The sequence below is a fragment of the Rana temporaria genome, chromosome 1 (genome assembly GCF_905171775.1).
Source record: "Rana temporaria chromosome 1, aRanTem1.1, whole genome shotgun sequence".
NCBI classification, from domain to species: domain Eukaryota; kingdom Metazoa; phylum Chordata; class Amphibia; order Anura; family Ranidae; genus Rana; species Rana temporaria.
The window spans coordinates 689075789-689147877 of record NC_053489.1 but is presented as its reverse complement, the minus strand read 5'-3'; the positions used below and the strand labels follow the sequence as shown (position 1 = coordinate 689147877).

Sequence of the window (72089 nt, the reverse complement as noted above, 5' to 3'; positions counted from 1 at the left end):
GCTCCCAGGCCCGAGTCGCCTGGTGGGCTTTCATCGGGTGAGGAGGGTCACCCTGGAGATCGATCGGAAGGGGAGCTGTCGGAGGAGGAAGTCGTGCCCAGGACGGAGGTCGCAGCGCGGGAGCCAAGCCGGACGGCTGATGGGATTGCTTCCAGACAGCCCGGTGAGTCGTTTTTGGCTTTGTCTTCTAATGTACAAAATGTGGGGGTGTCAGTGGGGGGACGGGGGGGTCCCCGTAGGCGTTTAGGGGTGCCCGCAGGGGCGAGTAGTGGGGGTTCGGGTGCCTTGGGGGAACAGTCGGGAGAGGATGGGGGTTTGCACCGGTTTTTGGTGGGTCTAGAAGCATTGGTGAGCCAGCTGAAGGGGGGGAGCAGCCCCGCCGTTAGCCCCGCGGCAGCATGGGGTCCGGCGGGGGGGTCCGGGGTCACGTCACCTGCAGTGGCGGTCGCCGTGTCGGGGCCAGTGGTGCCTGTGGACAAGGGGCAAGAGGTAGGGGCGGTGGCAGCGGGTAATGGGGTGCCGCCTGCGGATAAAGGAGATGCGGGGGTCGATTCCGCAAAGAAGAGGGATTTGGTCCGGTTGGCGGACGCAGCTAAAGGGGAGGTGTATACCTGTTATGAGGCACCGCTGGGTTCACATTTGAAGCCGGAGGTGCGGGAAAAGATTTGGAAGAGCGAATATGTAGAGATATTTGCGTTGTTACCGCTGGAAAAGTTTAACCTTGATAGGGTTAAGCCGGAGGAGTCCAAAAAAGAGGACGAGGAGAAGAGGAGGTATAGGCTTATACCTAGAACTTTTGCGAACTGGTCGCAGGCATACTCGATCATGGCGAGCGTGATCGGCGAGAAAAACCCCGAACACTGTTCGGCGCTTTTTAGTTACCAGGAGGCGATTAGCGAGGCCTACCGGTGCTACGGGGGCACTGGGTGGCTCCGGTATGATGAGCAGTTCCGGCAACGCCGGGCTATCAGGCCGGATATTAGGTGGGACACTAAAGACATCGGCCTTTGGATGCGGCTTATGTCGGCCCCACGGACGTCCACGCCATTTTTTCAGGGGGGGGCCGGTGGAACCTCTTCCCCAGGACAGTCGGCCGGAAAGAAAAAGGGGGTCTGCTGGCAGTTCAACGAAGGAAACTGCAAGTTCGGAGGGTCTTGCCGGTTCAAGCACGAGTGCTCCGGCTGTGGTGGCAATCACCCCTCTTCCCGGTGTTTTAAACAAGGCAAGGGCCGTTCCGGAGATGCTTCAAGTAAGAGGGAGGACTCCGGTGATGGTGGAAAGGATGCGACCGTTTCTCGGTAGATATCCTGACAGGGCGGCCGCCCTGTTGTTGGAAAGGGGATTCTCCGTGGGTTTCAGCATTCCGTGCAAGTTGGCGGTGGTCCCCCCGGTGGCAAAGAATTTGCGTTCCGCGTTACAACACCCGGATGTGGTTTCGGAGAAACTGCTGAAGGAAGTGGCGTTGGGCAGGATGGGGGGCCCATTTGTTTCGCCTCCCTTGGACGATTTGGTGGTTTCACCTTTGGGGGTGGTGCCTAAGAAGGAGCCGAACAAATTCCGGCTCATTCATCATTTGTCGTTTCCAAGGGGGGGGTCGGTTAACGACGCTATCAGCATGGAGGAGTGTACGGTGAGCTACACCTCCTTTGACGCTGCGGTGGGCTGGGTTAGGCGGTATGGCCGGGGGGCCTTGATGGCCAAGTCGGACATTGAGGCGGCGTTTCGGCTCCTGCCGGTCCACCCGGATAGTTTTCGGCTTTTGGGTTGCCATTGGGGTGGGGAGTTCTACGTAGACAAGTGCCTACCGATGGGCTGCTCCATTTCCTGCGCGCTGTTTGAACGGTTTAGTTCTTTCCTGGAGTGGGTGGTTCGGGATGTGTCTGGAGTGAGCTCCGTGATCCACTATCTGGACGACTTTCTCTGTGTGACGGGCTGGGGTATCACTTGAAAGACAAAACAGGCACCCCATAGCCTACATTCATTTATTTTTATTGTTATTTTTTTGATATCCTGCTATTCTATAAAACAACCAGTAGATGGCAGAGAGGGTACCCGAACAGAGTCTATATAAGGCCACAGGCACCATGTGACTTAGTGAAACTCATTTTAGTCATAAAGAAGCATGGTCATATGTCTTCCTGTTCGTGTATTTTTGTAGGTATGTACTTTAAACCATTCTCATTCTTACTAAACTGTACTAGAAATATTCCTAAACATCTAGAGCAGATGCAGGAGAAAGTTTAAGTAGATTTTGTGCAATAGTTTGGCTGTAATTAGACTTTCAAAGCAGCATGTGTTGAGAGCAGTGAAAATAGCAAAAAACCCTAGGACTATTGTACTGTTCGGAGTAACTGTTTATTGCAAGCACTAGACTGTTATATATGGGTATATTTCAACCTGATTTATGCAAAGTTATATATATTAGAAGCACATGTTAAAATTATATTGTTAGCCACATGGAAAGGTTATACACTGCTTGTTCATTTATGCAAGGTGCGCCATCTAGTGGTCAAAAGAGAGAATTGCTTCAGGATTTATATTTATAGAGCAATGCAGTATAATTCTCATTATGACACAGCTAAAGTGTGCCATAGAGATAAGATAAGTGTCTATAACACGGAATAAAAGGAAAATGTATGTTTATTAAAATATAAATGGTATTCATTGTTGCAGCTATGTTTTAAAGTATTTCAGTCCAATCTGTACTGTTGTTATGTTAGCGATTATAAACATGTAACTATAAAAAACTGTATGTATTGTTATGTAAAAGTGAAACTCATTTTAGTCATAAAGAAGCATGGTCATATGTCTTCCTGTTCGTGTATTTTTGTAGTACCCGCCGAGATGATCACATCACATCAGTACGTCTACAATCATCGGTTCCCTTAATCTATATTTTGGGACCGGTAACATTTTGGGGGCTCGTCCGGGATTCGTTGTGTACCAGTGAGAGGGAAACGCGAGACGAGCGTGAGTCGACTACAGAGCTACAAGGAGAGTCGCGAGTGTCGTCTACCGTGTGAGTGCAAGTTGTCAGAGTGCAACAGAGATGGCGTCCCCTTGTCGTGCGCTGATGTGGGATATCCGGAAACAAATTCATCTGCTGAGTAAAGAACAGCTGTATAGCCTCGCTATTACGCTGGATGATGAAAGAGACGTGGACGTTCCATCAGTGACTGGTGCAAGCGAAATGGAATTCGTTGAATTTATTGAAGACTACATGAGAAGTGATCAGCTGGCGAAGTTAGAAGATCAAGGCATGTCTTCCCTGCTCATCATCCAAGACAAGATCGATGAACTAAAACTCAATAAGGAAAGTACACCAACTGTGAACATTGCAACCACTGCTAAAGAAATGAGTAGTGGGACTGCAAGGACTGAACAGGGATCGGAGGTGGTGAGATTAACTGATGTTGTTGCTTTATTGCCACGTAGGGAATTCAAAATGCATGGTGGTGTAATTTCAGATCATGGTTCGGACATGAGTTACAGTAGCGTGTGCCGTCAGATTGACGAGGGTCTAAGTGAAAAATTCCCTGAATCTGAAATTATACGCACAGTGTTGAGGATAATCAAACCTGGTAATTTTAAAGATATGTTGACTGACAAAGAGGATCTTACTGTTGTTGAATTGAAAAAGTTTTTGAAGTCACATATGAGAGAACGAAGTGGTACTGAGTTATTTCAGGAACTTAGCAATGCTACACAGCAAGAAAAAGAGACAGCACAACAATTTGTTTACAGGCTAGCAGGGTTAAAACAAAAAATTCTGTCTACATCACAACATGATAGGCTAGAGTTTAACTATGACAAAAAACTAGTGCAAGGCGTATTCCTTCATACACTGTATCAGGGACTAAACGAGAAAAATTCTAATGTCAGACAAGATATCAAGCCTTACGTGTCTGATTTGACAGTAACTGATGACTTTGTCATAGAGCAGGTAACCAGATCAGTTGATGAAGAAACAGAAAGGCAGAGACGCTTAAACAGTGCACCTAAACATAAACATCTTACTGTTCATTTGTCACAGACACCAGGGAATAGTGAAAAAGAAACAGTGCAAAAGAGAGTTGAGGGAGATGCTAGAGCAAATCACACTGCACTAATGGAACTAACAACACAGGTTTCGGCTCTCACGAAGAACCTGGAGAAGATGATGAAGCAAACTCCTGTTGTGGAAAACCGAATGACTAAGCCACTAACCAATGTTCAAGTTCCAGATACAGCTCACTGCAAGCCCAGGTGTGATGATTGCATCAACCGAGAGAGTCAGAACTGCTACCATTGTTTCTACTGTGGTTGGACAGGACACAGAGCAGTTGATTGCTTGAAGAAAAGAAGGCAGTCGGGAAACGACAGACGGTCACTGGGAAAGGGACAACCAGTGACCACCTCAAATAATCTGTCCCATGCTAAGATAAATAGGGTATTCACCCACCAGTCAACTAGAACACCCCCAAAAGCGAATGGATGCTCCAAACAACGCGTAGCACAATTAATTGGAGGAAAATGCCTATTGTCTTGTCGGATGAATGGTGTTCCGGTTGACATGTTGATGGACACAGGAGCTCAGGTCAGCATTGTCGGGAAGGCCTGGTTAGAAAAGTTCCTACCTGGTGTCTCTATTAGACACATACAAGATTTACTTTGTGACGACAACTTATCCATTACAGCTGCAAATGGTTCTATCATTCCATTCATTGGATGGATTAAAGTCCTCCTGGAATTTGAAAGTAGTGGACATGGAAACTCAGCCATCCATGTGCCAATACTGGTGAGCGACTGCTGTAACGACAATCCACTTCTTGGGTTTAATGTTATCGAAGAATTGATTAGAGAAAACCGTGACCGATCAAACAGCACCCAAAACCTGACTATCTTGCTAAGTGAAGCCATGAAAGTAAGACAAAGTGTAGCAAATAACATTGTCAATGCTGTCAGTCAAGCAACTGACCCAGGAGAAATATCCGATAGTCGTGTGGTCAAAGTGGGGAAGAAAGGACTCCAGATCAAAGGAGGCGAGCTTGGTGAAGTCAAATGCAGAATTAGAGCATGGCCGAAAGGAGGAATCATGCCATTTGAACCACTTCCAGAATATCCAGTTGAAGAAGGACTTGAACTGTTTCCTTCAGTGGTAGATGTACCAAACGGTTTCTCTAAACTAGTGAAGATACCCATACTAAACCGTGCTGAACATGATATCTACCTTCCGCCCAGAACAGTATTGGGTACCATTTCTCCAGCAGCTGAGATTCTACCGTTTTCTTCAAATAAAGACGATGAAAAGGGAATTGACCAGAAGAAAAGAATGTTTCATGTAAACCAGTTGAATCAAGTGGACACTGAAAATCAGCTACCCACTAACGAATTTGTTAAGTGGCACCCACCTGTCAATTTGGATAATCTCTCAGAAGAAGAACAGGAGATAGCGAGACAAATGTTATATGACGAATCAGATGTCTTTGCTCAAGATGAGGGAGACATAGGAAGCATTCCAAACCTGAAACTGAAGATAAATCTGAAAGATGAAACTCCTGTCCAGAAACGCTACAATTCAATACCGAAACCCCTATATCAGGAAGTGAAAGAATATGTCCAAAACCTTCTTGACCAAGGTTGGGTAACGAAATCTTCTTCCGCATACTCGTCACCAGTTGTTTGTGTTCGGAAGAAGGACAGAAGCCTACGACTATGTGTGGACTTTAGGGAGTTAAACCGGAAGACTATTCCAGATAGACATCCACTACCTAGAATACAAGATCTGCTGGATAGCTTAGGAGGATTTACATGGTTCTCAATCCTGGACCAGGGTAGTGCGTATCATCAAGGCTTTGTGCATGAAGACTCCAGACACCTGACAGCTTTCAGCACCCCCTGGGGACTCCTGGAGTGGAATCGTATTCCGTTCGGATTAACTAATGCCCCAGCAGCTTTTCAGAGATGCATGGAGAATGTACTAGAGGGCATCAGAGACAAATGTTGTTCTCCATACCTGGATGACGTACTTTGCTACTCCAAAACTTTTCAGGAGCATGTCGATGATCTTAGGCAAGTGCTTAGTCGAATGCGCGAGCATGGTATCAAACTTAGACCGAAGAAGTGTGAACTCTTTAAACGACAGATTCGATACCTTGGGCGAATGGTGTCAGAAGAAGGCATAAAAATTGACCCAAATGATCTTGAAGCGGTATTGCAGTTGAAAAGGAAAGAACCAAAAACAGTTGGAGAAGTCAGAACTTTGTTAGGATTCCTGAGCTACTACAGGTCCTTCATTCAAGATTTCTCTCGACTTGCTAAACCACTGTATGAACTTTTGCAGAACACGGAGAAAGAATCTGCTACATCCATCACCAAAAACCGTCGCGGGGAAGCGACAAAGAGAGACGGGAATAAAAAACAAGTGCCATCTAAAACACCGATCCAATGGACACCCAAACATCAAGCTGTGGTAGTCAGATTGGTGGACATGCTAACCAATCCACCAATACTAGCATACCCTGATTTTGACTTACCCTTCATCTTACACACTGATGCTTCCAATGAAGGCCTAGGTGCTGTACTGTACCAACGACAAGGAGAACACCTTCGTGTTATTGGATTTGGCTCCAGAACATTGACCCCAGCGGAATGCAATTACCATCTCCACTCTGGTAAACTTGAGTTTTTAGCTCTCAAGTGGGCAATCTGTGACAAATTCAGAGATTACCTGTATTACGCTCCAACATTCACAGTCTATACAGACAACAACCCATTGACATATGTCTTGAGTACTGCCAAACTGAATGCTGTGGGTCATCGCTGGGTTGGTGAGCTGGCCGATTTCCACTTCGATATCAAGTACAGGCCAGGTAAACAGAATGCTGACGCGGATACACTGTCACGATTTCCGGTGGAACTCACTGAGAATCTGAGTGAGTACACAGAGCTTGTACCATTCGAGGTTGTGTCAGCTATGTGGCAAGGGAGCAAAGCGGTCAATGAAGAAGAGGCACCATGGGTGGCCTCATTGACTCTTCACTCAGAAAGTGATGTGGCAGAAGAATTGCTGAAAGGACGGACAATCTGCCCAATGACTCAGGAGAATATCAGAGCATTACAAGAAGACGATACCAACATTAGAGAAGTGGTCTGGCTTAAGGAGAACAATTGGACTCCAAACCACAAAGAAAAGGAGAGTATGACCAGTAAAACAAGACGTTTGATACACGAATGGAACAAACTCATAGTGGAGGAAGGAATCCTATATCGACACTCTGGAACCCGAAAACAGCTAGTTCTACCAGAAAAGCTAAAACCATTGGTCTTAAGAAGCCTTCACGATGACATGGGTCACATTGGCACTGACAAGGTAATCCACCTAGCACGTGAACGGTTTTACTGGCCATTTATGCAAAGAGACATTGATGAATATGTGCTGAAGACGTGTAACTGCATCAAACAAAAGCGTCCAAATATCCCAGAAAGAGCACCTATGGGTGGGATTACTACCAGTTCACCCTTGGAGCTAGTATCCATTGATTACCTCCACTTGGAGAGAAGCAAAGGAGGATATGAGTATATACTCGTAATGGTAGACCATTTCACACGCTTTGCACAAGCGTATCCAACTAAGAACAAATCTGGAAAAACGGCAGCAGAAAAGATCTTTCAAGATTTCATACCACGTTTTGGATATCCAGAGAAACTCCACCATGATCAAGGAAGAGAATTTGAAAACAACTTGTTTCAGACATTGCAACGATTGGCAGGGATTTCTCATTCAAGAACTACCCCATACCATCCACAGGGTAACCCAGTGGAGAGACTGAACCGTACTTTGTTACAGATGCTTCGTACCTTAGAGGAAGAGAAAAAGTCAGATTGGAAAGAACATCTTCCACACATGGTTCATGCATACAATTGCACCAGGCATGAAGCCACTGGATACTCGCCATTCTTTCTATTGTATGGGAGATCTCCTCGTTTGCCGATTGACCTAATGCTCAATCTAAATTTGGAAAAGGAATCAGAAAGTCAACCAACATTTACTCAGAAATGGGCATCCAGAATGCAAGAAGCTTACAAGATCGCATCCGAGAATAGCCAAAAATCATCTGCCAAAGGGAAGAAGTACTATGACAGGAAGATAAAAGGAGCACCTCTCCAACCGGGTGATCGGATCTTAGTACGAAATCTCTCTGAAAGAGGAGGTCCTGGTAAACTTCGTTCATACTGGGAAGAATCAGTACACAAAGTAGTAGAAAGAATCAAAGATGGGCCTGTGTACAAAATTCAGCCTGAAAGTGGTAAAAAGACTATTCGAGTACTGCACAGAAATCTGTTACTACCAGTAAATGACCTACCCATTGAAAGACACATTCCAAGAGTACCGATGAACAAAAGACAATCAAGTAACAGGAAAGAGACTAGCATGGATCTGAACCAGGAGAAGGAAGGTTCCGATGATGAAGGATGGTATTATTCTTATGTACCGGAGACTACAGAAAGTCATGATCACGTTGTGCCTCAACAAAACTCTCAAAACGTACAGAAACCGCCATTAAGAATTTCTGCTCCAGAGTTCTATCCTACAACTACCACACCCAATCTTGAACAAGAACAAAATGATGGAACAGTAGTTGGTGACCAAGTTTGGGCTTCAGACATGGTGGAACTAGACACTGCAGAATTACACCCATTAAGTCAAGACTTACCTGTGAGCCAAGATATGCTAATGGAGAATGATGTTGATGGAGAAGACTCAACTCCTGTAAGAAGATCTACCAGGCAAACTAAGTCTAAAGAGATCTTTACATATGATACACTAGGTCAGCCAACCTACAGACCAAGTCAGGTTCACACTGTACAAACTCCTACAATGCTAGCTACTCCCATGACATACCAGGTAGTTAACATAGCTCCGTGGTGGCAGCAAGTACCTATTTGGGTTTCTTAAATCACTCAATAGAGTTCAGAGTACAATTAAGTGTAATGTCAGGAGCCATTAACTAAAGGAGGGGAGAGTGTGACGGGCTGGGGTATCACTTGAAAGACAAAACAGGCACCCCATAGCCTACATTCATTTATTTTTATTGTTATTTTTTTGATATCCTGCTATTCTATAAAACAACCAGTAGATGGCAGAGAGGGTACCCGAACAGAGTCTATATAAGGCCACAGGCACCATGTGACTTAGTGAAACTCATTTTAGTCATAAAGAAGCATGGTCATATGTTCTCTTGTTCGTGTATTTTTGTAGGTATGTACTTTTAACCATTCTCATTCTTACTAAACTGTACTAGAAATATTCCTAAACATCTAGAGCAGTTGCAGGAGAAAGTTTAAGTAGATTTTGTGCAATAGTTTGGCTGTAATTAGACTTTCAAAGCAGCATGTGTTGAGAGCAGTGAAAATAGCAAAAAACCCTAGGACTATTGTACTGTTCGGAGTAACTGTTTATTGCAAGCACTAGACTGTTATATATGGGTATATTTCAGTTATATATATTAGAAGCACATGTTAAAATTATATTGTTAGCCACATGGAAAGGTTATACACTGCTTGTTCATTTATGCAAGGTGCGCCATCTAGTGGTCAAAAGAGAGAATTGCTTCAGGATTTATATTTATAGAGCAATGCAGTATAATTCTCATTATGACACAGCTAAAGTGTGCCATAGAGATAAGATAAGTGTCTATAACACGGAATAAAAGGAAAATGTATGTTTATTAAAATATAAATGGTATTCATTGTTGCAGCTATGTTTTAAAGTATTTCAGTCCAATCTGTACTGTTGTTATGTTAGCGATTATAAACATGTAACTATAAAAAACTGTATGTATTGTTATGTAAAAGTGAAACTCATTTTAGTCATAAAGAAGCATGGTCATATGTCTTCCTGTTCGTGTATTTTTGTAGTACCCGCCGAGATGATCACATCACATCAGTACGTCTACAATCATCGGTTCCCTTAATCTATATTTTGGGACCGGTAACATCTGCGTTGGACCGGCGGGGTCACGGATTTGCGCAGTGTTGTTGGCCACGCTGGAACACATTGCGGAGCGTTTTGGTGTGCCGCTGGCGCCCGAGAAAACGGAGGGTCCGAGATCGGTCATCCAATTCTTGGGCATTGTAATTGATTCGGAGGTGATGGAATGTAGGTTGCCACTGGACAAGCTGGAAGGCCTCAAGGCTGAGATACAGGAGATGGTTGGTTTGCGGAAAGTGCAACTCCGAGCGCTGCAGTCGCTCCTGGGGAAGCTAAACTTTGCGTGCCGCATTCTCCCCATGGGGAGGGTTTTTTGCAGGCGCCTTTCGGCGGCCACAGCGGGGGTCAGGTCACCCAGGCACTATGTGCGCCTGGGGAAAGAACATAGGGAGGATTTGTTGGTGTGGCACTCCTTTTTGGAATCCTTCAACGGCAGGGCATTGTGGATGTCCGGTCCAGTTAGTAACTTTGACATGGAGTTGTTCACGGATGCAGCCGGAGGCGCAGGTTTTGGGGCATACTTTCAGGGGCAATGGAGTGCGGGCCCTTGGCCTCAGGCCTGGTTGGAGGCGGGGTTCACAAAGAACTTGGTGCTGTTGGAATTGTTTCCGGTGGTGCTGGCAGTAGAGTTGTGGGGGGCGGCCTTCCGGGACCGGAAGGTGCGGTTCCATGGGGACAATCTGGGGGTGGTCCAGGTGATCAACAGAGTTACGGCGTCCTCTCCTCCAGTTATTCGGCTATTACGGCACCTGGTGCTGCGCTGTTTGCAGATGAACATATTTGTGTATGCGGTGCATCTACCGGGGGTGGAGAATGTAGTGGCTGACGCTCTGTCTCGCTTTCAGTGGGACCGGTTTCGGGAGCTGGTGCCGGAGGCAGAGGAGCAAGGGGTACCCTGTCCGGAGTGGCTTTGGAGGATTCCGTTGGAATCGTCTCCAGTTGGATCAAAAAGTCGGTAAGTGTGACCACTTGGAGGGCTTATGAGAAGGTTTGGGCAGAATGGCAGGCTCTGGTTAGGGAGGCCGAGGTGGACCCGGCCGGTCCCGAGGTCAAGGGATTGGTGATTTATTTCTTGGCCAGGAACATGGAGGCCGGGGTGTCTCAGTCCATGTTGGACAAAAAATTGGCCGGCTTGGCTTTTCTGTTTAAGTGGCAAGGGTGTCCGGACTTTACTAAGGACTTTTGTGTTCGGCAGGCCCTTAAAGGTTACAGGAAACAGGGGCGTCGGGCGGATTCCCGGCGCCCGGTGTCGTTTGAAATATTGAAGGGTATTATGGGAAAGTTGGGGACAGTTTGTTCGTCCCAGTTTGAGGTGTTATTGTTTAGGGTGGCGTTCGCGTTGGCGTTTTTTGGAGCTTTTCGAATAGGGGAATTGGTTAGCCCCTCGAAGACGGTACAGGGTGGCATGTTGGCCGGTGATGTGGCATGGACGCGAGAAGGGGTGAAAATGTTACTACGTCGGTCCAAGACGGACCAGAAAGGGAAGGGAAAAGTGGTGCGAGTTTTCCCTATTGAGGGGTCGGAATTATGCCCTGTTAGGGTGGTGCAGGAATTTTTGGACGTACGGCCGGAGTTGGGCGGGTCTTTTTTGCTGCATGAGGATGGTACGGCGTTGTCGCGGTATCAATTCGTGACGGTGTTTAGACGGTGCCTGGGGGCTTTGGGCCTTGTGGCTCAGGAGTTCTCGGCGCATTCTTTTCGGATTGGGGCTGCGACGGAAGCGGCCCGTTGTGGCTTGGATGAGGAATTGGTGAAGAGGATTGGCAGATGGGAGTCTAGGAGGTTTCGACTATATGTCAGGCCCCAGCTCATGGTAGAATTAGGGGTGAGTGGGGGTGCAGGTTAACATACGTCCCAAGAAAGTTAAGGGGCCACTTCCAATGTTGGTGGGAGTGGAACGGGGGTTTTTTGGTTAAGGGAACATGTTGGGGTCGGGGATGGGGTTCGTCTCCCGATGGGACTTATTTGTGATGGTTTTCTTACTTGCTGTCTTTCAGGTGCGGGACAAGGGCTGGTCTGGATAATGGGCCACTCCTTCGTTCATAGGGGGGCGGCAAGAGCAGATAGGCGACCGGACGGTCGACAGCTGGGGATCCCAAGACAGGAAGCGATGGTGCGGTGGTTGGGGTTCCCGGGGATGTTGTGGAGCAGGGTGGTGCCGGAAGTGCACAAGTTTGCACGGTTGGATCGCCCGCCGGATGTTTTGTTGATACATGCGGGGGGCAACGACCTTGGGATTCGTACTATGTTGGATGTCGCACGCGACATCAAATTCAATTTTCTGCGAATTCGCATGTCCTACCCGGATACGGTAGTGATATGGTCCGACATTGTGGGCAGGTCATCATGGCGGATGGCCAGATCGTGGGAAGGAGTGAACAGGGCCAGGAGAAAGATCAATCGGGACGTGGCTAAGTTTGTGATCAGGAATGGTGGCTTGGTGGTTAGACACCCTGAGCTGGAGGTGGATATGTGGAGGTATCAGCTGAAAGATGGAGTACATTTGACCGACGTGGGGATTGACATGTGGGTGTTGGGCCTGCAAGACGGGATCCAGCGAGCGTTGAGGGTGTGGAGGGGCGCCCAAAGGTAAGGAGTTACCTTTGGGTGCTGGTGGCGGGTGTTTTGGACTTTGCAGGAGAAGAAAGTACCCTAAAGTGGATGCCATTACCCAGAGGTGGTATGGGTTCTGAAGGGGCTGGTAGTCCAGTCTACCAAGGTGTAGCTGGGAAGGGGTTAATGGGGGCACTGCGGTCAGGTAAGGTCGTCTCTGAGTCAGGTTTTCGGCTTGAGGCCTAAGACCAGATTTAGGTATCGCAGTGCTCATAAAAGTTTTAGCATGGTTAAAATGGTTTAATGTGCCTGCAAAGTCCAGCACCAGTAGTGTTAATATTGTGTTTCAGGTTTACTTATGTTTATGTGTGGAAATGTTATTTAATGTGCTTTAATATTTAAAAAAGGTTATTTAAAAATAAATGGAGGCTGCTACGGCCAGTTTTTACTCCAAAGATTACAGTAGTGGTCTCAGTTATTTATTAAGGTAAAAGTTGAGTAAAATGTGGGTCTTAGCAGATAAGGGTGTATGTATTTATACCATAGTCATGATATCAGGAGTGTCTAGGCACAGGAAGTGTCCTGATATCAGGGGTGTCTAGGCACGGGAAGTGTCCTGATATCAGGAGTGTCTAGGCACAGGAAGTGTCCTGATATCAGGAGTGTCTAGGCACAGGAAGTGTCTGATATCAGGAGTGTGTAGACACAGGAAGTGTCCTGATATCAGGAGTGTCTAGGCACAGGAAGTGTCCTGATATCAGGAGTGTCTAGGCACAGGAAGTGTCCCGATATCAGGAGTGTCTAGGCACAGGAAGTATTCTGAATCGGCTGCTAAGGCTATGAATGTGGTTTTCAGTAGCACATGGAGCTCATTGCCCTGAAGAGATTATTCATCCCAAATCACCTTTCCAGATAGCTTACTCAGTCACAACTCACATGAAAGAAGATCTGGCGATGTTTATTCGTCGTATGATCCGTAGAATGCAAGTTACAACAGGTAAAAGAACGATTCTTCCATGCAGGTAGAAGAAACATACAGGTCACATGAATTACAGCATTAAAATGACTGATACAGAAAAGAGGGGGAGGAGACTGAGCAGCATGCAAACTAAGGAATGCCACAAGAGACAAACTAAATAGACATTAAAGAGACAGTACATAATAAAAATAATATCATGTAACATGACACTCCCCGCCTGAAATCTTTAGATTTCAAAGTCTATTACATATATAAAGATAAGTCCAACTTGAACCTGTAGGGGAAGAAACGTTAAAGGTAAAACTGGTGTGTAAACCATAGATACGAGATACCCGCAAACACAAGAAGGTATGCAGTAAATGAACAATGAAACATGACGTCCAAAAAACAGATGGCTTGAGTCCTGCAGTCTATCGTTTATAATCGTGGGACTTCAACAGTAGCACAGTCAATAGTGATAGTGATATTCTCCCCGCCATAGCGGGTATAGTCGGTACTCCTGCCTAAGTCACTCACTTGGGAGAAGAAGCACCAATTCCGTGATTGGTCGTGAGAAAGTCCGAGCAGAACCTCCTTTAAAAACAATGGGCAATGTGTATCAAATAAGCAACGGCCCTAACAGCTGATGACCAGGTTGAGAAACGTCCAAAACGATGCGACTTTAGTTTTTGTTCTGAACTCGCAGAGGTTCACAGTGTGGTGTACATAGACCTGATTTCTTTATCATCGTCAGGATGTACCAGTTCATAGGTAGTGTCCGTGGAAATTGAGTAGGAGTTTTCAGAAAGAAATCTTGGAGGCGACAGCCACAAGCAGTCGAGGAGAGCTACTGGAGATATAGCTCTTGTCCCACAATCGGCAGGATTAAGGTCAGTGGGAATATGGTGCCATTGCTTTGGCAAGGAGAACCTTCTGATACGTTCTACTCTATTGCTGACGTACACGTAAAATTGTTTAGTTTGGTTGTAAATGTAACCAAGCACTATCTTGCTGTCTGTGTAAAATGTGAAGGAATCAATGTTAATGTCCATTTCACTCTTTATGACTTCAGCTATTTCCACTGCTAGCACAGCTGCACAAAGTTCAAGTCTGGGTATGGTATGTGCGGGTTTTGGTGTTAGCTTTGTCTTGCCTAGAACAAAGTTGCAGTGTATGTCTCCATTAACTCCTGAGGTCTTCAAATAGGCCACTGCAGCTATAGCTTCAACTGATGCATCTGAGAAAATATGGATTTCCCTCTGGACAGCGGCTGAGATGGAGACTGGGGCATAGCAACGTGGAATTTGGAGCTGTTCTAATGTCTTCAGAGAACCTCTCCATTTCTCCCATCTTTGTTGTTTCTCAATAGGTAACGGAGTGTCCCAATCTATGTTATCAGTAGTAAGCTGTCTTAATAACATCTTACCTTGGATGGTGACTGGGGCTATAAATCCCAGTGGGTCGTAGATGCTGTTCACTACGGACAAGACTCCTCTCTTGGTGAAGGGTTTGTCACAGGTTGACACCTGGAAGGTGAATGTGTCTGCCTTGATGTTCCACAGCAGACCTAGACTTCTCTGTATAGGGGGTGTGTCTGACCCAAGGTCAAGGTCTTTCACACTGGCAGCATAGTCCTCAGGGTGAAATGCATTCATTAGCTCTTGGCTGTTAGATATAATTTTGTGAAGTCTCAAGTTTGCTACAGCTAGCATCTCCTTTGTTCTGGTAAGAAGATTAATTGCTTCTTTAGCAGTAGGAAAGGATTTGAGCCCGTCGTCTACGTAAAAGTTCCTTTCAACAAATTGACGAGCATCGGATCCATACTCAGCTTCTCCAAGCTGAGCTGTCTTTTTTAGTCCATAGATTGCTACAGCTGGGGAAGGGCTGTTCCCAAAGACATGCACCCTCATTCGGTAATCAATTACCTCTTTGTTGATGTCGTTGTCCTTGTGCCATAGAAACCTGAGGTAATTCCTGTTATCTTCCTTGACGATGAAGCAGTGGAACATTTGTTGAATGTCGGCCATCACCGCTACAGGTTCTTGACGAAAGCGAATTAGGACTCCAATGAGGTTGTTGTTCAAGTTGGGCCCTGTGAGGAGCATGTCGTTAAGTGAGAAGCCTTCATGTTGGGCACTGGAGTCAAAGACAACTCTGATTTGGTCTGGCTTTCGTGGGTGATACACACCGAAGGAAGGGAGGTACCAGCATTCTTCTCCTTCTTTCAATGGGGGTGCGGGTTCGGCATGACCCCTGTCAAAGATATTCTGTATGAAGTCCACAAAATGTCTTTCCATCTCTGGCTTCCTGCTTAAGGTACGCTTTAAGGAGGAGAATCTTTTGACTGCTTGATGTAGATTGTTTGGTAGCTTCTCTCTCGGGAGGCGAAAGGGTAGGGGTGCTACCCAGCTATTGGAATCTTCCTGAAAGAACTCATTGTCCATTACTTTAAGGAATTCTTTGTCTTCTGCCGAAGGAGCCAACTTGTCGTCTTCACTGCTTACATTGAAAACTGTAGAACCAAAGCTGTCATCGTAGGTGCGGGAAAGGTTTGTGTTGCAATGTTGCAACTTGCAGCTAGTTACCTTCTCCTTTACCCAGTAGTGATGTGGGCATGGCTCAAAGTGAGTATTACGACCATTTGGCAATACATTTGTCTTGAATGAAGAAATGTTAGTAGGCCTTTTCATTTTGCCTATACAGACGTTGCCTATGATGACCCAGCCTAAGTCCAGGTACTGGGCGAATGGGGCCTCTGGAGGTCCGCTGACCTGCCTGTGTACCTTGTGGATCCTTAGAATATCTCTTCCCAGCAGAAGAAGGATTTTAGCATCTTTGTCAAGTGGTGGGATTTCACTGGCTATTGACCTTAGATGAGGGTGGTAGAAGGCAACTTCTGGTGTAGGTATTTCTTCTTTGTTGGCTGGTATCTGGTTACAGTGGTCTACAAGTGTAGGTAAGGGTAATTGTAGGTTATTTTCTAGGGAGGACACAATAAATCCATGAGCCCTTCTTCCAAAAACCTCTGTAGTTCCACTACAAGTGCCCAAGGTGTAAGGGTGAACCTCTCCTTTTGTGTAAAATAGATCGAACAGTTCGGATCGTGCAAGCGATCGATTGCTTTGATCGTCTAAGATAGCATACACCCTTAAAGTCTTTTCTGGCTGATCCTTGTGATGAATATTCACTAGGCATATTTTAGCGCAAGATTTGTCACAGTGGTCTTCCCCACAGACTTCAGTGCACGAAGAAAATACCATGGTGGAATTAGGTACGTGATCTGTACTCTTCCCGCTGTGGTTCTGCCCAGGAGGAAGGTCTGCATGTTGTGAAGGATTGGACTCAAGGGGATGGAGTGCTTGCACATGGTCCTCGGAACCGCACTCTATGCACTTGATAGGAGTTTTACATTCCTTGGCAAAGTGATCGGTGGAAGCACAGCATCTATAACATACCCCAAAAGTCTTTAGGAGTTCCTTTCGTTCGTGTAGGGGCTTCTTTCTGAAACCGATACATTTTTTGAGGGGATGAGGCTTCTTGTGGATGGGACATAATCGGTTTGGGTTTTCGATCTTGCCGCTCTTGTTTGGGGCGGGAGTGGGAATAATGTCTGTCTTCCTAACAGACACGGGACCTCTGCGGTTCCTGTAGCTAGTATGTAGGTTGTCACCTTTAGGTGAGGGAGTATTGAACTCGCTGAATGCAAAACTAGGATCGTTCTTGGTGTCAGCAATGTTCCTGACGAAATTGCAGAAGTAGGAGAACGGGGGAAAGGAAACCTTGTTTTCCCGTTTGTATGATGACCCAACTTGGATCCACTTTTCTTGTAGGCCATGCGGAAGCTTGCAAACGATAGGGTTAACTCCTCGAGCAGTGTCCAGGTAACTGAGGCCAGGTAGCTTAGGGTCAGTTTTGGCAAGCTGGACTTCGAGAAGAAGGTCGCTGAGTCTCTGGAACTCTATATTGTCCTTACCAGATATCCTTGGGAAATTTTCCAATCGTTTGAGCAATGCATTCTCTATGGCTTCAGGACTACCGTAAGTCTGTTCTAGACGCTCCCATGCTGCGGTGAGACCTGCAGTTGGATTGTCGATGTAAACTGACCTGAGGCTCTTGACACGTTCTGTAGACTGTGGGCCAAGCAACCCGATCAGCAGATCCAGCTCACGATCGGCAGTAAAACCGACACCGCCTAATGTATTTTTGAAAGCGGCTTTCCAGCTTCTATAATTTTCAGGATGGTCGTCGAAGTTTACTAGGCCTGACTTGGCGAGCTCATGTCGAAGTAAGTACTTTACTACCTCTGTTGTATCGGTTGCCTCTGACTTTACATAGGAGGTTGCTGGTTGATTGTTGTGGATTGCATTGTTTATGGTATCGTTGCAAAGAGACGTGGGAAGATATGGTGCAGCAAGGGCATTCAGCTGAATTGTTGGGTGAAGGTCTGGAACAGTACTGTTAGCAGGAGGCTGGCGACTTGCTTGCGGATTAGTGTGCCGTTTTGTGACATATGCGGGATCAGCATGACAGTCGGGAGCTGCACTGGGGTGGGTTTGCATGTAGGAAGTGGCTGGAACAGCTTTTACCTGATGATGTGGTGAAGTACTTGCGTTGCCGTGAAACGTGGAGGTAATTGAGTGTTCACTGCTGTGGTTTAGAACATAGTTCTTAGTGCGTTCAAAAGGATCTTCTACATCTGCCTTGACGCTGACCCTTTCGCTAGCGTTTTCATCTGCACCGATAGCTTGTTCCAAAACCTTTAGTTTTGCTGCAGCTGCCTCGTAGTTGCTCTGTTCCTTTAAAGCTTCAATTGCTGCCCTTTGATGCGCTGCCTCGGCTTCCATTACTGCCTTTTGATGCGCTGCCTCGGTTTCCATTTCTGCTCTCTTTTTAGCATATGCGGCCCGTACCTTGATAGCCTCTGCTTCGGCGCGGGCATTTATTAGCTGTTCACTAAGCGTTGAGTGCCTTGAACTTCGGGATCTAGAGGAACCTTTAGAACGTCTGGTGGATACAGATTTGTGAGATACAGTGTCCCGTGGCAGCATTAATTTTGCTTCTGCCTTTGCTTTAGTTCGCTGGATAAAGCTTTCTCTTTCCTCATTAAGAAGCTGGGCATTGTTAAGTTGCTCTAAGGACTCCTCAGTGTTGATGCTTTGCAGAATAGTTTTATATTTGTTGCTTGTAGTCTGGTACAGTTCGTATGAAGCAGAGAGATGCTTTATGGCGCCCTCTAGTTGCAGTACCTCATGGCTGGGACATGAAATCACATCAATGTGGGTGAGGATTTTATCCCAAATCTGCTTCAAACTGGTTGCTAGTTCAGTTCTCATGGATTCATAGTTCTCTATAACCTTCCAAGTGGGTTTCACAGAGCGTTTGGTCAATGCAGTGGACTCTGGGTCCTCATCCTGGCTTTCTCTGTGTGAAGCATGCTGTGGTGTTTCATCACACACTGAGCTCTTTCCACTCATGATGGCCTGCAGTACACAGGCTTGACTGTAGCAATGAAGAGTGTCTGTATACTGTGAGGAGCTGTAACAAGCTGTGCTGGGGTTGTATGCAGAATTCTCATGCAATACACACAGTTACACTTCACTATGATCTGTTCTGTGACGCAGTTATCTCTGTGCAGGCTGCTGGATACGTTCTTTTACTATTCTGAATCGGCTGCTAAGGCTATGAATGTGGGTTTCAGTAGCACATGGAGCTCATTGCCCTGAAGAGATTATCCATCCCAAATCACCTTTCCAGATAGCTTACTCAGTCACAACTCACATGAAAGAAGATCTGGCGATGTTTATTCGTCGTATGATCCGTAGAATGCAAGTTACAACAGGTAAAAGAACGATTCTTCCATGCAGGTAGAAGAAACATACAGGTCACATGAATTACAGCATTAAAATGACTGATACAGAAAAGAGGGGGAGGAGACTGAGCAGCATGCAAACTAAGGAATGCCACAAGAGACAAACTAAATAGACATTAAAGAGACAGTACATAATAAAAATAATATCATGTAACATGACAGGAAGTGTCCTGATATCAGGAGTGTCTAGGCACAGGAAGTGTCCCAATATCAGGAGTGTCTAGGCACAGGAAGTGTCCTGATATCAGGAGTGTCTAGGCACAGGAAGTGTCCTGATATCAGGAGTGTCTAGGCACAGGAAGTGTCCTGATATCAGGAGTGTCTAGGCACGGGAAGTGTCCTGATATCAGGAGTGTCTAGGCACAGGAAGTGTCCTGATATCAGGAGTGCCTAGGCACAGGAAGTGTCCCGATATCAGGAGTGTGTAGACACAGGAAGTGTCCTGATATCAGGAGTGTCTAGGCACAGGAAGTGTCCTGATATCAGGAGTGTGTAGACACAGGAAGTGTCCTGATATCAGGAGTGTCTAGGCACAGGAAGTGTCCTGATATCAGGAGTGTCTAGGCACGGGAAGTGTCCTGATATCAGGAGTGTCTAGGCACAGGAAGTGTCCCAATATCAGGAGTGTCTAGGCACGGGAAGTGTCCCAATATCAGGAGTGTCTAGGCACAGGAAGTGTCCTGATATCAGGAGTGTCTAGGCACAGGGAGTGTCCTGATATCAGGAGTGTCTAGGCACAGGGAGTGTCCTGATATCAGGAGTGTCTAGGCACAGGAAGTGTCCTGATATCAGCAGTGTCTAGGCACAGGAAGTGTCCTGATATCAGGAGTGTCTAGGCACAGGAAGTGTCCTGATATCAGGAGTGTCTAGGCACGGGAAGTGTCCTGATATCAGGAGTGTCTAGGCACAGGAAGTGTCCCAATATCAGGAGTGTCTAGGCACGGGAAGTGTCCCAATATCAGGAGTGTCTAGGCACAGGAAGTGTCCTGATATCAGGAGTGTCTAGGCACAGGAAGTGTCCTGATATCAGGAGTGTCTAGGCACGGGAAGTGTCCTGATATCAGGAGTGTCTAGGCACAGGAAGTGTCCTGATATCAGGAGTGTCTAGGCACAGGAAGTGTCCTGATATCAGGAGTGTCTAGGCACAGGAAGTGTCCTGATATCAGGAGTGTCTAGGCACAGGAAGTGTCCTGATATCAGGAGTGTCTAGGCACGGGAAGTGTCCTGATATCAGGAGTGTCTAGGCACAGGAAGTGTCCTGATATCAGGAGTGTCTAGGCACAGGAAGTGTCCCAATATCAGGAGTGTCTAGGCACAGGAAGTGTCCTGATATCAGGAGTGTCTAGGCACAGGAAGTGTCCTGATATCAGGAGTGTCTAGGCACAGGAAGTGTCCTGATATCAGGAGTGTCTAGGCACAGGAAGTGTCCTGATATCAGTAGTGTCTAGGCACAGGAAGTGTCCTGATATCAGGAGTGCCTAGGCACAGGAAGTGTCCCGATATCAGGAGTGTGTAGACACAGGAAGTGTCCCAATATCAGGAGTGTCTAGGCACAGGAAGTGTCCTGATATCAGGAGTGTGTAGACACAGGAATTGTCCTGATATCAGGAGTGTCTAGGCACAGGAAGTGTCCCGATATCAGGAGTGTCTAGGCACAGGAAGTGTCCCGATATCAGGAGTGTCTAGGCACAGGAAGTGTACTGATATCAGGGGTGCCTAGGCACAGGAAGTGTCCTGATATCAGGAGTGTCTAGGCATAGGAAGTGTCCTGATATCAGGAGTGTTTAGGCACGGGAAGTGTCCTGATATCAGGAGTGTCTAGGCACAGGAAGTGTCCTGATATCAGGAGTGTCTAGGCACAGGAAGTGTCCCAATATCAGGAGTGTCTAGGCACAGGAAGTGTCCTGATATCAGGAGTGTCTAGGCACAGGAAGTGTCCTGATATCAGGAGTGTCTAGGCACAGGAAGTGTCCTGATATCAGGAGTGTCTAGGCACGGGAAGTGTCCTGATATCAGGAGTGTCTAGGCACAGGAAGTGTCCTGATATCAGTAGTGTCTAGGCACAGGAAGTGTCCTGATATCAGGAGTGCCTAGGCACAGGAAGTGTCCCGATATCAGGAGTGTGTAGACACAGGAAGTGTCCTGATATCAGGAGTGTCTAGGCACAGGAAGTGTCCTGATATCAGGAGTGTCTAGGCACAGGAAGTGTCCTGATATCAGGAGTGTCTAGGCACGGGAAGTGTCCTGATATCAGGAGTGTCTAGGCACAGGAAGTGTCCTGATATCAGTAGTGTCTAGGCACAGGAAGTGTCCTGATATCAGGAGTGCCTAGGCACAGGAAGTGTCCCGATATCAGGAGTGTGTAGACACAGGAAGTGTCCTGATATCAGGAGTGTCTAGGCACAGGAAGTGTCCTGATATCAGGAGTGTCTAGGCACGGGAAGTGTCCTGATATCAGGAGTGTCTAGGCACAGGAAGTGTCCCAATATCAGGAGTGTCTAGGCACAGGAAGTGTCCTGATATCAGGAGTGTCTAGGCACAGGAAGTGTCCTGATATCAGGAGTGTCTAGGCACGGGAAGTGTCCCGATATCAGGAGTGTCTAGGCACAGGAAGTGTCCCAATATCAGGAGTGTCTAGGCACAGGAAGTGTCCTGATATCAGGAGTGTCTAGGCACAGGAAGTGTACTGATATCAGGAGTGTCTAGACACAGGAAGTGTCCTGATATCAGGAGTGTCTAGGCACAGGAAGTGTCCTGATATCAGTAGTGTCTAGGCACAGGAAGTGTCCTGATATCAGGAGTGCCTAGGCACAGGAAGTGTCCCGATATCAGGAGTGTGTAGACACAGGAAGTGTCCTGATATCAGGAGTGTCTAGGCACAGGAAGTGTCCTGATATCAGGAGTGTCTAGGCACAGGAAGTGTCCTGATATCAGGAGTGTCTAGGCACAGGAAGTGTCCTGACATCAGGAGTGTCTAGACACAGGGAGTGTCCTGATATCAGGAGTGTCTAGGCACAGGGAGTGTCCTGATATCAGGAGTGTCTAGGCACAGGGAGTGTCCTGATATCAGGAGTGTCTAGGCACAGGAAGTGTCCTGACATCAGGAGTGTCTAGGCACAGGAAGTGTCCTGATATCAGGAGTGTCTAGGCACAGGAAGTGTCCTGATATCAGGAGTGTTTAGGCACGGGAAGTGTCCTGATATCAGGAGTGTCTAGGCACAGGAGGTGTCCTGATATCAGGAGTGTCTAGGCACAGGAAGTGTCCTGATATCAGGAGTGTCTAGGCACAGGAAGTGTCCTGATATCAGGAGTGTCTAGGCACAGGAAGTGTCCTGATATCAGGGGTGTCTAGGCACGGGAAGTGTCCCAATATCAGGAGTGTCTAGGCACAGGAAGTGTCCTGAAATCAGGAGTGTCTAGGCACAGGAAGTGTCCTGATATCAGGAGTGTCTAGGCATGGGAATTGTCCTGATATCAGGAGTGTCTAGGCACGGGAAGTGTCCTGATATCAGGAGTGTCTAGGCACAGGAAGTGTCCTGATAACAGGAGTGTCTAGGCACAGGAAGTGTCCTGATAACAGGAGTGTCTAGGCACAGGAAGTGTCCTGATATCAGGAGTGTCTAGGCACAGGAAGTGTCCTGATATCAGGAGTGTCTAGGCATGGGAATTGTCCTGATATCAGGAGTGTCTAGGCACAGGAAGTGTCCTGATATCAGGAGTGTCTAGGCACAGGAAGTGTCCTGATATCAGGAGTGTCTAGGCACAGGGAGTGTCCTGATATCAGGAGTGTCTAGGCACGGGAAGTGTCCTGATATCAGGAGTGTCTAGGCACAGGAAGTGTCCTGATATCAGTAGTGTCTAGGCACAGGAAGTGTCCTGATATCAGCAGTGTCTAGGCACAGGAAGTGTCCTGATAACAGGAGTGTCTAGGCACAGGAAGTGTCCTGATATCAGCAGTGTCTAGGCACGGGAAGTGTCCTGATATCAGGAGTGTCTAGGCACAGGAAGTGTCCTGATATCAGGAGTGTCTAGGCACAGGAAGTGTCCTGATATCAGGAGTGTCTAGGCACAGGAAGTGTCCTGATAACAGGAGTGTCTAGGCACAGGAAGTGTCCCGATATCAGGAGTGTCTAGGCACAGGAAGTGTCCTGATATCAGGAGTGTCTAGGCACAGGAAGTGTCCCGATATCAGGAGTGTCTAGGCACAGGAAGTGTACTGATATCAGGAGTGTCTAGGCACAGGAAGTGTCCCGATATCAGGAGTGTCTAGGCACAGGAAGTGTCTGATATCAGGAGTGTCTAGGCACAGGAAGTGGACTGATATCAGGAGTGTCTAGGCACAGGAAGTGTACTGATATCAGGAGTGTCTAGGCACAGGAAGTGGACTGATATCAGGAGTGTCTAGGCGCAGGAAGTGGACTGATATCAGGAGTGTCTAGGCACAGGAAGTGTCCCGATATCAGGAGTGTCTAGGCACAGGAAGTGTCTGATATCAGGAGTGTCTAGGCACAGGAAGTGGACTGATATCAGGAGTGTCTAGGCGCAGGAAGTGGACTGATATCAGGAGTGACCGTCTAGACACAGGAAGTGTCCTGATATCAGGGGTGCCTAGGCTCCGGAAAGACACCATTGTTATGGAGGAATTCCAGACAAAGGGGAAAACATTTTAGGGTACAACTAACATTTGTAAATCTTCCCTAGAAGTTGGGGAATCTTCAGGTCCTCTTTATATTGTCTGCCTGGATGGAATATGGAGTGATGTAAGGTGTGTGATGTCATAGACCAGGGGTGTGGCCTGAGGGATTTTCCTGATTTTCCTCCTATGGAGCCTCATTGAGGGATTATGTGACTTCGCCCGTTTCTTGGCAGAGATGTCTCCATCCGCCCACACACATATAGATCTGTAATTGCAGATAAGGAGATGGAATGAGAACAATCAGAGGCTCCCAGGAAAGGTTTGGGCGGATCTATGAATACGATATTAGATGGAGGCAATCAGTGGAAAGAACAAGTATGAGTCAAATCAGGTGAATGTTCTGACACGAGGCGATCCAAACCAGAAATACCAAGATCTGTCTATAAAGATGGAAGCAATCAATCAATACCGATCATCCATGACTAGGACAGGACCAGGTCTTGTGACCCTTAAAGTCCTCCCAAGAGCTGAGACAGAAGAGTGACTAAGGATGGCAGAGCATTTGTGTATAGCTCACAGCAGGAGTACAGAAGTCAGTAAGGTGCTACTCTAGTGCTTTTGCTAGCCAGCTTGTTAGGGACCATTAAAGGGGTTGTAAACCTTCATGTTTTTTTCACCTTAATGCATCCCATACATTAAGGTGAAAAAACATTGGCTACTTATCGGCCCCCCAGCCCCCCCTCGTTTACTTACCTGAGCCCTCGACAGTCCCGCGTCGAGAACGCACTTGCTTTTCGACTCTTCATTGGATAGATTGATAGCAGCGCAGCCATTGGCTCGTGCTGCTGTCAATCAACTCCAATGACGCGAGGGCCGAGTCCTGTAGTCGTCGGCTATGGACGCCAGATACAGGACTCGGGAGCGTGCCCGCAAGGTAACCCTCCTTGGGAGAGTGATTCCCAGAGTGGTTACTAGAAGCGGGGAGGGGCCGAGACAGCCGCAGAGGGACCCCAGAAGACCAGGACCGGGGCCACTCTGTGCAAAACGAGCTGCACAGTGAAGGTAAGTATGACATGTTTGTTGTTTAAAAAAGAAAATAATTTGAAGCTTTACAACCCCTTCAAGTTTATCATACTAAAGGTAGAGTCCCCCATTAAATAAATGCAAAATGTAGTCACTGTATTTCCTGCAAACAGCTCTGCCCCAGTCTAGCAGAATCTAGTGAGATATAAAGCAGGTTCGACCAGCGGCCTCTCGCCACCTCTGTGTTAGCAGGATTTAGGGCTGGACTGGGACAAAAATTTGGCCCTGGACTTCATTCAGACTGGCCCACTTTGACAGGTCTCTCCCATGGGGGCCGGACAACTCCCGCACCCCCCCTGTCACCCAAGCTCCTTCTCCCCCTTCACTAGCCACTAGCTGTTCTACTTTATTAGAGTAGAATCGCTGGTAATCTTATAGGCAGTACCAGTGGGGAAGCTAGACATTATTTCACCCGGGGCAAAGAATCAGTTTGGTGCCCCCCCCTTATGGGACAATAATTGGGCAGAAGTGAGAAACTCCCAGGCCATAGCTGTTGAGTCAGCTGTCTGTCCCCTCCCCCATGCTCCTCTGTCATCCCCCCACATGCTCCTCTGGCGTCCCCCTGCTTATTTGTTCCCCCCAGGTGAGCGCTGTGGGCAGGGAGAGGTGGTGAGCGCTGCGGGAAGGGAGAGACAGAGGAGCGGAGGGGGCGGCAATCCGCTGTCACTGAAGCTGGCCCACCGGGAAACTCCCTGTAGTCCCAATGGCCAGTCCATCCCTGGCAGGACTCCCCTTCTGCTCAGTTGCACCCTGTGCTCCAGTCAGTGTCCTCAGCTGTCACATCCTCTGTCAGGCCAATGGTTCATCCAGCACTCCAAGCTTCCTCTGAAGCCCCAGAATGGCGACCTGAGCCTTTAGCAGATCCCCTCCCAGACTCCAATTCTCAGCAGAATGACCCTGTTCCTTTCTTTAGCCCGGGACAGTACTAAACAAATACCCATCTTCCTCCCCAAAAGTATATCTGGGCACTTTCTCACACAGCTCTTAGTCTTGGACTCTGAAGTCAATATTCCTTTTTTTTGCTGACCTCAGACGTCTGATACGGCTTGGCTCTTCTCATAAGCCATCTTCACGTTCTTTCTGAGATGATTCACATGCCCTCTGTGGGAAGATGTCTGATCCAGTGATGTGCCAAAGTTGACCGGCAACCGGGCTTCTCTTGAAAACATTGGCATGTGTGGAGAATACCGTGTGGCATATGTTTCGGTACTGTGGTAAGCCTGCCGAGATGTGCCTGCTCCAGCGTCTCCATTCAGCGGTCTTGTAATAAGTCGACCCTCAAAGTCTCTTCCCTGATTAGAAATCATTCATTGGGGCAATCCGTGGTGAATGAAGAACGTCTCCATCAAAACTTCGGCTAGTGGGGATGCTCGCTGGTCTTTTGTTGGAAAAGCCTGGGCATAATGGTGGAAAGGGTCTGTCACCACATGGACGTCCCTCTGTTCATTCGGGTCTAAGCACAGGAAGGAGATACAAAACGACTCCACGGGGCCTTGACTTGGAGATGGGAGGCTCTGGAGGGGAGGGGGAGGGTCTTTCTTTGTATGTAAGAGTGACAGTAACGTTGGACCTCAGCCCACATACAAGGCCAGTAGAATTGGTGCCTCACTAACTTGAAAGTGCTTTTGGGCCCTAAGTGACCAAGGTCATCATGCAAGGCAGCCAATGCGCTTTCTCTGTGCTTTTCTGGCAGAAACAGTTAACACTTGCGGATTGTCCGAGGGGCTCCTTCAGTAGACTACCCTATCACGTAGCTTTAATCCAGCCCATTCTTTATGGACCAGATGCGCTTCTTTTGGCATGTTTGCTAGCAACAGATCTGATGTCTGCTCCCCAGCGCTGTCAGGGTAGGACTACAGAGATCGTATTCTATCCGATCCTTTCTCAAGTCTTTCTTAGAAAGCTTAGGCCAGGGGTCTTCAAACTACGGCCCTCCATTTGCTCAGGAACTACAATTCCCATCATGACTAGTCATGTCGGTGAATGTCAGTGTGTTACAATGCCTCATGGGATGTGTAGTTCTACAACAGCTGGAGGGCCGCAGTTTGAGGATCCCTGGCTTAGGCAGACCTTTATCTCTCACTTGAGTGAGGTCACAGTGGAGCTTGGGGACACCTGAAACAGGGAGTCCATCTGGCAGCCTTGATGTGATGCTCAACCCTTTTACATAAAGCTTGAATCTCTTCTGATGTCAGTTGAGTCCACTCTTCTGCGGGGGTCTCAGGGTCATAGGGTTTCCCAAATGGGGTGTCAGCATCTCTGTTTGCAACCCCTGGACTATACTTCAGGCTGAAACAAAAGCCAGATAGGGCAGCCAACCATCTATGTCCTGTGGCATCTAGCTGGGCTTTGATAAGTATGTAGGTGAGTGTATGATTATCTGTCTTGACCTTAAAGCGGGGGTTCACCCTATAAACCCAAAAAAAAAAAAAAAAATTTCTTCTACCATAAAATCAGGCATAGTAGCGCGAGCTACAGTATGCCTCTCCCGATTTTTTTATCCCCGTACTCACCGTGTACTCGTACATCGAAGATACCGACTCCCCTCGGGGAATGGGCATGCCTATGGAGACGGAGGATGATTGACAGCCGGCTCTGGCGCGTCACGCTTCTCCGGAAATAGCCGAAATAGGCTTGGCTCTTCACGGCGCCTGCGCATAGCCTGTGCGCAGGCGCCGTGAAGAGCCGAGACCTACTCTGGCTGTCTTCGGGGAGAGTGACGTGCCAGGGCCGGCCGTCAATCATCCTCCCTCTCCATAGGCACGCCCATTCCCCGCGGGACCCGAAATCTATAATGTACGAGTACACAGTGAGTACGGGGGTAAAAAAATCGGGACAGGCATACTGTAGCTCGCGCTACAATGCCTGTCTCAATGGTAAAATCGTGTCACTGAGGGTGAACCACCGCTTTAACGTCTGCGCCATACAAATAGTCCTTCAGCTTGTTCACCACTGCCAAATTCAAGGTAAGTAACCCCAGCTTAGGTATGGGATAGTTCTTCTCAGCAGTCGTGAAGCTCTGGCCCAAAGTGCTCTTGATACAAGACCCCATCTGGTCCATCACAGCTGGCATCGACATGTAACTCGTAGAGTCGGGTTGGGTCCGTGTAGCCCAGAATAGGGAAATAGTTCAACTCTTCTTCGATTGATGAATTTCCTGCTCACACTGGTTGGTCGGTGTAACGGGAGGGCCCGTGGAATCCAGAAGCTCTTGCAAAGTATGAGCCAGGAAATAATGGACATCTCTTTGATTGCTTTAACATGGGTCTGTAATCCACAATATATTCCAGGAGATCTGTAAGAACTATTTACAGGTTGTTGATTCTGAACTCAACAGGTTAATTGAAAGAGCGACTCATCCAATGTGGGAACACAGACCGTTAGGTGTTAATGTCGTCTGTTGTCATGTAAATGATAGGATGGCTTCTGAAGTATCTTCCATTGTGTGGTGCTAATTGACCCTGTATTATGTGAAGGGCTATTGATGATAAATCTGTATTGCAAGTTAACAGACATACCTAGATTCATAGACGCCACCGCAACTTTAAAGCGGCGTAGCGTATTGTATTTACACTACGCCGCCTTAAGTCAGAGAGGCAAGTGTTGTATTCACAAAGTACTTGCCTCCTAACTTACGGCGGCGTAGCGTAAAAGCGGCCGGCGTAAGCGCGCCTAATTCAAATGAGGATGGGGGGCGTGTTTTATGTTAATTACTCGTGACCCGACGTGATTGACGTTTTTTACGAACAGCGCATGCGCCGCCCGTGTACATATCCCAGTGTGCATTGCACCAAAGTACGCCGCAAGGACGTATTGGTTTCGACGTGAACGTAAATTACATCCAGCCCTATTCACAGACCACTTACGCAAACGATGTAAAATTTTCAAATTTCGACGCGGGAACAACGGCCATATTTAACATTGACTACGCCTCCTGGGGGAAGTTTTATCTTTACGCGGCGTATCTTTTATGGAAATGGCGTATCTTTACTGCGACGGGCAAGCGTACGTTCGTGAATCGGCGTATCTAGTCATTTACATATTCTACGCCAAACTCAACGGAAGCGCCACCTAGCGGCCAGCCTAAAAATTACACTTTAAGATACGACGGCGTAGGAGAATTACACCGCTCGTATCTTAGCCTAATTTAAGCGTATCTGGTTTCCAGGCGTAACTCTCTATGAATCTGGCTAACAGTCTAAAGGTCAGATGTCTGACTTATCAGCTGTAGTTAATTAGCTCATGTAAATTATGTCTACTAAAAGAATGTGTATTGTATAGCAGGTAAGAGGAGCCGGGATGTCTACCTTGAGGGGTCATGTCTCGGAGTCACCTTGTCTGGGTAAATGATTAGTTAATTAGCACATGTAAATTATGTCAAAGTTGGTGTCAGAATGTCTGACTAAAAGATGTGTATTGAGGGGGCTCGTTAGGAACCATAGTATAATGTTGTGGGTGGAGTTGGTTCATTGTTCATTTGATTACTGCAGTATTCTTTTTGTGTATATAAGAGCCCGCTGTCTCAGTAAAGATTGTCAGACCTGCTTGAACTTCATAGAGAGCTGTGTGTGTCTCGTTAATGAGGCAATCCGTATGGGTCGTGTTCGCCGGATTGTGGCGTGTCGATAGCTGTCTTGGGTTCGGAATGGAATATCTTAAACGGCGTTAACCCCTGTCCCATTTGGGGTTCCGTTACAGTCGGTTCATCCTGTATCGATTTTCAAGACTTCATTGGCCTCCATCCTCACTCCTCATCAACTCATTTAGGAGTTGCGCTATCATGGTGGATCTCTCTACAAATCTTGGATAATAGGAGCAGAGCCCCAGAAATGACCTTCAGTCATGATGTTTAGTCTCAACCAGAAGGTTACAGCTTCTAATTTCTTGGTTGGTGGTCACTCCTTCAGCAGAGACAATGTGCCTGGGATTAGTGGCAGGAGACTGATAGAACTTACACTTTTCAAGAGACACCTTCAACTCCTTGCTATGAAGTCACTTCAAAACCTTCTTCAAGCACTCGTCAAATGTTTCGAGGGTTTTTCTGAAGATGATGATGTCATCCAAGTATGGGAGCACTTTGATCTTGTTCACGCCTCCCACTGTCCATTCCATCAGTGGCAGGAAGGTTGCAGGGACACCTGACAGACCTTTGGGCATCCTGTCAAACTTGTAGAATGCCAGTTGGCTGATAAAGGCCTTCTTCTCCTAACCTCCTGGGTGCATAGGTATCTGATAATAGCCACTCTTTAGGTCAAACACACCGAACCACTCTGCCTCTGACATGCATTGTAGAGCATCTTCTATGTGTGGGGTGGAGTACAGGTCAGGTATAGTCCTCCTGAGGGTGTGGTAGTGAATGGACATGGCAAACTGTCCTTTCCTGAACCACCACTATAGGGGGGAGGGGGTATTCTCTTCAGCTCCACCAACTGCTCTCATAAATCCAAATGGCATTGAGGCCTTTCTTTAAAAGCCTTGTCTTCCTGAAGAGGAATCTGGTGCTGGGCATTCTTCGCACACCCCAAGGTAAAATCATTCTTGGAGAACATCTCTGGCTATCTCAAGAGATGAGCTTTGACCCTCTCCATGCACTCAGGTGTGATGGGGTATTCTTCAGACCCTCCACCAAATGAGATGGTGAGACAGGAGGAACAGGATACAACTGTCATATCATCATTTAGACCTTTAACTTCATTGGAGAGTCAGCAACATTATGCTGGTGTACCCAACTGTCATCTCCTCCATCCACTGCCATCTCCTTCCCTATTGTATCTAGTGTACCCAACTGTCATCCCCTCCATCCACCACCATCAACTTCCCTATTGTATCTAGTGTACCCAACTGTCACCACCGCCATCCACCGCCATCTCCTTCCCTATTGTATCTAGTGTACCCAACTGTCATCACCTCCAACCACCGCCATCTCCTTCCCTATTGTATCTAGTGTACCCAACTGTCATCACCTCCATCCACCGCCATTTCCTTCCCTATTGTATCTAGTGTACCCAACTGTCATCCCCTCCATCCACCGCCATCTCCTTCCCTATTGTATCTAGTGTACCCAACTGTCATCCCCTCCATCCACCGCCATCTCCTTCCCTATTGTATCTAGTGTACCCAACTGTCATCACCTCCATCCACCACCATCTCCTTCCCTATTGCATCTAGTGTACCCAACTGTCATCACCTCCATCCACCACCATCTCCTTCCCCATTGTATCTAGTGTACCCGACTGTCATCACCTCCATCCACCGCCATCTCCTTCCCTATTGTATCTAGTGTACCCAACTGTCATCACCTCCATCCACCGCCATCTCCTTCCCTATTGTATCTAGTGTACCCAACTTTCATCACCCCCATCCACCGCCATCTCCTTCTCTATTGTATCTAGTGTACCCAACTGTCACCACCTCCATCCACCACCATCTCCTTCCCTATTGTATCTAGTGTACCCAACTGTCATCACCCCCATCCACCGCCATCTCCTTCCCTATTGTATCTAGTGTACCCAACTGTCATCACCTCCATCCATCGCCATCTCCTTCCCTATTGTATCTAGTGTACCCAACTGTCACCGCCTCCATCCACCACCATCTCCTTCCCTATTGTATCTAGTGTACCCAACTGTCATCACCTCCATCCACCGCCATCTCCTTCCCTATTGTATCTAGTGTACCCAACTGTCATCACCTCTATCCACCGCCATCTCCTTCCCTATTGTATCTAGTGTACCCAACTGTCTTCACCTCCATCCACCGCCATCTCCTTCTCTATTGTATCTAGTGTACCCAACTGTCACCACCTCCATCCATCGCCATCTCCTTCCCTATTGTATCTAGTGTACCCAACTGTCACCGCCTCCATCCACCGCCATCTCCTTCCCTATTGTATCTAGTGTACCCGACTGTCATCACCTCCATCCACCGCCATCTCCTTCCCTATTGTATCTAGTGTACCCAACTGTCATCACCTCCATCCACCTCCATCTCCTTCCCTATTGTATCTAGTGTACCCAACTGTCACCACCTCCATCCACCGCCATCTCCTTCCATATTGTATCTAGTGTACGCGACTGTCATCACCTCCATCCACCGCCATCTCCTTCCCTATTGTATCTAGTGTACCCAACTGTCATCACCTCCATCCACCGCCATCTCCTTCCCTATTGTATCTAGTGTACCCAACTGTCATCACCCCCATCCACTGCCATCCCCTTCCCTATTGTATCTAGTGTACCCAACTGTCACCACCTCCATCCACCGCCATCTCCTTCCCTATTGTATCTAGTGTACCCAACTGTCATTACCTCCATCTCCTTCTGTAACGGAATGACCCGTGACACCCAAAGACTTTTGAAGGATGGGGGGTACTCCTGTGCCAGCGTCACTAATGACTCTTGGGTCTAGGGTCACCCTGTGCCCCTTTTTGGCATAGGGTGACTGATAAATGATAATTCATGTTTTGCAGGATATCTTGAATATTACAAGTTGTTAAAGTCTGACTCCAAATGGAGTGTTTTCATTCAATGGGGGGACACATGCTTTTGAGGTGTTAATTGCGTCTGCTCCTAGACATTCCATTGTGTGATGCTAATACATTCTGTGTCCATTGTACCAATTAAGTCTGAAAGGTCAGATGTCTCCTTGCAGGGGTAGGGAATTAGCATGTCAATTATGTTTAGTAAAGGAATGTGTTTTGTGTAACAGGTGAGGGGAACTTGTCAAGCTGTATGCGGAGACAGGCTGTCTGGATAATGACTAATAATTAACTCAACTGAATGTCATTGTCTAAGAGAAGGTGTATTGAAGCCCCCCCATTGTGTGCTGTGTGGGTGGAGTGTGTCTTTGTCCCTGTGATTAACTGTAACATGCTTGTACTGTATATAAGAAAGATAGGATACCATTAAAGTTCATTCATACATTTTGAAACCAGTAACAGAGCTTGTCGGTCTCGTTATTCTGGGAAATAGGATGGATCGTGTCTGTTGGATGGTTGGAGTGTCAGATAAGCTGTCGTGGTTGATGGAATGGTAATATCGTAAACGGTGGTGACCGTTACAGTACCCAACTGTCATCACCTCCATCCACCGCCATCTCCTTCCCTATTGTATCTAGTGTACCCAACTGTCACCACCTCCATCCACCGTCATCTCCTTCCCTATTGTATCTAGTGTACCCAACTGTCACCACCTCCATCCACCGTCATCTCCTTCCCTATTGTATCTAGTGTACCCAACTGTCATCACCTCCATCCACCGCCATCTCCTTCTCTATTGTATCTAGTGTACCCAACTGTCATCACCTCCATCCACCGCCATCTCCTTCCCTATTGTATCTAGTGTACCCAACTGTCATCACCTCCATCCATCCACCGCCATCTCCTTCCCTATTGTATCTAGTGTACCCAACTGTCATCACCTCCATCCACCGCCATCTCCTTCCCTATTGTATCTAGTGTACCCAACTGTCATCACCTCCATCCACCGCCATCTCCTTCCCTATTGTATCTAGTGTACCCAACTGTCACCACCTTCATCCACTGCCATCTCCTTCCCTATTGTATCTAGTGTACCCAACTGTCACCACCTCCATCCACCGCCATCTCCTTCCCTATTGTATCTAGTGTACCCAACTGTCACCACCTCCATCCACCGCCATCTCCTTCCCTATTGTATCTAGTGTACCCAACTGTCATCACCTCCATCCACTGCCATCTCCTTCCCTATTGTATCTAGTGTACCCAACTGTCACCACCTCCATCCACCTTCATCTCCTTCCCTATTGTATCTAGTGTACCCAACTGTCATCACCTCCATCCACCGCCATCTCCTTCCCTATTGTATCTAGTGTACCCAACTGTCACCACCTCCATCCACCGCCATCTCCTTCCCTATTGTATCTAGTGTACCCAACTGTCATCACCTCCATCCACCGCCATCTCCTTCCCTATTGTATCTAGTGTACCCAACTGTCACCACCTCCATCCACCACCATCTCCTTCCCTATTGTATCTAGTGTACCCAACTGTCATCACCCCCATCCACCGCCATCTCCTTCCCTATTGTATCTAGTGTACCCAACTGTCACCACCTCCATCCACCTCCATCTCCTTCCCTATTGTATCTAGTGTACCCAACTGTCATCACCTCCATCCACCGCCATCTCCTTCCCTATTGTATCTAGTGTACCCAACTGTCACCACCTCCATCCACCGCCATCTCCTTCCCTATTGTATCTAGTGTACCCAACTGTCATCACCTCCATCCACCGCCATCTCCTTCCCTATTGTATCTAGTGTACCCAACTGTCACCACCTCCATCCACCGCCATCTCCTTCCCTATTGTATCTAGTGTACCCAACTGTCATCACCCCCATCCACCTCCATCTCCTTCCCTATTGTATCTAGTGTACCCAACTGTCATCACCCCCATCCACCGCCATCTCCTTCCCTATTGTATCTAGTGTACCCAACTGTCATCACCTCCATCCATCCACCACCATCTCCTTCCCTATTGTATCTAGTGTACCCAACTGTCACCACCTCCATCCACCGCCATCTCCTTCCCTATTGTATCTAGTGTACCCAACTGTCACCACCTCCATCCACCGCCATCTCCTTCCCTATTGTATCTAGTGTACCCGACTGTCATCACCCCCATCCACCGCCATCTCCTTACCTATTGTAACTAGTGTACCCGACTGTCACCACCTCCATCCACCGCCATCTCCTTCCCTATTGTATCTAGTGTACCCGACTGTCATCACCTCCATCCACCGCCATCTCCTTCCCTATTGTATCTAGTGTACCCAACTGTCATCACCTCCATCCACCGCCATCTCCTTCCCTATTGCATCTAGTGTACCCAACTGTCACCACCTCCATCCACCACCATCTCCTTCCCTATTGCATCTAGTGTACCCAACTGTCATCACCTCCATCCACCGCCATCTCCTTCCCTATTGTATCTAGTGTACCCAACTGTCATCACCTCTATCCACCGCCATCTCCTTCCCTATTGTATCTAGTGTACCCAACTGTCATCACCCCCATCCACCGCCATCTCCTTCTCTATTGTATCTAGTGTACCCAACTGTCATCACCTCCATCCACTGCCATCTCCTTCCCTATTGTATCTAGTGTACCCAACTGTCATCGCCTCCATCCACCACCATCTCCTTCTCTATTGTATCTAGTATACCCAACTGTCATCACCCCCATCCACCGCCATCTCCTTCCCTATTGTATCTAGTGTACCCAACTGTCATCACCTCCATCCACCGCCATCTCCTTCCCTATTGTATCTAGTGTACCCAACTGTCATCGCCTCCATCCACCGCCATCTCCTTCCCTATTGTATGTAGAGTTTGCCCATTGCTGTGTTATAAACCTGCTCAGATAGGTCCATCTCTTTTTCTATGTCATGTTCAGTATTTTTTGTAATCAGAATTTGCGATTCTCGAGATTTAGTATTCAGTGCCCTGCAATGGACAATGTTTTTCCCTTCTAGATAGAAGAATAGTTATAGATTTACGATCTGTGAGAACTTCGCCAGCAGATACATTTTCTGACAATTAATAACGAGTTGGACTTGTAATAAACGATGCGCTGGGTGTGTAATCCACGTTTATCGGATGTACTAATAATAGAGATGAGTGGAGGATCTGCCCTAGGTCAGGCTGGGAGGACACCCTCCATGGGGTATAAATGTCTCCATGGGATGGATGGAGAGAATTCCTGTCCTCGGAGAGAAGGTCAGACTGATCCCTGAAGTGTGTGCCGAGTCCCCCGAGGGACTATTTCTTCATGTCTCTCTATTCTTCCTCCACAGGTTCTGGTGCTGAGTCCACAGACTGAACTCTACAATGAAGCTTTGTGCCCTCGCTCTTCTCCTTCTGCTGGGTCTGGTCAATGCTCACGATGTTCCCTGCACCCTGGACAAGGCCATCAAAAATACAGGTAAGTGACGTCTTCTCATTCTGTTCTTCCATTCCCCTTACCGTGAGTATTATTCCAAAATATCACCGACCCCTAATAGACTGTAAGCTCTCAGACCCATTTCTGAGAGTATCTGAGGATTTATGTGCAAGTTATTCTTCAGCAGGTGACAAGAGTCTTGTTCTCTGCTCCCTCCCTAAACTCATTGGGCCAGATTCACATACATTTAGATAGGCGCAGCGTATCAGAGATACGCTACGCCGCTGTAACTTACTTTTTCATTCTTTGAATCCACAAAGAATTTGCGCCGTAAGTTAAGGCGGCGTAGTGTATCTCTCGGCGCGTAATTCAAATCGGCGGGTAGGGGGCGTGATTCATTTAAATGAAGCGCGTCCCCGCGCCGAATGAACTGCGCATGCTCCGTTTCAAAATTTCCCGCCGTGCATTGCGCAAAATGATGACGCAATGACGTCATTTTTTGAACTTAGACGTGAATTACGTCCATCCCTATTCACGGACGACTTACGCAAAAAAAATAAAAAATTCAAATTTCGACGCGGAAAATTAACATGGCAAGTCTAACTATACGCCGCAAAATAGCAGCTTTAACTATACGCCGGGAAAAGCCGACTACAGACGACGTAAGAGAATGCGACGGCCGCGCGTACGTTCGTGGATCGTCGGAAAAAGCTAATTTGCATACCCGACGCAGAAAACAATGCAAACTCCACCCAGCGGACACCGAAGTATTGCACCTACGATCCGAAGGCGTACGAAACCGTACGCCTGTCGGATCGAACCCAGATGTCGTTGTATCTTGGTTTGAGGATTCAAACTAAAGATACAACGCGGGTAATTTTCTATGTCTCTCTACAACACAGATCTCCCCCGAGCTCCTCTGGAAGGTTTTTATTATTCCTTTTCCAATATTTATAATCCAGAAAGAAAATACAAATCAGACATTGAAAACCTTCTGTTATATTTCTGTCATTTCAGTGACTCAGTATTGCCCGTGTCCAACCCTGGAGTGTACCAGTGTGAGTTCCCCGGGGAGCGAGGTCGCCTGTCCTTCCGGTAAGATCATGTGACAGCAATACAGACAACCCCCGACCTACGACCCCCAACCAAACTACCCCGACCCAACGACCCCGACCCAACGACCCCAACCCAACTACCCCAACCCTGGAGTGTACCAGTGTGAGTTCCCCGGGGAGCGAGGTCGCCTGTCCTTCCGGTAAGATCATGTGACAGCAATACAGACAACCCCCGACCTACGACCCCGACCCAACGACCCCGACCCCACAACCCCAACCCTGGAGTGTACCAGTGTGAGTTCCCCGGGGAGCGAGGTCGCCTGTCCTTCCGGTAAGATCATGTGACAGCAATACAGACAACCCCCGACCTACGACCCCGACCCAACGACCCCGACCCCACAACCCCAACCCTGGAGTGTACCAGTGTGAGTTCCCCGGGGAGCGAGGTCGCCTGCCCTTCCGGTAAGATCATGTGACAGCAACACAGACTACCCCGACCCAACGACCCCGACCCCACGACCCCGACCCAACGACCCCAACCCAACTACCCCAACCCTGGAGTGTACCAGTGTGAGTTCCCCGGGGAGCGAGGTCTCCTGTCCTTCCGGTAAGATCATGTGACAGCAACACAGACCACCCCCGACATAACTACCCCCAACCAAACTACCTCAACCCAACTACCCCAACCCAACTACCTCATCCGAACTACCCCATCCGAACTACCTCATCCGAACTACCTCATCCTAACTACCTCATCCTAACTACCCCATCCTAACTACTTCAACCCAACTACCCCAACCCAACTACCCCAACCCAAATACCCCAACCCAACTACCTCATCCTAACTACCTCATCCCAACTACCCCAAAGTAACTACCTTATCCTAACTACCTCATCCCAACTACCCCAACCTAACTACCTCATCCTAACTACCTCATCCTAACTACTTCAACCCAACTACCCCAACCCAACTACCCCAACCCAAATACCCCATCCGAACTACCTCATCCTAACTACTTCAACCCAACTACCCCAACCCAACTACCCCAACCCAAATACCCCAACCCAACTACCTCATCCTAACTACCCCAAACTAACTACCTCATCCCAACTACCCCAAAGTAACTACCTTATCCTAACTACCTCATCCCAACTACCCCAACCTAACTACCTCATCCTAACTACCTCATCCTAACTACTTCAACCCAACTACCCCAACCTAACTACCTCATCCTAACTACTTCAACCCAACTACCCCAACCTAACTACCCCATCCTAACTAGAAAAAAGAAGAAGTGGGTTGTGGGACTGAGGTATGGACAGGTGTCTAGGATATCAGGGATAGATAAAATGTCACAATCCTTTCGGGGGAAGTCTGTGTGGCCATAAGAAATGACTAAATAACCAATCCGATAAATGAAATACAATAAGTAGATATGAAAACAATATAATATATCATAATATATAATACAGACGAGGCGGAGGCAGAATACACAGAGTGGTGATCACACCGACATGTTTCATATTCACAATGGGTGAACAATAAAAAAATGGGCATACAGATGAAGAGGGCATGATTATCGGTGGATAGAATTCACAATTTCGGCAAACTTTGCTTGGCACCCCTGAGCATAGACTTGACGCGTTTCTCTGCATTTAAAGCCAGTCAGCAGGAGTGTGTGGGGGGGGGGGGGGGGGGTGCGTAGAATATTAGCTGAAAGAGGGATCTATAGATAAGAAGGTCAAGGAAGTCCCAAAAATGAAGTCAGGAGAGAGTAGGGTTTGATGTATACGTCACCAGTGGCAAGGCCCAAGTAGGTAGCCCAGTAGCCCCCAAGTGGGAGTAGGATGGCGGCCCTGGGTGAGCTATCTCCCCCGGGGGGGTTGAGGCAGGGATAAGCCCCCCACAATCCAAGGACTTTCCAGCCGACAAGGAGAGCCAAAGAAAGGGTCCCGGGAAAACACCAGCCAAGGAGAAACTCGCACAGCCACAGCACAATGCCACAACGTGAGGTGGGCACATAAAGGGCACCAATGAGGTTCTAATGGAAGGAAAGGGAGGGAGTGAAAAAAATAATCAACTAGAAGCCCAACAAGGAATAAGATGAAAATGATATCCTAGACAACCCTAGACACCCCTAGACACCCCTAGACAACCCTAGACACCCCTAGACAACCCTAGACACCCCTAGACACCCCTAGACAACCCTAGACACCCCTAGACACCCCTAGACAACCCTAGACACCCCTAGACAACCCTAGACACCCCTAGACAACCCTAGACACCCCTAGACACCCCTAGACAAACCTAGACACCCCTAGACAACCCTAGACACCCCTAGACAACCCTAGACACCCCTAGACAACCCTAGACAACCATAGACACCCCTAGACAACCATAGACAACCCTAGACAACCCTAGACACCCCTAGACAAACCTAGACACCCCTAGACAACCCTAGACACCCCTAGACACCCCTAGACAACCCTAGACACCCCTAGACACCCCTAGACAACCCTAGACACCCCTAGACAACCCTAGACAACCATAGACACCCCTAGACAACCCTAGACAACCCTAGACACCCCTAGACAAACCTAGACACCCCTAGACAACCCTAGACACCCCTAGACAACCCTAGACACCCCTAGACAACCCTAGACACCCCTAGACACCCCTAGACAACCCTAGACAACCATAGACACCCCTAGACAACCCTAGACAACCCTAGACACCCCTAGACACCCCTAGACAAACCTAGACACCCCTAGACAACCCTAGACAACCCTAGACAACCCTAGACACCCCTAGACAACCCTAGACACCCCTAGACAACCCTAGACACCCCTAGACACCCATAGACACCCATAGACACCCCTAGACAACCCTAGACAACCCTAGACAACCCTAGACACCTACCTATCCATGTCTCCTTTAAAGTCCCACAACCATATAGGGATGGAGGCATGGGTATGTTATTTGTGGGTTCCTACAGGTCACTTGCTTTTTTTCAACCCAACTACCCTAACCCAACTACTACCCCAACCCAACTACCCCAACCTAACTACAACGACCCCAACCTAACTACCCCAACCCAACTACCCCAACCTAACTACAACGACCCAACTACCCCAACCCAACTACCCCAACCTAACTACAACGACCCCAACCTAACTACTTCAACCTAACTACCCCAACCTAACAACCCCCTCCTAACTTCAACAACCCCAACCTAACGACTTCAACCTAACTACTTCAACCTGCCTACCCCAACCCAACTACCCCAACCCAATTACCCCAACCTAACTACCCCAAACTAACTACTTCAACCTAACTACCCCAATCTAACTACCCCCTCCTAACTACAACGACCCCAACCCAACTACTTCAACCTAACAACCCCAACCCAACTACCCCAACCTAACTACGACGACCCCAACCTAACTACTTCAACCTAACTACCCCAACCTAACTACCCCCTCCTAACTACAACAACCCCAACCTAACGACTTCAACCTAACTACTTCAACCTGCCTACCCCAAGCCAACTACCCCAACCTAACTACAACAACCCCAACCTAACTACCCCAACCTAACTACTTCAACCTAACTACCCCAATCTAACTACCCCCTCCTAACTACAACAACCCCAACCTAACGACTTCAACCTAACTACTTTAACCTGCCTACCCCAACCTAACTACAACGACCCCAACCTAACTACTTCAACCTAACTACCCCAACCTAACTACCTCCTCCTAACTTCAACAACCCCAACCTAACGACTTCAACCTAACTACTTCAACCTGCCTACCCCAACCCAACTACCCCAACCTAACTACAACGACCCCAACCTAACTACCCCAACCTAACTACCCCCTCCTAACTTCAACAACCCCAACCTAACGACTTCAACCTAACTACTTCAACCTGCTTACCCCAACCCAACTACCCCAACCTAACTACAACGACCCCAACCTAACTACTTCAACCTAACTACCCCCATCTAACTACCCCCTCCTAACTACAACAACCCCAACCTAACAACTTCAACCTAACAACTTCAACCTAACTACTTTAACCTGCCTACCCCAACCTAACTACAACAACCCCAACCTAACTACTTCAACCTAACTACCCCCTCCTAACTTCAACAACCCCAACCTAATGACTTCAACCGAACTACTTCGACCTGCCTACCCCAACCCAACTACCCCAACCCAACTACAACGACCCCAACCTAACTACTTCAACCTAACTACCCCAACCCAACTACACCAACCTAACTACAACGACTTCAACCTAACTACCCCAACCTAACTACTTCAACCTAACTACCTCAACCTAACTAACCCCTCCTAACTACAACGACCCCAACCTAACTACCCCAACCTAACTACCCCAACCTAACTACCCCTCCTAACTACAACGACCCCAACCCAACGACCCCAACTACCCCCAACCCAACTACCCCCAACCCAACTACCCCCAACCCAACTCTTCTATCTCATGGGTTACAACAGTTAGATTTTATTTATATTGTTTAAACCTGTTTTTATAAACTACTTCTGAAGTGTTTTCTGGAGATGGGCTTTCATTTGTTTGTCTGTTCCTTCGGAGTCTATTTATAAAACATTCATTGGCTGAATGTCAGAAACAAATCCAATTCTAATAGGGTAACTCCTGTAATCATCAGCTCCAGCTAGTGGCCAAAATGTGGAATATTTTCTCAGTGGCGTATCTCATATAACTATACTGCCTTTTGGCCACTAGATGGAGCTGTTGAATGAATGAATGAATGAAAAACTTATATAGCGCGGCGCATGCGAACTGAATCGCCTCTAGGCGCTGGTTGTTTGTGTCTCATGCCATCAGAAAAGCAGGGTTTTGATCCGCTTTCTGAAAGACAGGTGGTCTTGCTCCAACCGAATGCTGGTTGGTAAAGCATTCCATAGCCTGGGACCTTGGAAAGCAAACCTTCTTTCTCCTTTAGACTTGTATTTGGTTTTAGGAACCTTGACCAGATTTTGGTCGGTGGATCGCAGAATGCGGTTGGAATTGTGAGGTTTGATCTTGTCGCAAAGATATTACGGAGCCTTCCCATGGATGCACTTATGTGTCAGGCAGAGTGCTTTGAATGCAATTCTGTCTTTCACTGGCAACCAGTGAAGGGATCTCAGTGAAGGTGAGATTGATTCCCATGATTTTTTCCCAGTCACAAGTCTTGCGGCCGTATTCTGTACGACTTGAAGACGAGCGATTTGGTACTTAGGGAGCCCGAGGTAAAGGGCATTTGCATAGTCCAGTCTGGAATTCACGATAGATCCCACCACGACTGCTACGTCTTCTTTGGGAATAAATGGAATCAGTCTGCGTAGTAGGCGCATCAAATGGTGCGATCCGCTGACTACTGACCCTATTTGTGCGTCCATTGTCATGAAGGTGTCAAAAGTGACTCCTAGACTTTTGACTTTGGAGCTAGGGGAGATGATTTGGCCCAGAATGGGCGATGGTGTCCAGTTTGTTGCCAGTTGACTCTTCCGACTGGCGTGAAACATAAAAAGTTCTGTTTTGGAACTGTTGAGTTTAAGATAACTCTTAGTCATCCAGTTTTCTATTGAAGAGAGACATTTCTCTAAACTGAGATGATGATCCTTTTTGTTGCAGATGCGAAAATACAGTTGCGTGTCGTCTGCATAAGAGTGATAGAGTAGTTCTTGGCTACTGATAATATCAAAGAGAGGACGAAGATAGATGTTGAACAGCACCGGTGATAGGGGGGATCCTTGGGGGACCCCACATGGCACCGTGCGTTTTTCTGACGTGAAAGATCCCAGTTTCACTGTTTGTGATCGGTTTCCAAGAAAAGAGGAAAACCATGGTAAAGCATCTTCTGCGACTCTGGCGACTTCTGCTAGTCGTCTCAGTAACAATTTATGGTCTACTGTGTCGAAGGCTGCACTTAGGTCCAGCAGAACCAGGAGACAAGATTCTCCTTCGTCTGCGGCCTCGAGCGCATCGTCCCATATTTTCAGTAAGGCCGTTTCCGTCCCGCGTACGGGACGGAAACCGGATTGAAATGGATCAAGTAGGTTGTGGGTATCCAGATGCTGTTGCAGCTGTTGTACCACCACTTTCTCCATTATCTTGGAGAGAACATTAAGACCTGTTATGGGACGGCGGTGAGTTGGGTCCATGGGATCCAAATTAGGTTTTTTCAAGATGGGCTGGATTGTGCCCTCTTTCAGCAGGGATGGCACTATGCCTTCCTTAAATGACTGGTTTATAAGCTGTGTGATGGCAGGCGCCAGAATGTCGACACATTCCTTCAGTAGCTTGGTGGGAATGATGTCATTGGGTGCTGTGCTGTTCCGCAACGCACCAATGATATTTTTGGTGGTATTGACGGAGATTGGTTCCAGAATGAACTTAGTTGATTGTAGAGGATTTCTGTCGGTGTTTTGTGGTTGATTGAAGACGGGGCTGAGTGGAGTATTGTTTTGCAGAATACTTACCCGAATTCTTTCAATTTTGTTGATGAAGAAATCCGATAGTTCATTACAGAACTCTTGGGTGTCTGAAGTGGGGACTTCAAGACATCCCGGATTCATGGTCTGGGTGACCATCCTGAAGAGTTCGCGTGGGCGATTCATTGCGCTGTTAATCACCATGGAAAAGTGATGTTTTTTGGCTTTGAAGATTTCTTTGTGATATCGTGTTGTTATTGCTTTGTAGAAGTTGAGGTGATCTTCTGAAGGGCTTCTTTTCCAGGCGGCTTCCGCCCTTCTGCGCTCTTGCTTCAGTAGCGACAGCTGGTTATTGAACCAGCTGGACTTTTTTTCCCGGATGCGGACTTTGCGCTTTGGTGCTGCTAAGTCGGCTGACTGTAGCAGAGCTGCATTTATGGCGTCCAGTGTATCTGAGGCTGCTAGCTGAGGAGGAATAGCCCCAATTCGGTTTCCCAGGGTAGATTTGAAGAGTTCCGAGTGGAGCTTCTTCTGAGATCTAGTCCAGTGTATTGTCACCGGCTTGGGTGCTTTTATAACTAGTGGAGTTCTGGGAATTATGAAGCTAATTGCATGGTGGTCTGTCCATGGCAAAGGTTCATTGCCCAATATGTTTATTTTCAGATTTTGTCTGAAAATTAGGTCGAGTGTGTGACCTGAAGCATGTGTTGGCCCGCATATAAGTTGCTGTAGTCCTAATCCTTCCAGGTGGTCGATGCAGGCATCCGCGATGGGATCCTGTGAGGAGTTGGCCCACAGATTGAAATCCCCGAGCAGCAAAAGATGATTGCTGTTAAGGGAGTAAGTGGATATGAACTCCGTTAATGATGGTAGCAACTGCGATTTGGGTCCAGGTGGCCTGTAGCAGAGGAGAATGTGAACGGTCTCCTGAGAGTGAGCTTGAAGTTGAAGCGTAAGGCCTCGTACACACGACAGAGATTCTCGGCAGAATTCGCCGAGAAACTCGGTCAAAACCCGGATTCTGCCGAGAATCTCTGTCGTCTGTACAGTTTTGGCTCGATGGAGCCGCCGAGGAGCTCGACGAGAAAATAGAGAACATGTTCTCTATTTTCTCGTTGGCCGCGTTGTTCTATAGGAGAAGGCGGCCCGCCGAGCTCTTCGGCGGCTTCATCCCAAAACGAGACGAGGAACTCGACGTGCCAAGCACGTCGAGTTTCTCTGTCGTGTGTACGAGGCCTTAGGGTTTCCATAAAGGGTAGAGGATTTTGAAGGACCGGTTTAGTGATTGCAATATGAAACTTATGGATCACCGCCAGGCCTCCTCCTCTTTGCCCTATTCTGTTTTCCGTTAAGATGCGATAATTTACTGGCACCAGTTCTCCGAGAATGGTGTTGCAGTCGTCTGAAAGCCAACTTTCTGTAATAAAGAGGCAGTCTAGATCGTTTTGTAGTAAGAAATCGTGGATTTCTGATCGGTGTTTTACTGCCGATCTAGTGTTAATCAAAGCACATGATATGTGCTTGAGCTGTGTTGAATGGTTGAAATTTTTGATGATCGATCGACGATCGAATCTCAAAAGTTGATCTATTTTTAAGGCCTTTTTGGTGACGGCAGGTAATACTGTTGCGAATTGTCTCAGACCCCAAATAGTTTCTGCAGAGTATCGCATTTTAACCATTGTTGCCAGTCACCGTGGACGGGGGTGCAGGTGTTGCGTGAGAATGGAGAGAAGATTCTCTGAATCCTCACTCTCGGCTTTTTGGTCCAGAGGAAGGCAAAAAAACCCTGGCCGTGCTGGCCAATGTGCTGCGGCAGGGAAAAAAATTCCTTCCTGATCCCTGAAAGGCGATCGGATCAATCCCTGGATCAAAGACTGTTGGATTGTGGAGGGGAAAAGGGGGGGATGCGGGGTGTCACTGTTGCTGGGGTGTACCAAGATGGCCGCCAGACAAAACACAGGACCCAGGCTAGGGGGGCTGTCAGCTGGGTAAAAAGATAATTTTACCGATCTGGTTGCTGAACAGGGGATGGAGGGGACCTCTAGGGGTGCGGGAGAGATAGTCCTGAGAGATCTGCACTATTTGGTGGCGAGTGCAGGGTGTACGGTCGGCGCGCCGGTAGGCCGCAGCTGAAGCCGCGGACTTTCCTGAGGGGCGGCGGCTCGCGAAAAGGAGCAGGCTGGCGCGGGCGTGTAAAAACGCTGGAAAGCGCCGAAAATTCACCCAGGGGGTGGCCGTGCGGGCGGCGATGCCGGGCGAAAGCGGGGTAGAGAGCCGCAGTGAGGGGTCTGTGTGACGGCTGTCCTGAGAAGGACGGTCATCAGTGGTTCCCCAGGATGGCAGGCCCTGAGAGACAGGGTCTTACCTGCGGAGAGAGATGGAGTCCACGGGGAGAGAGGAGAGAGGAGCTGGTTCCTGGTTCCTAGGAGCTGCGGTTTTCCTTGTGCAGCACAGGTATGCAGAGCCTGCCTAGCTTCTGACTGCCAGGTCTGGGTGAGAGCTAGACGAGGGTGCGCTTCCCGACTCACCAAAAAAAAAAGAAAAACACTTATCTAAAACGTAACCATTACAGTGGAACCTCGGTTTAAGAGTAACTTGGTTTGAGAGCGTTTTGATTTGCGAGAAACTTTTTTTTTTAAATTCTGACAAACAGAATTCAAGCTAAATAGGCCTGCAGTACCTCATTTGGCCTGAGGTACGGGGGCGCAGGAAACGAGCCGAAGTGTCCCCGTAACTTTTTGGACGTTTTCGGCGCTCTCTGGCACCCCCCCCCCCCACCTCTGGCCGCATTCGGTATTGCATCCCATTGAAGTCAATGTGGAAGTAATGATTTTCATGTCCATTGACTTCAATGGGAAAACTGGCTTTGATATGCGAGTACGTTGGATTACGAGCGTTTAAGCCCAAGAGGAGGAAGTGACATCAGGCCTTGCTCCGGTCCTCTAAGGGCATAGAGTGGGGGGCTTTCTTGCCCTCAGCTTCCTGCTGAGGCATCTGATGGATCGGATCAGCTCTGGGCTTACCGACAAGTCCAGTAAGCTCGGTGACAACCAGGAAATGGCTGAAGGGGGACCGGTGGTGGAAGTGACATGAGACTTTGCTCTGGTCCTCCAAGGGCATAAAGCCGAGTGGGGGGCTTTCTTGCCCTCAGCTTCCTGCTGAGGCATGTGATGGATCGGATCAGCTCTGGGCTTACCGACAAGTCCAGTAAGCTCGGCGACAACCAGGAAATGGCCGAAGGGGGACCGGTGGTGGAAGTGACATGAGATGTTGCTCCGGTCCTCCAAGGGCATAGAGCCGAGTGGGGGGCTTTCTTCCCCTTAGTTTCCTGCTGAGGCATCTGACATGTCAGATCAGCTCTGGGCTTACAGTCGGGTCCAGTAAGCTCGGAGACGACCAGGAAACAGCCAAAGGGGCGCCTGTGGCGGAAGGTAGTCAAATGTTGCTCTGGTCCTACAAGAGCATAAAGCCAAGTGGGGGGCTTTCTTGCTCTCAGCTTCCTGCTGAGGCATCTGATGGATCGGATTAGCTCTGGGTGAACTGATGGGTCCAGTAATCTCGGAGACGACCAGGATACGGCCTAAGGGGGACCGGTGGTGGAAGTGACGTCAGACGTTGCTCTGGTCCTCCAAGGGCATAGAGCCGAGTGGGGGGCTTTCTTGCCCTCAGCTTCCTGCTGAGGCATCTGACAGATCGGATCAGCTCTGGGCTTACCGACAGGTCCAGTAAGCTCGGAGACGACCAGGAAATGGCCAAAGGGGGACCGGTGGTGGAAGTGACGTTAAATGTTGCGTCCTACAAGGGCATTGAGTCAAGTGGGGGGCTTTCTTGCCCTCAGCTTCCTGCTGAGGCATCTGATGGATCAGATTGGCTCTAGGTTTACCGTCGGGTCCAGTAAGCGCGGAGACGGCCAGGATACCGCCGAAGGGGGACCGGTGGTGGAAGTGACGTCAGACGTTGCTCCGGTCCTCCAAGGGCATTGAGCCAACTGAGGGCCATCTTGCCCTCACTTGACTTCCTGCCCAGCCACGGATTTACTGATGGCTCCGGTAAAACCAGTAAACATGGGAAAGCAGCTGGAGGAGGGGGAAGGTAATCTCTCCCGCCGCCTACAAAAGTGATCCAGTGTTGAATGTGCCGCTGGGACCACTTTTACATGAAAGCCGGCCGCCTGCTGTAAATAAAGATCCCGGGGTCATGGCGGTTAGCTGCATCCATAACCCCGGTATTTATCGTCAAATCATGACGTACATTTCCAGTTCCATACCTTTCATGATTGATAATAATGGTTACGTTTTAGGTAAGTGGCCGTTTGGTGTGAAGGGAGGCGGACCTTCAGCTACTTCATTTTTGCCCCAGTCAGGCGTTATCAATATCACAGACTTTTGTATCTTTGTAAATTGATGATACAGAACGTTCATCAAATACAAATCATACGGTGACATTGAGTTCAGAAATGTTCCGGACATTCGTAGAAAGAAATGTTCTGTGACTTCCCCATCCACAGGGTGACAACTCTGCCATGTGGTGTCACCGCAGAATGAACAGCGTTGTCACCCTGTTACAGGAAGCTGAAATAATATATTCTAGGGGACTCCAACAATCCAAACCTACTGTGGTGACGCCCCAACAGCCTGCAGAATAAACGTGACTTCAAATCCTGCCCTGGGGTCCAGTTTAAGTGCCCATTACACCAGTGGAAACCGATGTCCCAAGCACGGGATATTTGGAAACCCTCAGTCACATAACCCCAGGGGCAGTAACTGGCATAGCCTGGGGCTCCCTCAGAGGTGGCCCCCCCCCAGGGCTTTACCACCTCAGATGTGCCCCCCCCCCAGTAATTTTCCCCCTCAGAGGGGCACCCCAGGGCTATGTTCCCCTCAGAGGTGGCACCCCAGGGCTATGTCCCCTCTCAGAGGTGGCACTCCAGGGCTATGTTCCTCTCAGAGGTGGCACTCCAGGGCTATGTTCCCTCTCAGAGGTGGCGTCCCCTCTCAGAGGTGGCACTCCAGGGCTATGTCCCTCTCAGAGGTGGCACTCCAGGGCTATGTTCCCCTCAGAGGTGGCACCCCAGGGCTATGTCCCCTCTCAGAGGTGGCACTCCAGGGCTATGTCCCTCTCAGAGGGGCACCCCAGGGCTATGTCCCGCTCAGAGGTGGCACCCCAGGGCTAGGTCCCTCTCAGAGGTGGCACTCCAGGGCTATGTCCCTCTCAGAGGTGGCACTCCAGGGCTATGTCCCACTCAGAGGTGGCACTCCAGAGCTATGTCCCTCTCAGAGGTGGCACTCCAGGGCTATGTCCCTCTCAGAGGTGGCACCCCAGGGCTATGTCCCTCTCAGAGGTGGCACTCCAGGGCTATGTCCCTCTCAGAGGTGGCACTCCAGGGCTATGTCCCCCTCAGAGGTGGCACCCCAAAGTTATGTCCCTCTCAGAGGTGGCACTCCAGGGCTATGTCCCGCTCAGAGGTGGCACTCCAGAGCTATGTCCCTCTCAGAGGGGCACTCCAGAGCTATGTCCCTCTCAGAGGTGGCACTCCAGGGCTATGTCCCGCTCAGAGGTGGCACTCCAGAGCTATGTCCCTCTCAGAGGTGGCACTCCAGAGCTATGTCCCGCTCAGAGGTGGCACCCCAGGGCTATGTCCCGCTCAGAGGTGGCACTCCAGAGCTATGTCCCGCTCAGAGGTGACACCCCAGGGCCATGTCCCGCTCAGAGGTGGCACCCCTGGGCTATGTGTCCCTGAAGCGGTGGTACCCCAGAGCTATGTCCTAGCTATAGGTGGCACCCCGGGGCTATAACCCTCTTTAGAGGTGGCACCCCAGGGCTATGTCCCCCCAGAGGTGGCTCTTGAAGCTATGTCCCCCTCAGAGGTGGCACAGGACACACAGGTCAGACATATGGAAATCTGGCAAATCATACATTGTATCTCTCCATAGAAGTGATTGGTTACATTGTATCTCTCCATAGAAGTGATTGGTTACATTGTATCTCTCCATAGAAGTGATTGGTTACATTGTATCTCTCCATAGAAGTGATTGGTTACATTGTATCTCTCCATAGAAGTGATTGGTTACATTGTATCTCTCCATAGAAGTGATTGGTTACATTGTATCTCTCCATAGAAGTGATTGGTTACATTGTATCTCTCCATAGAAGTGATTGGTTACATTGTATCTCTCCATAGAAGTGATTGGTTACATTGTATCTCCCCATAGAAGTGATTGGTTACATTGTATCTCTCCATAGAAGTGATTGGTTACATTGTATCTCCCCATAGAAGTGATTGGTTACATTGTCTTCTCTCCATAGAAGTGATTGGTTACATTGTATCTCTCCATAGAAGTGATTGGTTACATTGTATCTCTCCATAGAAGTGATTGGTTACATTGTCTTCTCTCCATAGAAGTGATTGGTTACATTGTATCTCTCCATAGAAGTGATTGGTTACATTGTCTTCTCTCCATAGAAGTGATTGGTTACATTGTATCTCTCCATAGAAGTGATTGGTTACATTGTATCTCTCCATAGAAGTGATTGGTTACATTGTATCTCTCCATAGAAGTGATTGGTTACATTGTATCTCTCCATAGAAGTGATTGGTTACATTGTATCTCCCCATAGAAGTGATTGGTTACATTGTATCTCTCCATAGAAGTAATTGGTTACATTGTATCTCTCCATAGAAGTGATTGGTTACATTGTATCTCTCCATAGAAGTGATTGGTTACATTGTATCTCCCCATAGAAGTGATTGGTTACATTGTATCTCCCCATAGAAGTGATTGGTTACATTGTCTTCTCTCCATAGAAGTGATTGGTTACATTGTATCTCTCCATAGAAGTGATTGGTTACATTGTATCTCTCCATAGAAGTGATTGGTTACATTGTATCTCTCCATAGAAGTGATTGGTTACATTGTATCTCTCCATAGAAGTGATTGGTTACATTGTCTTCTCTCCATAGAAGTGATTGGTTACATTGTATCTCTCCATAGAAGTGATTGGTTACATTGTCTTCTCTCCATAGAAGTGATTGGTTACATTGTATCTCTCCATAGAAGTGATTGGTTACATTGTATCTCCCCATAGAAGTGATTGGTTACATTGTATCTCCCCATAGAAGTGATTGGTTACATTGTATCTCCCCATAGAAGTGATTGGAAACATTGTATCTCCGCATAGAAGTGATTGGTTACATTGTATCTCTCCATAGAAGTGATTGGTTACATTGTATCTCTCCATAGAAGTGATTGGTTACATTGTATCTCCCCATAGAAGTGATTGGTTACATTGTATCTCCCCATAGAAGTGATTGGTTACATTGTATCTCTCCATAGAAGTGATTGGTTACATTGTATCTCTCCATAGAAGTGATTGGTTACATTGTATCTCTCCATAGAAGTGATTGGTTACATTGTATCTCTCCATAGAAGTGATTGGTTACATTGTATCTCTCCATAGAAGTGATTGGTTACATTGTATCTCTCCATAGAAGTGATTGGTTACATTGTCTTCTCTCCATAGAAGTGATTGGTTACATTGTATCTCTCCATAGAAGTGATTGGTTACATTGTATCTCCCCATAGAAGTGATTGGTTACATTGTATCTCTCCATAGAAGTGATTGGTTACATTGTATCTCTCCATAGAAGTGATTGGTTACATTGTATCTCTCCATAGAAGTGATTGGTTACATTGTCTTCTCTCCATAGAAGTGATTGGTTACATTGTATCTCTCCATAGAAGTGATTGGTTACATTGTATCTCTCCATAGAAGTGATTGGTTACATTGTATCTCTCCATAGAAGTGATTGGTTACATTGTATCTCTCCATAGAAGTGATTGGTTACATTGTATCTCTCCATAGAAGTGATTGGTTACATTGTATCTCTCCATAGAAGTAATTGGTTACATTGTATCTCCCCATAGAAGTGATTGGTTACATTGTATCTCTCCATAGAAGTGATTGGTTACATTGTATCTCTCCATAGAAGTGATTGGTTACATTGTCTTCTCTCCATAGAAGTGATTGGTTACATTGTCTTCTCTCCATAGAAGTGATTGGTTACATTGTATCTCTCCATAGAAGTGATTGGTTACATTGTATCTCTCCATAGAAGTGATTGGTTACATTGTATCTCTCCATAGAAGTGATTGGTTACATTGTATCTCCCCATAGAAGTGATTGGTTACATTGTATCTCTCCATAGAAGTGATTGGTTACATTGTATCTCTCCATAGAAGTGATTGGTTACATTGTATCTCCGCAGGTTACGCAGTCTCCGGCTGTTCCTGTGGGATGGGCTGTGGATCGTGGGACATCAGGGAAAAATCTCGGTGTCACTGCCAGTGCGACAAAATGGACTGGACAACGGCGGTCTGCTGCAGGAATAAGTGCCAGTAATGTGTGCCCCGCCCACAAATATGATTTACAATCAGTGATTACCTGAAATAAACGCGTTTCGTCACATGAGAGGCTCCGGTGTTTTTCTTACACATGAAATACGACACTGTCAGAGGTACATGGTAGGAAAGTCTGCAGCCAATGGTTTGTCTGGACTCCGCCTTCTCTCCCACCATCTCCCTGATTGGAAATTTCAGCTGGTGTGCAGAGGATGGTGGGAGGTTTATAGAGCTCTAGGATTAGAGGAGATCACACCAGACATAATGTTCCAAGATGTTTTAAGATTCGGGGTTCAGCCACATGCAGGGCCGCTGATAGGGGGGGACCACCAGTCCTTCTGTAGGGGGCCCGGGCACACAGGGGGCCCAAACAGCAGGGGGAAATGGTGCGGCTGGGCGGAGGGGCAATTGCAGAAGGCTGCCCTGTGCGGCTCTCTGAAAGCCAGTTTCTCCCCCTCTTGCCGGCTTTCAGCTGCTGCAGGGAGAGACACAGACACGGGGCATCGTTCCTGTAATTGCTTCCCCGACACTGATCCCCCTCCCTGTCCTGCCTGCTTCTGATCCCCCCAGGGGCGGACTGACCATTGAGTCACTTGGGCATTGCCCGAGGGCCCCATGCCACTAGGGGGGCCCCATCAGGGTTGTCAGGCTCAGTAAAACCAGGGACAGTATGTAAAAATCTGTGGGGTGGATTCAAAAAGCAATTGCGTCTGCGTAACCATAGTTACGCAGCGTAATTGCTTACTTGCCCCGGCGTATCGAATGCTCCTGATTCAGGAACCTCGTTACGCCGACTGCAGCCTAAGATATGCGCGGCATAAGGCTCTTACGCCAGTCATATCTTAGGCTGCATTCTTACGTTGGCCGCTAGGTGGCGTTCCCGTAGTGGTCAGCGTATAGTATGCAAATTGCATACTAACGCCGATTCACGACTGTACGCTCGCCCTGCGTACGCAGTTTAAGTCGTTTGCGTACGTCGGGTTTTGCGTAAGGCTGCACATGCTCTTAGCAGGCGCAGCCAATGCTAAGTATACCCGTCGTTCCCGCGTCGCGAGGTTTGAATTTTACGTCGTTTGCGTAAGTGATTCGTGAATGGCGCTGGACGCCATTCACGTTCACTTTGAAGCAAATGACGTCCTTGCGACGTCATTTAACGCAATGCACGTCGGGAAAGTTTCCCGACGGAGCATGCGCTCTACGCTCTACGCTCGCCTAATTTAAATGATTCCCACCCCCTACGGGATCATTTAAATTACGCACGATTACGCCGGGCATTTTTCAGGAGCGCCCACGCAATTTACAGAGCTACTGCTCCGTGAATCGAGCGTAGCGCAGGTAATTTACGAAGGCGCAGCGGCAAAACGGTGCGCTGCGCCTCCGTAAAAAATTCGCAAATGTACCTGAATCTACCGCTGTGTTTTTTTTTACATCTGTCCCTGATATGTCCGAAACTGACATGCTTTTCATGTGAAAATCCTGAGATTTTAGCTGCCCCGCCTCCTGGCATGGGGGCCATCTGTAAGCCCGGGGGCCCCATAATCTTCTATTGCCCGGGGGCCCCAGGAGTTGTCAGTCCGCCCCTGTATCCCCCCCCCCCCCAGTCACTGTGCTGCCCCCCCTCCCCTACAGTGTTGTAGGCCTGTAAAAAAAAATAACAAATTGTGAAAAAATAATAAACATTTTAACAAATAATAAAAAAAATTGTAAAATAAAATAATTGTAAAAAAACATTAAAAAAATTATAATTTAAAAAAAAAAAAAACAATAAAAAAAGGGCGAATTCACACAGGTTCTCTGTTATGTTTGTGTTCGCTAATCATTATTTTAGTGTATGTTTAGTGAAAATATGGTCTTGATATATTGGGGGGCCCCTGCCAGGTAGGCTGTACAGGGGCCCCGTGATTTCTAACAGCAGCCCTGGTCACATGACTAAGTTGCCTGAGACTCAAGGGGCTGACACAGGGTCGGTCCTCGCCTCGGGGGGTGGCAGTAGTCCTTATTTGGGTATTGGGGGGGGGGGGGGCAGAAAAGCAATTATTTGGTCCAATACATCATTTTAGCGTTGTGGGCGGAGCCTCACCCTAAATATATCCGCATTGTGGCACCATCCCGTATAGCCAGGGCTCTAAAAAAAAAAAGGGGGAGATAGAGGGGGGAGGGGGGCTATGCTTAAAAAAAATGGGGAACAGCACCCCCCTCTGTGAGATCCCACGGTCGGAGCTATGCGACTGATTCATAAGAGTCAGTTCCGCATAGATCTCCCTTAGATCCGACTGGTATAAGTGACTTACACCAGTCGAATCTTAGGCTGTAATCTCCCGCCGGCCGCTAGGTGTCGTCGCGATTTTTTACCCGTCGCATATGCAAATGAAGAAAACCGCCGATTCACGTCCGTACGCCCGCCCGTCGCTCGTTTTCTACGTCGTTTGCGTTCGGCTTTTTCCGGCGGATAGCTACCCCTGCTTCTATGAGGGGTAGCTAATGTTAAGTATGGCCGACGTTCCCGCGCCGATTTTTAAATTTTCTACGGCGTTTGCGTACCGCGATCGGGAATACCGATGGCCGCAAACGACGTACCCGCCGCAAACAATGACGTTGTAGCGACGTCATTTGGAGCATGCGCACTGGGCTTTTTTGCCCCGGCGCATGCGCAGTTAAATCGGCGCGGGAACGCGCCTGATTTAAATTGTACACTCCCCCTAGCCGCGGAATTTGCATTCCGCCGGGGGGAGTTAGGATCCGACGGTGCAGTTTGCGAGGTAAGTGCTTTATGAATCATGCACTTGCCTCGCTAAATTGCACCGGCGGATCGCAAACCAGGTAGATCTAGCGGATCTAAAGATCCGCAGATCTACATGAATCTGCCCCAGTGAGTAAAGAATTGGTGAGACCAGCTTAATAATGAAGCGACACTGACACCTACAGCCAGAAACTGGAACTGCAAGCTTCAACACATTTCTATTACCGACAGTTCAATAACAAGCTGAATCAGTTTATTATTATCCTAACACTGCCACCTATAGGGGTATCGTGGTATTATAGCGAATATTCAGGCTATGGAAACCTCTGATGTGACTTTCACAGACAACAACAGAGGGGTAGATTCAGGTAGGGGCGCGCACTGATACGGAGGCACAGCGTATCGTCTTTACGCTACGCCGCCTTAACTTACAGGAGCAAGTGCTGTATTCACGAAGCACTTGCTCCGTAAGTTGCGGCGGCGTAGCGTAAAAGGGGCCGGCGTAAGCACGCATAATTCAAATGATCCGGTAGGGGGCGTGGATCATTTAAATTAGGCGCGTTCCCGCGCCGAACGTACTGCGCATGCGCCGTCCCTAAAATTTCCCGACGTGCATTGCGGTAAATGACGTCGCAAGGACGTCATTGGTTTCGACGTGAACGTAAATGGCGTCCAGCGCAAACGACGTCAAATTTTCAAATCGCGACGCGGGAACGACGTCCATACTTAACATTGGCTGCGCCTCCTAATAGCAGGAGCAGCCTTACGCCGAAAAAGCCTCAACGCAAACGATGTAAAAAATGAACGCCGGGCGCACGTACGTTTGTGAATCGGCGTATCTAAGAAATTAGCATATTCTACGCCGACAACAACGGAAGCGCCCCTAGCGGGCAAAGTTCTATTGCACACAATTCTACGCCGCCGCAATCAAGTTACTGCGGTGGAGGAAGCCTATTTTTTCAGCGTAACTTCCTTTGTGAATCGGCATAACGCTACGCAGGCGCGGAATTCAAATTACGGTGGCGTATCTGGAGATACGCTGCCGCAAAAGGTAATTGAATCTACCCCATTGGATATATTTTTTCTTCCTCTCTAGAGACCTTTCCTCTTATGTAAAATTTCACGTTTTTGGTTCTCAATCCTAAATATTTCATATTCATAAGTCTTGGAGATCAATGGAGTCTTCTATCTACAGCTACAATCCCTTGCCTTTCATTTCTTGGTCACATTTAATGTTACGCTCCCTGGATGGCCTGGAAAGGTCAGGGGCTACGCTATCGGATCCATTCAAAGCGTCTATAAAACAAAGACAAAAGTGGACGGTACCCGCGCCTCGCTACGGAAGAACTAGGTTTTGCCTGTAATGCTTCTCTCAGGAGAGCTGGGCCCTGGGATCCAGCGCCTTGATCACACTGCTATATCACAGGTTTTCTCTGGCAGGGTGCTGTACAGGTCCAAGGCAGTGGACCCTACGTATAGAGGGGACCCCGTCCTTGAAGGTCTGGCATGGCACCAACCCGCCGCGATGGGTGAAGATTGGGTCGCTCTGATGTTCCAGTTCGTACCTTGCGGAGGGAAGGGTAAGTTAAAGCGGGGGTTCACCCTAAAAAAAAAATTCGAACATTACAATGAGCTGACCTGTGACACGAACATTATGCTGGTCTTTTTTTTCGTACATACCGTTTTATCTGTTTTACCTGAGCAAGGGGCCACTACTTACCCGTCCTGCGACCACCGGCTGGAGGTATCCCAGACAGAACCAACGTCCGCTAAATGGCATGGCTGTCGGCCAGACACACTGTGACAAAGCCATAGAGACTGATCATATGTGTGCCCTAGAACAAGATGTTCCCCGGCCGCCCCTGGAGCAACGGGGCCTGTCGTGGACGTCCCAAAGCTGAGCTAAGGGCCGGCACACGCTCGATGGCCGAACATGGGGGGACTACAAGAGTCAAGACCCAGCCTGTCAACCAGTTCTTCCGACCGGCGCATACAGCGCGTCACGAGTTGCCGAAAGAAACCGAACGTCGGGTCGGCTCTATACGGCGCTAGCGCACCGACGTTCGGCTTCTTTCGGCAACTCGTGACGCGCTGTATGCGCCGGTCGGAAGAACGTCGATCACTTACCCTGTGAATTGGAACGCCCACTCCCGCGGGGAATCCGGGGAAAAAATACAGATAAAACGGTACGTACGAAAAAAAAAAAGACCAGCATAATGTCCGTGTCACAGGTCAGCTCATTGTAATGTTAGAATTTTTTTTTTAGGGTGAACCCCCGCTTTAAGAAGAACCTGTATTAAACAGAGGATGTCTTGCCTGTTTGTCCACTAGAGGGTGTAAAGCTAACATGCCTGTGTGTTGACAGCCGCAGGGTTCTCTGGCTTAAGCATTGGCGGAGGCCGTCCGGGACAGATGGGTCATCGCCACAATATCTCTAGGATACAGACTAGAGTTTCAAAGGTTTCCTCCACCTCATTTCCTAAGATCAAGCTGTAACGGATCATGGACTATGCTGCCGGGACAGTTATAACCTTCATGCAGGGAGGACTACAAGGAACTGCATGGCTTGTCACAATTGGATGTACCACATTGTATTCTGAGCTTAAAGGGTTAATTGGTCAAGTCTCTTTCATTGCTGAATGCTAATGTTCCCTTCGCATAGCTAATGAACTCTCTCTTGTGTAGGTAACAGCCCCCCTGTGAGGTGTATGCTGATGGGGATTATGTGTGAGTGATAATTGTTTTAAAGGTTAATTTAATTCTATTGAGAAAGGAATGTGCCTGGCCAGAAAATGTTAAGTGGTTTGCGGCGCCGAAGCGTCTAGAGACTGGTCAAGTGATTAATTCAAGGAGATGTCATTGTTTCAGGGGGTCTGTGTTGAAGCCCCCTACTGGGTGAAGGGGGGGGGCGGAAACTGTCATTGTTCTTGTAACAGTTGTAAGCAGATATAAGCAGGTGAAATATGCCAAATAAAGTCAGTCTGCTTGACCCTTCAAACGTAGCCCGTCTCGTTTCTTGGAAGGGCGTTCGATGGGATATACCGGCGGTACTTGCATATCATAACTTGTCAGCAAAAAGGACGTCTCCAACGGCCGATACCCCTCACTACCAGTGGGTAGCCGTTACACGAGCGTTAACAAAGACCCTATAAAGAGGGGGTCCTTATTCCAAGCACTAGACCATCTGCTATCTCGGGGGTGGTCATAGAAGAGCAGGGAATGGGGTTTTATTCAAATCTCTTCACCGTGCCAAAGCCAAACGGAGATGTCAGACCCATTCTAGATCTCAAGGGTCTGAATCAGTTTCTAAACATCCGCTAGTTTTCGAATGGAATGAATTCGGTCGGTGGTAGCCACCCTTCTGGGGGGGAAATACTTCTAGCATCCATAGACATCAAGGATGCTGTAACGAAATGACCGGGACGCCCAAAAAACTTTGAAAGGATGAGGGGTACTCCTGTGCCAGCGTCATTAATAACTCTTATGTCTATGGTCACCTTATGTCCGATAGGGCCATAGGGTGACTGAGAAATGATATCCTAAATAACAGGACAGGGGACATTACTGATAGCTCATATTGCAATTGGAGATATTACAAGTTGTTGGTTAATGTTGACCAAAACCAGGTCAATAGACTCCTAAGATATTCCATTGTCCATTGTGTAAGGCTGTAGAGGTGTTAATTCAGGTCTGCTCCTAGACCTTTCTATTGTGTGATAACCCTGTTTAAAGCCCATTGATGCTCAGAGGTGTGAATACCTTTCGGTCAAGCTGTATGCGGAGACAGAACGTCTGTCTAGGGATGTGGATTGAGAAGAGATCATTGTGTGATGGTGTTTTGTTTGAGTTCTGTTAATGAAGGAATGTGCAGTGATTAGGTCAGGATAATTAAAGCCCGGCGCCGAGATGTCTAGAATGTTTAGCAATTAGCCATCAGAAGGTGTATTGAAGCCCCCCAGGGTGTGATGTGTGGGTGGAGAGTTTAATTGTTCCTGTGCCTTGAAAACTGTATAAAAGGTGAGAGTGAACCATTAAAGTTGTCTTCATTTTGAAACCAGTACCAGAGCTGTGTGAGTGTCGGTTATTCTGGCAAATGGGATGGATCGGGTCCTGTTGATTGGAGTGTCGATAAGCTGTCTTGGATGTGATGGAAGGTCGTAAACGGTGGTGACCGTTACAGATGCGTATCTCCATGTCCCAATATTCCCCGCTCATCAGAAGTTTCTGTGCTTCGCAATAGAACATCGGCATTTTCAGTTTGTGGTCTTGCCCTTCGGGTTAGCCACTGCACCATTACAAAGGTTCTAGCACCACATTTGGGCCCAGGGTATAGCAGTAGTGGCATACCTAGATAACCTGTTGCTGATAGATCAGTTAGTAGCAGGGCTAGACTAGAGTGTCGTCCGCACGGTCAGTTACCTGGAAAATCTAGGATGGATTCTCAACCTAGAAAAGTCCTCCTTACAGCCAGCAAAAAGGGTGGAGTATCTAGGTCTGCTTATGGATACAACCCACAAACGGGTGTTTGTACCCCAGGCCAAGGTCTGCATTATAAGGGAACTGGTTCATGCGGTCAGGGCAAAGGAGAATCCCTCCATCTGACTTTGCATGAGGGAAGATGAGGCGGTTCCCTATGCTCAATTCCATTCACGGTGGCAAGACCGTATCCTGTCTGCTTGGAGAAGGAAAAGCCATGACTATAGTATAACAGATGTACACTAACCCACTTATCTTACCCAAAACCAACCCAACCTTTTCCCATTAACTGGAGACCACACCATCTTTGTTGGGTAAATAATAGGCCGTAGCAGACTGCTTTATTAAAAGGTAAAATAGTTTAACATTTTAACGCAAAACACCTGTCATACTAAACTGACGTTGGTCTCCGCAGGCAAACGCCTCTAACTGTAAAACACTAAATGTATATATAAACATATATACATATGAACCTATATATATATATAAACATATATATATAAACATATCATTTCTCTATTGCACTGCGGTCCCTCGTGCCCTTCTGACAGGCCTCAAGCCGATGCTGGCTCAAAGGCCCTCCCTACCGCAGTGCCATACTCATTTCCCCCAGGTAACCTCCGTTATCTGGGCCTCATGATATCCCCTGTCACCGACAGGTCTTCAATCACTTATTTTAAAACGGCTCCTCCTTCACCCGCAGAGACCAAACCACGCCACAGCACCCAAGGGTAAAACCTTATCCTTGGGTGCCCCTCCACACCCTAAGGGCTCTCTTTATACCATCTTGTACGCCCAGGAACCACATCTCTGTCCCCACATCCGTAAGGTGCACCCCATCACCCCTCAGGTACCTCCAGGTTTCCTCTTACAACTCCAAATGACGTACAACTAGTCCCCCATACCGCACCATGAAACTGCCCACGTCCCTATTGATCTTTCGTCGGGCCCTGTTGATCCTGCTAACTGACCTCGCTAATCTCCAGGCGGTACGAGCGATAATGTCGGACCAAATTAAGACCGTGTCTGGGAAAGCCATCCTCAATATCAGGACATCAAACTTGATGTCCCTGGTGATCTCCAGCATAGATCTAACCCCTAGATCGTTGCCACCCACGTGCAGCAAAAGCACGTCAGGTGGCCGGTCCAGGCGAGCATAGTGATGCACCTCCGCCACCATTCTACCCCAAAGCATACCAGGGACACCCAGCCAGCGAACGCAGGCTTCCTCCCTTGGGAAGCCCAGCTGCCGACCATCAGGCCTGACCTCCGCCCGCCTAGCTCCTCCTACCACATAGGAATGGCCCAGGATCCACACCAAGGCCGGACTCCCACCTGAAAGACAGATACGTACAACCGGGTAATACACTGCACATCACAACAACGACTCACACACATCACCCCTTTACTCAAAATGCACACTCCCCCCCCCTTCCCCCTTTACCGGGAATTACCCATCCAGAAGGTGGGGGCGCACATAGCTCTGAAATCTCCTAGACTCCCATCTGCCAATTTGTCTTACCATTCTTACTCCCAAACCACACCTTGATGCTCGGTCGCCGCACCGATGCGGAAAGAGTGAGAAGAAAAGCCTTTCTCGTCAACTCCCAACGCACGTAGCCCTTTCTTAAAAATGGCCACAAATTGGTACCTAGACAGAGGAGACCCGTCCCCATGTATCAGAAAAGAACCTTCCGACTCAACGCGCATGTTTAGGAACGCCCGCACTGACCCCACTGGGCACAGCGGAAAACCAGCACCACCCATCCTTTACCTGTCTGGTCCGTCTTAGACCTGCGTAGCCATATGGACACCCTGTCACTTCCACAACTTACCTCATGGGCTCCCACGCCCCCATGTTTCTTCTTGGAAGGGCTAACCAACTCACCTATCCTAAAAGCCCCAAAGAAAGCCAATGTGAATGCCACCCTGACCAACGCCACCTCGTACTCCGATGAACAGATTGCCGGCAACTTCCCCAATAGACCCTGTAGCACCGAAAATGACACTGGGCACCTGGAGTCCCGGGTCACCTTCGACTTCCTATACCCCTTGAGTGCCTGCCTCACCCAGAAATCCTTGGTGAAATCCTGGCAACCACGCAACTTGAATAGGAACGCCAGCCCTGCCATCTTCTTATTCAGTGCCGCCACTGACACCCCATCCTCCATGTTCCGAGCTACGAAGTAGAATAACAAACCCTTCCCAAAAGGTTTCACTGCCGTCCAGCCTGCCAAAGACTCCCACTCTCGCCATACCTTGCTGTAAGCCACCCACGTGGCATTGCTCACCGACCTGAGCCAACTAGAGATCACGCCAAAGCAATCCTCCACAGCCCGTCCGGACAAGGTACTCCGTGTTGTTCCGACGCCGGCACCAACTCTCGGAACCTGTCCCACTGAAAGCACGCACACACGCCAGACCCGTTCGCAGATTTCTCCGTGGCCTTACGTGCGGGGGGGGATCGCAGATCGAAGTTGTTGAGGGGGGGGGGTGATCAGAGTTGTTGAGCGGGGGGGGGGTTTCGGAATTTGCTGCAAGTCGCGGTAATCGCGGGGGGGGCAGAATTTGACGCGAATCGAAGTAATCACGGGGGGGGGCCTTAGCCGACGGAATTTGACGGTAATCGCGGGGGGGGGGGACCACCGGAATTTGCCGCGAATCACGGTAATCAGGGGGGGCGGGGGGGGGGCGGGGGCCACGATTTTTGTGGAAAAATATAGTGAACGCGGGAATGCTGGAATTGACGTGAATCGCGGGAATTGACGCAAATCGCGGGCCAATTTCGCGAAAGTAGGGACAGTTGGGAGGAATGGTTACCTGACGCTGCGGCCCCCCAAGGATAGGCCGCAGCTGTTCCTGGAGCCAATCCGGACCATGGATCGCCGCCTCCGCTTGGAGCTGGGCCCAAATGCTGGCAAGGTCTGACATGGTGTCTCTCCCTAAACTTTCCTGCACGCTCTGCTTACCTAGGGGGCGGGGACTTACCCTTTTATGAACTCCTCTCTCCGCCCCCCGCCCCCTCTCAGCCAATGGTTAATTTTGTACCCTGTTCCCACAGTCATGTGGCCCTCCACCGAGTCCCCTTGGTCCTAGCTCCGGGCTTTCTGGATCTGGATTGTCCAATGTGCCGGACTCCAAGCATATGCCAGAGTCTCAATTGGTGCTTGCTACAGAAGGGGAAAACCTTCATACCAGTGGTTTGGAGAATAGTAACGACCGATGCCATCCTTTTGGTCTGGAGAGCAGTCCTGGAGGGGAATACCATCCAGGGAAAGTGGTCGGAATCTGAAAAGTCCCTGCCCATCGATATTGTAGAAATTCGGGCAGCACGTCTGGCCCTAAGGGCCTGGACAAGCAGGTTACGGGGCTATCCTGTCAGGATTCAGTCCGACAATGCCACAGCAGTGGCCTATATCAACCACCAAGGCGGCACCAAAAGCCGTGCTGCCCAGAAAGAGGTAAACCATATTCTGGCTTGGGCAGAAGAGCATGTACCTTGCCTATCTGCTATATTCATTCCGGGAGTGGAGAATTGGCAGGCAGAATTTCTAAGTCACCAACAATTGCTTCCAGGGGAATGATCTCTGCACCCCGATGTCTTGTTGGCTATATGTCAAAAATGGGGTACCCCAGACGTAGACCTATTGGCGTCCAGGTTCAGCAATGGAGGCACCTGTGCCACACATCATCCTGCTATACCTGTTATCACCCCCGGAGGCACCTGTGCCACACATCATCCTGCTATACCCTGTTATCACCTCCGGAGGCACCTGTGCCACACCTCATCCTGCTATACTCTGTTATCACCATCGGAGGCACGTGTGCCACTCCTCATCCTGCTATACCCTGTTATCACCTCCGGAGGCACCTGTGCCACACCTCATCCTGCTATACCCTGTTGTAACGAACATATGCATGCTGCAGGGACAGTTATAATCTTCATGCAGGGAGGACTACAAGGAACTGCATGGCTTGTCACAATTGGATGTACCACATTGTATTCTGAGCTCAAAGGGTTAATTGGACAAGTCTCTTTCACTGCTGAATGCTAATGTTCCCTTCGCATAGCTAATGAGAACTCTCTTTTATGTAGGTAACAGCCCCCCTGTGAGGTGTATGCTGATGGGGATTATGTGTGAGTGATAATTGTTTTAAAGGTTAATTGAATTCTATTGAGAAAGGAATGTGCCTGGCCAGAAAATGTTAAGTGGTTTGCGGTGCCGAAGCGTCTAGAGACTGGTCAAGTGATTAATTCAAGGAGATGTCATTGTTTCAGGGGGTCTGTGTTGAAGCCCCCTACTGGGTGAAGGGGGGGGCAGAAACTGTCATTGTTCTTGTAACAGTTGTAAGCAGATATAAGCAGGTGAAATATGCCAAATAAAGTCAGTCTGCTTGACTCTGCAAACGTAGCCCGTCTCGTTTCTTGGAAGGGCGTTCGATGGGATATACCGGCGGTACTTGCATATCATAACTTGTCAGCAAAAAGGACGTCTCCAACGGCTGAGACCCTCACACCAGTGGGTAGCCGTTACACCTGATATCACCACCGGAGGCACCTGTGCCACTCCTCATCCTGCTATAACCTGTTATCACCACCGGAGGCACCTGTGCCACACCATTAACCTGCTATACTCTGTTATCACCTCCAGAGGCACTTGTGCCACACCTCATCCTGCTATACCCTGTTATCACCACCGGAGGCACCTGTGCCACACATCATCCTGCTATACCCTGTTATCACCACCGGAGGCACCTGTGCCACACATCATCCTGCTATACCCTGTTATCACCACCGGAGGCACCTGTGCCACACATCATCCTGGTATATCAGGCATGTCCAAATTCCGGCCAATTGCGGCCCACATTCCGCTTTCGAACGGCCCGTCTGGTAATTTGGACATCTATATCTTATGTGGCCCAAACGAATCTCAGAGCGCCGGAGCCACACAAGATATATATATATTTGTAGTCAGAGTCTTCGAGTATGAACTATGAACTATGATCACCCTAACAACCAAGGCCTGAGGTGTGCCTTGGCCTAGCTGGTCGGTATGCCTGAGAAGAGGGCATACCCTGAATGTAAGAATAAGAAAATTTACAAAGAGTAATAGTGTGTATGAAAGCTGGGGGAACGGGTGGGTGGGAAGCCTGAAATGGCGCAAACACCGGACCCGACGTGGGAGGAGGCTTTAAGTACTCAGCAGACTCCTCCCACAAATACAGGCTAGCCTTCGGCCAGCCTTTACACTTGTAGTCAGAGTCTTCGAGTATGAACTATGATCACCCTAACAACCAAGGCCTGAGGTGTGCCTTGGCCTAGCTGGTGGGTATGCCTGAGAAGAGGGCAAAAGACACATGTATAGGTGAAAAAGGGGGTAGAGAACAATCCGTCCAGTGGAGTAGCGTGCGCCTGGAAGGCAATCGTATACGTATCCGGTACGTATCTGCTATGACAGAAGAAACCCACCGACCCATGACTTGTGACAGAAGGAACCCCCTATAGAACCTGCGAAAACTGCTCAGAACTCAAGACCCATGAAAAATGGATCGAGCCTGATGCCCGAGACAACCCGCCATGAGGAATGAACTGCTTGTGACAAGAGGATGCATGGGGGAAATGGAGTAAGGGCCAAGCGGATTGAAATCCTTCAACCGGACACTACCCACGCTGATGAGGGGAAGTGAGAGGGTAAGTTGCAAAAAAGGACAACAGGCAGGAGACTAAGTGTTAGCTACCTGGAGAAGGTGGATAAGGCCAATACACTAGGTAATAGAATCATGGCACATGGGAACCAAGCCAGACTCACAGACTTAGGAACATGAACTAGCAAACAGGACAAGAGACCACCAGACATGCAACAACCACCACCCCCTCAGCACCTACCTAAGTACGAGAACATGAGCAGAAACGTCAAGACCACTGCGCGTGAATGAACATGAAGACAGCCCCCCACCCTGGTGTGAGTGGTAAATGAGCCCGAGTGACCTGCAGCGCAGACACAGGCAATTAACTGAACACTCAGGGCTAGTGTACCCACGGAGCGTGGTGGGTAGTCGTATAGGTGTAAGAATGAACGTGCATCGTATGACGTATGCAGCCTAGGATGTGACAAACATAAGCCTCCTTCTTTCCCCCCAGGTGAGTGCTGCGGGGAGGGAAAGACAGAGGAGCAGAGGGGGGCGGCAGTCCGCTGTCACTGAAGCCAGCCCCCTGAGCCATCGGCCCACCGGGAAACTCCCTGTAGTCCCAATGGCCAGTCCATCCCTGTATGGGGCCCCTACAAGCCTGCCCCAATTTACGCCCCTACACTCAAGAATGAAAGTACAATGGCCCAGATTCAAGAAGCACTTGCGCCCGCGCAACCATAGGTTGCGCGGCGCAAGTGCTTACTTGCTCCGGTGTAACGAGTGCTCCTGATTCAGGAACCTCGTTACACCGAATGCAGCCTAGGATGTGACAAACATAAGCCTCCTTATGCCTTCACATCCCAGGCTGCATTCTTGCGTTGGCCGCTAGGGGGCAGTTGTCTGGCCACCATGGGAGAGACCTGGCAAAGTGGGCCAGTCTCAATGAAGTCCAGGGTCAAATTTCTGTCCCAGTCCAGCCCTGGCCCCATAGCATTACTTTGCCCAGGGTCCCATGATGCTATTAAGATGGCCCTGGAGCCAGGACAGGGGATATAAGAGAGGCCGACCTCGAGAAGATTGTGGTCAACAATCATTAAAAACGAAACCTCAGCCCGTATGGATCTGTAGACGTGACAGATCCCGAGATGCGAAAACTAGCTAACTAACCCAGGTGCAACATGACAAAGTACAATGAGACATGATAACCAACGAATGACAACCACACCATGACAGACAGACGCTATGACCGACATGCTGGGACAGAAATGACAGAAACGTAGAGACTGGGGCAGAAATGACAGAAACGCAGAGACTGGGGCAGAAATGCAGAGCCTGGAACGCTGGGCCAGAAACGCAGAGACTGGGACGCTGGGCCGCAGAGCCAGAAATGCTGGGGAAGAAACACAGAGAGAGAGAACTAGTCATAACAGAGATGGGCATCAAGCCCAAGCTAAGGAACACAAACTAAGCCTGAAATGGCGCCAACACCGGACCCGACGTGGGAGGAGGCTTTAAGTACTCAGCAGACTCCTCCCACAAATACAGGCTAGCCTTCGGCCAGCCTTTACACATATATATATATATATATATATATATTCTGGCTGCCTCAGAGGGGGGTGGAACACGTGGCGTACATACAGGAGTATTTCCTGTTCACGCATTGGCCTCTGTAATAGGAAGTCCTGTCTCCTGCACTGCCATTGGACGACTGTTCTGTCCATCAATGGAGGCAGGACTTTGTATTAAAGAGGCCGCCGAGAAAACAGGAGTTTCTTCTGTATGTAATCTGTTGGCGCTTGCCTTCCCTCCCTGACCCCTTTAAGGCTGAGATTGGGCATGGATCAGGCTGCACTGACGGCAATGGTGAGTGTCAGGTACCTGATAGGAGACTGAGTTGTCGAGGTCGGCCTCTCTTATATCCCCTGTCCTGGCTCCAGGGCCATCTTAATAGCATCATGGGACCCTGGGCAAAGTAATGCTATGGGGCCAGGGCTGGACTGGGACAGAAATTTGACCCTGGACTTCATTGAGACTGGCCCACTTTGCCAGGTCTCTCCCATGGTGGCCAGACAACTGCCGCCCCCCCGGCCACCCAAGCCCCCTCTACCCCTTCACTAGCCACTATCCGTTCTACTTTATTAGAGTAGAATGACTGGTACTGGTCCTCTTATAGGCAGTACCAGTGGGGAAGCTAGACACTATTTCACCCGGGGCAAAGAATCAGTTCGGTGCCCCCCCTTATGGGACAAGATTAGGCAGAAGTGAGAAACTCCCAGGCCATAGCTGTTGAGTCAGCTGTCTGTCCCCTCCCCCTGCTCCTCTGTCGTCCCCCCTGCTCCTCTGGTCCTCCCCCTGCTTCTTTGTTCCCCCCAGGTGAGTGCTGCGGGGAGGGAAAGACAGAGGAGCAGAGGGGGGCGGCAGTCCGCTGTCACTGAAGCCAGCCCCCTGAGCCATCGGCCCACCGGGAAACTCCCTGTAGTCCCAATGGCCAGTCCATCCCTGTATGGGGCCCCTACAAGCCTGCCCCAATTTACGCCCCTACACTCAAGAATGAAAGTACAATGGCCCAGATTCAAGAAGCACTTGCGCCCGCGCAACCATAGGTTGCGCGGCGCAAGTGCTTACTTGCTCCGGTGTAACGAGTGCTCCTGATTCAGGAACCTCGTTACACCGAATGCAGCCTAGGATGTGACAAACATAAGCCTCCTTATGCCTTCACATCCCAGGCTGCATTCTTGCGTTGGCCGCTAGGGGGCGCGGCCTTTGTGATCGGCGTGTAGTATGCAAATTGCATACTACCACCGATTCACAAAAGTTGTGCGGGCCCTTCTCACGCAAGGTACGGAGTTTCCGTACGGCGCCTTTAGCATAAGGTTGCTCCTGCTATAGCAGGCGCAGCCAATGCTAAAGTATAGCTGCGCCTCCCGCTCACGACGTTCAAATTTAACGTCGTTTACGTAAGTGAACCGTGAATGGCGCTGGACGCCATTCACGTTCACTTACAAGCAAATGACGTCCTTGCGACGTCATTTGCCGCAATGCACGTCGGGAAAGGTTCCCGACGGAGCATGCGCTGTTCGCTCGGCGCGGGAGCGCGCCTAATTTAAATGATTCCCGCCCCCGGCGGGATCATTTACATTAGGCAGCCTTGCGCCCGGCTGCTTAGCATATTGCCTGCGCAATTTACGGAGCAACTGCTCCGTGAATCGCGGGCAAAGCGCAATATTTGCGTGGGCGCAGAGAAAAAAATTTGCTCTTTGCCCACGCAAATATTGCGCGATTCTACTTGAATCTGGGCCAATATTTCTACTTTACAGCGCGTCACTTGCCACATGTCATGCTGGTAGTTGTAGTCCCCCTGTCATGACATAGTCATGTTGGTAGTTGTAGCCACTCACCCTCTGCAGCTCTTTCTCGATCTCCCAACTTCGATGATGTTCCCCCTCACAGCATACTCCACCGCTGCCAGCACCTGGGGTTCAGAGACTGCAGGGGGAGGTTCTGGCTCCGCACCACGGGGGCCTCTGGACCGTCACCAAACTACTCTTGTGCCCATCCTCTTCATCCTGCTGAGCAGCACCGAGATCACTGGACCCTGCGTGTCACCAGGTGACCACTGCTCTGTGGTGGGCGGAGTCAGGAGGACGGGCAGGGTGCCGCTCTGTGATATAAGGTGAAGGGAGGAGGAGAAGGGTTCCCCTCTGTGGTGGGTGGGGTCAGGGAGGGGCAGTGTGACACTCTGTGGGAGGCAAGGTGCTGCTCTGTAATGGGAGGAGCAGGGTTCACCGCTGTGGTGGGTGGGGTCAAGGAGGAGCAGGGTGGCTCTCTGTGGTGGGTGGGGTCAGGGTGGCACTCTGTGGTGGGTGGGGTCAGGGTGGCACTCTGTGGGGGCAAGATGCTGCTCTGTAATGGGAGGAGCAGGGTTCCCCTCTGTGGTGGGTGGGGTCAAGGAGGGGGCAGGGTGGCACTCTGTGGTGGGTTTGGTCATGGAGGGGCAGGGTGGCACTCTGTGGTGGGTGGGGTCAGGGTGGCACTCTGTGGGGGGCAAGGTGCTGCTCTGTAATGGGATGAGCAGGGTTCCCCTCTGTGGTGGGTGGGGCAGGGTGGCACTCTGTGGGGGGCAAGGTGCTGCTCTGTAATGGGATGAGCAGGGTTCCCCTCTGTGGTGGGTGGGGCAGGGTGGCACTCTGTGGGGGGCAAGGTGCTGCTCTGTAATGGGAGGAGCAAGGTTCCCCTCTGTGGTGGGCAGGGTGGCGCTCTGTGTGTGGGGAGACAATTTGCCAGACGAAGGGGGCGGGACACCTGATCGACCCGCCCATCCCCAACATCAGAGGCAGAATTTGACAGCTACACTTCTTCTCATTGAAGTCGGCTGTAACCCAGCCGGCTTTCCCAGTACTCATTTCTGCACCCCTCGAGCGCACCAACTGACACTCCCCCGTCTAGTGCTATTTGTCTGGCTCTGATGGGGCCCCAGGTGAATGTGGGGCCCCCGGGCTATACCCAGGGGTGCCCACTCAGTAAGATGGCCCTGCCTGGCTCCGCTGAGGATGTGACAGAGGAGACCAAAGGACAAGAGGGACATGAGTGCCTGATGTGGAAGGTCCCGGGCCAGCAGCTTGTCAGGGTTCTGCAGACTGGACAAGGCAGCGGTGTGCAGAGCAGGAACAGGAGACAACCAGGCAGGCAACCGAAGGTTAACAGCAGCCAGGACCAAAGACAGTAGCAGAGTCACACTCATAGCCGTGTTCGTCAACGGGTGGGCAGGAAGGCACCAAATCATAAACAGAGCCAGAGTCAGGAACAGAGCCGAGTCAGAGGTGGGTGCAACACAGGAACAGAATACAGAGCCAAGGTCAAGAACAAGCCAGGTCATAAACTAGGAGAGCACACAGGATCAGATCAGAATCAGCTGAAGATCAGTCAGCAAAGACTAGGAGGCTAGTCTCCCTTTAGGCGGCAAGAAAAATTACGCGATTGCGGGCTCTTGCGTGCATCTGTTAACCATTCTATGGGCAAACCTATGCGCTTGCGCACATCTGTGTGCCAGACATCCAGCGAGGATTCCCTGACAGCGAGTCTGCATTTGTGGAAATGGTGGGGCTGCTGCATTCATGGCAGTGGTGGGGCTGCTGCATTCATGGCAGTGGTGGGGCTGCTGCATTGGTGGCAGTGGTGGGGCTGCTGCATTCATGGCAGTGGTGGGGCTGCTGCATTCATGGCAGTGGTGGGGCTGCTGCAATCGTGGCAGTGATGGGGCTGCTGCATTCATGGCAGTGGTGGGGCTGCTGCATTCATGGCAGTGGTGGGGCTGCTGCATTCATGGCAGTGGTGGGGCTGCTGCATTCGTGGCAGTGGTGGGGCTGCTGCATTCATGGCAGTGGTGGGGCTGCTGCATTCATGGCAGTGGTGGGGCTGCTGCAATCGTGGCAGTGGTGGGGCTGCTGCATTCATGGCAGTGGTGGGGCTGCTGCATTCATGGCAGTGGTGGGGCTGCTGCATGCGTGGCAGTGGTGGGGCTGCTGCATTCATGGCAGTGGTGGGGCTGCTGCATGCGTGGCAGTGGTGGGGCTGCTGCATTTATGGCAGTGGTGGGGCTGCTGCATTCATGGCAGTGGTGGGGCTGCTGCATTCATGGCAGTGGTGGGGCTGCAGATGGGCATATGTGAGGCTGAAGATGGGCACTGACCCTTATTTTACTTCACAGTTCTCCATTTAAAATTTTTGTTTTTTTTCCTGAAAATTCCCGATAAATACGGTGGGCCAGATTCACAGTGAGAGTACGCCGGCGTACTTTCAAATTTGCCGCGTCCTATCTTTATTTTGAATTCTCAAACAAAGATACAACGGCATTTGGCTAAGACCCGACAGGCGTACGGCTTCGTACGCCTTCGGATCTTAGGATGCAATACTCCGGCGCCCGCTGGGTGGAGTTCGCGCCGTTTTGCGCGTCGGGTATGCTAATTAGCTGTTTACGGCGATCCACAAAGCTACGCACGCTCGTCGCATTCTCTTACGTCGGCTTTTCCCGTCGTAAAGTTACGGATGCTATTTCAATGGCTTATATTTAGACTAGCCATGTTAAAGTATGGCCGTCGTTCCCGCGTCGAATTTTGAATTTTTTTTTTTTGCGTAAGTCGTACGGGAATAGGAAAGGACGTAACGCACGTCGCCGTTCCAAAAATTACGGCGGTGCAACGTCATTTCGCGCAAAGCACGGCGGGAAATTACAAAACGGAGCATGCGCAGTACGTTCGGCGCGGAAACCGCGCCTAATTTAAATGATACACGCCCCATTTGAATTAGGCGGGCTTGCGCCGGACGGATTTACGTTACGCCGCCGCAAGTTTACAGGCAAGTGCTTTGTGAATCAAGCACTTGCGCTGAAAACTTGCGGCGGTGTAACGTAAATGGGATACGTTACGCCGCCGGAATTCTACGTGAATCTAGCCCGGTATATCCAAATAACACGGCTGAGCTCATCTCTTCACCACACACGGCCACAAAGGCAGGAGAATTCTTGTTGGGCCGTGTATTAGCGCTCGGATGAACACACTTATGCCCCGTACACACGAACGGATTTTCCGTTGGAAGAACCTTGGATGTTTTTTCCGATGGAATTCCGCTCAAGCTTGGCTTGCATACACACGGTCACACAAAAGTTCTCTGAACTTTGAACCGTCAAGAACGCCGCTGACGTACAACACTGCGACGAGCCGAGAATTTTAAGTTCAATGCTTCCGAGCATGCGTCGGAATTTTGCGTGTTGGAATTGCTACAGACGATCAGGATTTTCCGATAGGAATTTTTTTCCTGTCTGAAAATTTGAGAACCGGCTCTCAATCTTTTGCTGGCGGAAATTCGGACGGCAAAAGTCCGATGGAGCCTACACACGGGTCGGAATTTCCATTCGAAAGCTCACATCAGACTTGTGCTGGCGGAAAATCCGATCGTGTGTACGGGGCATAAGACTGAATTTTAACGGTTTTGAAGAATGTCAGGCAAAATGGTCGGCCCTCGCGCATCTTCACTTCATCAAATCTGGCCCTCTTTGAAAAAAGTTTGGACACCCCTGCCCTAAGAAGTTCGAGAAAGTATGGGCGGGTTGGGGAAAATATGCATCAGGAGACAGAAGTGCGATCGCAGACGAATGGTTGTAGTAGGAATTGGATGGCGATGAACGTGCCGCAGATGGAATTTCCGACAACAAATGTTCAGGATGTGAGCTTGTTGTCAGAAATTCCGACCGTGTGTGGGCTCCATCGGACATTTTCTGTCGGAATTTCCAACAACAAAAATTGGAGAGCTGTTTCTGAAATTTTCTGACAACAA

General features: G+C 48.9%; 1 protein-coding gene across 1 annotated transcript; it reads left to right on the top strand.

Annotated features, from left to right (window-relative positions):
- The first annotated feature begins 35714 nt into the window (after positions 1-35714).
- LOC120924743 (resistin-like) lies at positions 35715-51977 on the top strand. The gene is made up of 4 exons (XM_040335764.1): positions 35715-35825; positions 35903-36030; positions 37006-37083; positions 51778-51977. The coding sequence occupies exons 2-4, from the start codon at positions 35937-35939 to the stop codon at positions 51909-51911; spliced, it is 306 nt and encodes a 101-aa protein (XP_040191698.1). The 5' UTR covers positions 35715-35825; positions 35903-35936; the 3' UTR covers positions 51912-51977.
- Positions 51978-72089: the final 20112 nt, after the last annotated feature.

Excerpts from the sequence above, each read along its gene's own strand:
- LOC120924743 (XM_040335764.1), top strand. The coding sequence starts at position 35,937 with ATGAAGCTTTGTGCCCTCGCTCTTCTCCTTCTGCTGGGTCTGGTCAAT. Across the intron at positions 36,031-37,005 it reads CAAGGCCATCAAAAATACAG|TGACTCAGTATTGCCCGTGT; the intron begins GTAAGTGACGTC and ends CTGTCATTTCAG. Across the intron at positions 37,084-51,777 it reads CGAGGTCGCCTGTCCTTCCG|GTTACGCAGTCTCCGGCTGT; the intron begins GTAAGATCATGT and ends GTATCTCCGCAG.